Source organism: Idiotropiscis lumnitzeri, unplaced genomic scaffold, assembly GCF_059441095.1.
Source record: "Idiotropiscis lumnitzeri isolate Australia: NSW breed Sydney's pygmy pipehorse unplaced genomic scaffold, RoL_Ilum_1.0 HiC_scaffold_98, whole genome shotgun sequence".
Taxonomy (NCBI): domain Eukaryota; kingdom Metazoa; phylum Chordata; class Actinopteri; order Syngnathiformes; family Syngnathidae; genus Idiotropiscis; species Idiotropiscis lumnitzeri.
Genome location: NW_028283636.1, coordinates 195,274 through 267,362, shown reverse-complemented (window position 1 = coordinate 267,362; position 72,089 = coordinate 195,274). Strand labels below are relative to the sequence as shown.

At 44.2% G+C, this 72,089-nt stretch overlaps 1 long non-coding RNA gene across 2 annotated transcripts; it reads right to left on the bottom strand.

The window, feature by feature from the left end:
* Nucleotides 1-11,817: 11,817 nt before the first annotated feature.
* On the bottom strand, nt 11,818-39,570 carry LOC148315563 (uncharacterized). 2 transcript variants are annotated; one of them, XR_015840811.1, is made up of 7 exons: nt 39,490-39,570; nt 36,267-36,367; nt 32,459-32,559; nt 28,797-28,897; nt 20,509-20,609; nt 16,752-16,852; nt 11,818-11,913 (listed from the first exon to the last, which is right to left on the bottom strand). It is a non-coding gene; the product is annotated as an uncharacterized LOC148315563 (long non-coding RNA). The 2 variants fall into 2 exon arrangements; XR_015840810.1 differs by lacking the exon at nt 20,509-20,609.
* Nucleotides 39,571-72,089: the final 32,519 nt, after the last annotated feature.

Sequence of the window (72,089 nt, the reverse complement as noted above, 5' to 3'; positions counted from 1 at the left end):
TTTCTGACTAATTTTCAGTCGGATTCGTCAAAAGGGCACCGTGCAGTACGTGAAAATTAAAATAAAAACACATTTTTGATTCCACTTGGCGGCGCTGTGTGTATAACAAAATAATAACATTAAGATGTCTTCAGGTCGGGACGTTTTATTTACAGGTGAAGGTTTGGATTTTTAGGAGCATGTGCAGGGGCGTTATTAAGCATTCATTTATTTGTATTAGGTTCATTTTGTCTTCTTATTATTGATATTTGACTGATTCATTAAAAGCAGACAATTATGTTTTAGGTTAATTTTTTACCTGACATGTTTCGGCGAGTCTTTCGCCTTCTTCAGAGTGTCGCATGATGGTGTCTTGAGACCCGTCTTTATCAGCTGATGTTCCATGAGGGTGTGACTTACCTGTCAAAAAAATGAAAAATCAGAGCAGTAAAAGAACAAGCACAACATGAACATTACAAATCAGCAATCACTAACCACTGCAAAAGGGAAAACCACATCATGGACCGGGAGAAGGGCAGGGTCATCCGCACCGAAGAGAACAAACAACAGCGCTGGATCAGAGAGGCCATTGAGATCTGCAAGCGAGGCATAAAAACCATGAACAGAGACAAGGGAGCCTTCATCCTCTCTACCACCTGGAGCAGCATCTTGGCGGAGTGAACGGACAGCGGGGGGCGTGACTTGCCTTCATTCTTGTGACAGGTAAGTCACGCCCTCATGGAACATCAGCTGATAAAGACGGGCCACAAGACACCATCATGTGACACTCTGAAGAAGGCGAAAGACTTTCGTATTGTGACATCCTCAAGTCCTAAACACTCATCCGAGCAAATATAAGGTAGATTTTGTTAACCTGCCCGGAGAAAAACATCAACGAAAATAATTTGTATTTGTTTTAACCAGTTGGTGGCGCTACCACTGCGATCAAAAATAAGTTGGCAGCCGTCTTCAGGGCCTGAATATCCTCAAATGTGAAAAATTTCGAGAAGATGGATCATCTGAATCATTTTGAAGGAACTTTTGTTGCCACGGAGAATAATCAGACTCTGCGGCACCGCAATAGCCACGCCCTTCGAAGGAAAGTCACAAAAATAGGGATAGAGTAAGATCAATGTCTTGAGTCTTTTCTAGCCAATTTTCAATCGGATTCGTTAAAAGGGCACCGTGCAGTACGTCAAAATGTAAAAAATGATATTGATTGGCGCAAGGTGTATAACTGAATATAAACATATAGATGTCTTCAGGTACCGACTCTTTATGTACATGTGAAGTTTTGGATTTTTAGCAGCATGTGCAAGAGAGTTATTAAGCATTTTGTCCATTGCGGCGAAGGAAATCTTAAGTGAAAACTTCGAAGCCCCGCCCCCGTCATATAGTATTTCGGAAACAAAAAATTTTAGCCCCAGTGTTTGTCCCAGGTCTTAAGATGCTACAGACAGAATTTTAAGGCAATCAGATGAAGCCTTTAGGATCAGGGTGCAAAAGAATGACCCCTGTAAACATGCAAAAAAGGGCAAAAGTCGGACTTTCAAAAATTCATAACTCACTTCCTGTTCATATTAGACGTTAAAATATCAAATTTTTCGCCATGCCCGATGAGACTGCCAAGTTTGGTGAATTTTTGTGCATGTTTCGGGGGTCAAAAATGCAATCGAACAATCGGAAAAATAATAATAATAATAATTTCTACAAAAACAATAGGGACTTCGCAGCGGTCGCTGCTCAGGCCCTAATAATAATAATAATAATAATAATAATAAAAGTAATAATATTTTCTACAAAAACAGTAGGGACCTCGCAGCCGTCGCAGCTTGGGCCCTAATAACAATTTCTAGAAAAACAATAGGGACCTCGCAGCGGTCACTGCTCGGGCCCTAATAATAATAATAATAAAAATAATAATAATTTCCACAAAAACAATGGGGACCTCGTAGCGGTCGCTGCTCGGGCCCTAATAATAATTTCTACATAAACAATAGGGACCTCGCCGCGGTCGCTGCTCGGGCCCCAATAATAATTTCTACACAAAGTCCATTGTGGTGACGCGCCCCTTTTAAGTAAATTCAAAATGGCCGACTTCCTGTAAAACCTAGCTCATTGCTCCGAGAGACTTTTTTGTAGGTCTTGGTCTTATACATACAGTGAACCCTCGCTACTTCGCGGTTCACCTTTCGCGGGTTCAGTGCTTCGCGGGTATAAAAAAATATTCGGGGGCATTGTAGTTTCGCCGAGCGGCACGACGGGCGCTGGAGCGGTTAGACGGCCGGCGTGCGCCGAAGAAGAGCGTGGGCGAAGAGGAGAGTGGACGAAGAAGAGCACGTTCCCCCGGACACGATCGGTGGCGACGTTTCGCGCGGTTCGGACCGTACCAGAGCTCCGGCCGGCGTGCGTGGCAGTTAAGCCGTAGAGGAGCACCTTCCCCGGGCACGGGCGGTGCCAAGCGGCCCCTAAGTTTAACCGAATGGAAGCTCCGGAGGAGGAGGGCATGCTCGCGTCACAGTAAGCCAAAGAGGAGCACCTTCCCCGGGCACGGGCGGTTCCAAGCGGCCCCTAAGTTTAACCGAATGGAAGCTCCGGAGGAGGCGGGCATGCTCGCGTCACAGTAAGCCGAAGAGGAGCACCTTCCCCGGGCACGGGCGGTGCCAAGAGGCCCCTAAGTTTAACCGAATGGAAGCTCCGGGGCAGGAGGGCGGGCGTGTGTCACAGTAAAGCCGAATTGGAACACCTCTTCCGCCCGGGCACGAACGGAGCGCGAAGCTGTCAGTTATGAATGAATAAATGAATAAATAAATAAATAAATAAAGAATGCCACCTTTCATTTCACAGGGCACACCGGACGGCGTACCAGCAGGTAAAAGTCGGAGTAATTAAATAAATACAAAAAGAATGGCTGGGGAATAAAAAAATAATACGTTTTAATAATAATTTGGTTTTTTTGTTATAACATGAATTTCACTCTCTCTCTCTGTCTATATATACATATATATATATATATATATATCTATATATATATATATATTTATTTATTATATATATTGTATTTTTTTTTAAGCATTTTTGAAGGTGCGCCGCTACTTCGCGGATTTTCAGTTTTCGCGGGTGGTTTCTGTCCCCATTAACCGCGATAACCGAGGGTTCACTGTACTCCATAAAATTTACAAAAAGCAAGGTGAAACACTCAACCAGGGCTGCTTTTTTTAACATTTCTCGAGGGCCATGGCGAGCCATTTCAAAAAAGCTGCACAACTAACGTATAAAATATTGATAAATTTGCTCTGCCTGATGTGTGTGTAAAGTTTCACGAGTTGTCGTTCATATTTAGAACCTCATAATCAGCGTTGTTTTATTGCCGAACAGTGCAATGCCACTCCCACAACTTTTCACGAAAAAGGATGAATTTCGTATTGTGACATCCTCATGGCCGAAACAGTCCTCCGAGCATATATGAGGGCGACCTTGTTGAGTTGCACGGAGAAAAACATCCAAGAAAATAACTTGTATTAGCTTTTACCAGTTGGTGGCGCTACTACTACGATGAAAAATAAGTTGGTAGATGTCTTCAGGGCTGAAGTATCCTCAAATGTGTACAACTTCGAGAAGATAGGATCATCTGAGTCATGTTGCCGGAGCTTTTGTTGCCACAGAGTACAATCTGACTTTTCAGCACCGTAATAGCCACGCCTTTTGCCAAAACGACACAAAATTCGGCAGAGAGTAAGATCATTGTCTTGAGTCTTTTCTGACTAATTTTCAGTCGGATTCGTCAAAAGGGCACCGTGCAGTATGTGAAAATTAAAATAAAAACACATTTTTGATTCCACTTGGCGGCGCTGTGTGTATAACAAAATAATAACATTAAGATGTCTTCAGGTCGGGACGTTTTATTTACAGGTGAAGGTTTGGATTTTTAGGAGCATGTGCAGGGGAGTTATTAAGCATTCATTTATTTGTATTAGGTTCATTTTGTCTTCTTATTATTGATATTTGACTGATTCATTAAAAGCAGACAATTATGTTTTAGGTTAATTTTTTACCTGACATGTTTCGGCGAGTCTTTCGCCTTCTTCAGAGTGTCGCATGATGGTGTCTTGAGACCCGTCTTTATCAGCTGATGTTCCATGAGGGTGTGACTTACCTGTCAAAAAAATTAAAAATCAGAGCAGTAAAAGAACAAGCACAACATGAACATTACAAATCAGCAATCACTGACCACTGCAAAAGGGAAAACCACATCATGGACCGGGAGAAGGGCAGGGTCATCCGCACCGAAGAGAACAAACAACAGCGCTGGATCAGAGAGGCCATTGAGATCTGCAAGCGAGGCATAAAAACCATGAACAGAGACAAGGGAGCCTTCATCCTCTCTACCACCTGGAGCAGCATCTTGGCAGAGTGAACGGACAGCGGGGGGCGTGACTTGCCTTCATTCTTGTGACAGGTAAGTCACGCCCTCATGGAACATCAGCTGATAAAGACGGGTCACAAGACACCATCATGTGACACTCTGAAGAAGGCGAAAGACTTTCGTATTGTGACATCCTCAAGGCCTAAACACTCATCCGAACAAATATAAGGTAGATTTTGTTAACCTGCCCGGAGAAAAACATAAACGAAAATAATTTGTATTTGTTTTAACCAGTTGGTGGCGCTACCACTGCGATCAAAAATAAGTTGGCAGCCGTCTTCAGGGCCTGAATATCCTCAAATGTGAAAAATTTCGAGAAGATGGATCATCTGAATCATTTTGCAGGAACTTTTGTTGCCACGGAGATTAATCAGACTCTGCGGCACCGTAATAGCCACGCCCTTCGAAGGAAAGTCACAAAAATAGGGATAGAGTAAGATCAATGTCTTGAGTCTTTTCTAGCCAATTTTCAATCGGATTCGTTAAAAGGGCACCGTGCAGTACGTCAAAATGTAAAAAATGATATTGATTGGCGCAAGGTGTATAACTGAATATAAACATATAGATGTCTTCAGGTACCGACTCTTTATGTACATGTGAAGTTTTGGATTTTTAGCTGCATGTGCAGGAGAGTTATTAAGCATTTTGTCCATTGCGGCGAAGGAAATCTTAAGTGAAAACTTCGAAGCCCCGCCCCCGTTCATATAGTATTTCGGAAACAAAAAATTTTAGCCCCAGTGTTTGTCCCAGGTCTTAAGATGCTACAGACAGAATTTTAAGGCAATCAGATGAAGCCTTTAGGATCAGGGTGCAAAAGAATGACCCCTGTAAACATGCAAAAAAGGGCAAAAGTCGGACTTTCAAAAATTCATAACTCACTTCCTGTTCATATTAGACGTTAAAATATAAAATTTTTCGCCATGCCCGATGAGACTGCCAAGTTTGGTGAATTTTTGTGCATGTTTCGGGGGTCAAAAATGCGATCGAACAATCGGAAAAATAATAATAATAATAATTTCTACAAAAACAATAGGGACTTCGCAGCGGTCGCTGCTCAGGCCCTAATAATAATAATAATAATAAAAGTAATAATATTTTCTACAAAAACAATAGGGACCTCGCAGCCGTCGCAGCTCGGGCCCTAATAACAATTTCTAGAAAAACAATAGGGACCTCGCAGCGGTCACTGCTCGGGCCCTAATAATAATAATAATAATAATTTCCACAAAAACAATGGGGACCTCGTAGCGGTCGCTGCTCGGGCCCTAATAATAATTTCTACAAAAACAATAGGGACCTCTCCGCGGTCGCTACTCGGGCCCCAATAATAATTTCTACACAAAGTCCATTGTGGTGACCCGCCCCCTTTTAAGTAAATTCAAAATGGCCGACTTCCTGTAAAACCTAGCTCATTGCTCCAAGAGACTTTTTTGTAGGTCTTGGTCTTACACATACAGTGAACCCTCGCTACTTGGCGGTTCACCTTTCGCGGGTTCAGTGTTTCGCGGGTCTAAAAAATATTCGGGGGCATTGTAGTTTCGCCGAGCGGCACGACGGGGTGCTGGAGCGGTTAGACGGCCGGCGTGCGCCGAAGAAGAGCGTGGGCGAAGAGGAGAGTGGACGAAGAAGAGCACGTTCCCCCGGACACGATGGGTGGCGACGTTTCGCGCGGTTCGGACAGTACCAGAGCTCCGGCCGGCGTGCGTGGCAGTTAAGCCGTAGAGGAGCACCTTCCCCGGGCACGGGCGGTGCCAAGCGGCCCCTAAGTTTAACCGAATGGAAGCTCCGGAAAGGGAGGGCATGCTCGCGTCACAGTAAGCCGAAGAGGAGCACCTTCCCCGGGCACGGGCGGTTCCAAGCGGCCCCTAAGTTTAACCGAATGGAAGCTCCGGAGGAGGAGGGCATGCTCGCGTCACAGTAAGCCGAAGAGGAGCACCTTCCCCGGGCACGGGCGGTTCCAAGCGGCCCCTAAGTTTAACCGAATGGAAGCTCCGGAGGAGGAGGGCATGCTCGCGTCACAGTAAGCCGAAGAGGAGCACCTTCCCCGGGCACGGGCGGTGCCAAGCGGCCCCTAAGTTTAACCGAATGGAAGCTCCGGGGGAGGAGGGCGGGTGTGTGTCACAGTTAAGCCGAATTGGAGCACCTCTTCCGCCCGGGCACGAGCGGAGCGCGAAGCTGTCAGTTATGAATGTATAAAAGAATAAATAAATAAATAAATAAAGAATGCCACCTTTCATTTCACAGGGCACACCGGACGGCGTACCAGCAGGTAAAAGTCGGAGTAATTAAATAAATACAAAAAGAATGGCTGGGGAATAAAAAAATAATACGTTTTAATAATAATTTGTTTTTTTTGTTATAACATGAATTTCACTCTCTCTCTCCCCGTATATATATATATATATATATATATATATATTTATTATATATATTGTATATTTTTTTAAGCATTTTTAAAGGTGCGCCGCTACTTCGCGGATTTTCAGTTTTCGCGGGTGGTCTCTGTCCCCATTAACCGCGATAACCGAGGATTCACTGTACTCCATAAAATTTACAAAAAGCGAGGTGAAACACTCAGCCAGGGCTGCTTTTTTTAACATTTCTCGAGGGCCATGGCGAGCCATTTCAAAAAAGCTGCACAACTAACGTATAAAATATTGATAAATTTGCTCGGCCTGATGTGTGTGTAAAGTTTCACGAGTTGTCGTTCATATTTAGAACCTCATAATCAGCGTTGTTTTATTGCCGAACAGTGCAATGCCACTCCCACAACTTTACAAGAAAAAGGACGAATTTCGTATTGTGACATCCTCATGGCCGAAACAGTCATCCGAGCATATATGAGGGCGACCTTGTTGAGTTGCACGGAGAAAAACATCCAAGAAAATAACTTGTATTAGCTTTTACCAGTTGGTGGCGCTACTACTACGATGAAAAATAAGTTGGTAGATGTCTTCAGGGCTGAAGTATCCTCAAATGTGTACAACTTCGAGAAGATAGGATCATCTGAGTCATGTTGCCGGAGCTTTTGTTGCCACAGAGTACAATCTGACTTTTCAGCACCGTAATAGCCACGCCTTTTGCCAAAACGACACAAAATTCGGCAGAGAGTAAGATCATTGTCTTGAGTCTTTTCTGACTAATTTTCAGTCGGATTCGTCAAAAGGGCACCGTGCAGTATGTGAAAATTAAAATAAAAACACATTTTTGATTCCACTTGGCGGCGCTGTGTGTATAACAAAATAATAACATTAAGATGTCTTCAGGTCGGGACGTTTTATTTACAGGTGAAGGTTTGGATTTTTAGGAGCATGTGCAGGGGAGTTATTAAGCATTCATTTATTTGTATTAGGTTCATTTTGTCTTCTTATTATTGATATTTGACTGATTCATTAAAAGCAGACAATTATGTTTTAGGTTAATTTTTTACCTGACATGTTTCGGCGAGTCTTTCGCCTTCTTCAGAGTGTCGCATGATGGTGTCTTGAGACCCGTCTTTATCAGCTGATGTTCCATGAGGGTGTGACTTACCTGTCAAAAAAATTAAAAATCAGAGCAGTAAAAGAACAAGCACAACATGAACATTACAAATCAGCAATCACTGACCACTGCAAAAGGGAAAACCACATCATGGACCGGGAGAAGGGCAGGGTCATCCGCACCGAAGAGAACAAACAACAGCGCTGGATCAGAGAGGCCATTGAGATCTGCAAGCGAGGCATAAAAACCATGAACAGAGACAAGGGAGCCTTCATCCTCTCTACCACCTGGAGCAGCATCTTGGCAGAGTGAACGGACAGCGGGGGGCGTGACTTGCCTTCATTCTTGTGACAGGTAAGTCACGCCCTCATGGAACATCAGCTGATAAAGACGGGTCACAAGACACCATCATGTGACACTCTGAAGAAGGCGAAAGACTTTCGTATTGTGACATCCTCAAGGCCTAAACACTCATCCGAACAAATATAAGGTAGATTTTGTTAACCTGCCCGGAGAAAAACATAAACGAAAATAATTTGTATTTGTTTTAACCAGTTGGTGGCGCTACCACTGCGATCAAAAATAAGTTGGCAGCCGTCTTCAGGGCCTGAATATCCTCAAATGTGAAAAATTTCGAGAAGATGGATCATCTGAATCATTTTGCAGGAACTTTTGTTGCCACGGAGATTAATCAGACTCTGCGGCACCGTAATAGCCACGCCCTTCGAAGGAAAGTCACAAAAATAGGGATAGAGTAAGATCAATGTCTTGAGTCTTTTCTAGCCAATTTTCAATCGGATTCGTTAAAAGGGCACCGTGCAGTACGTCAAAATGTAAAAAATGATATTGATTGGCGCAAGGTGTATAACTGAATATAAACATATAGATGTCTTCAGGTACCGACTCTTTATGTACATGTGAAGTTTTGGATTTTTAGCTGCATGTGCAGGAGAGTTATTAAGCATTTTGTCCATTGCGGCGAAGGAAATCTTAAGTGAAAACTTCGAAGCCCCGCCCCCGTTCATATAGTATTTCGGAAACAAAAAATTTTAGCCCCAGTGTTTGTCCCAGGTCTTAAGATGCTACAGACAGAATTTTAAGGCAATCAGATGAAGCCTTTAGGATCAGGGTGCAAAAGAATGACCCCTGTAAACATGCAAAAAAGGGCAAAAGTCGGACTTTCAAAAATTCATAACTCACTTCCTGTTCATATTAGACGTTAAAATATAAAATTTTTCGCCATGCCCGATGAGACTGCCAAGTTTGGTGAATTTTTGTGCATGTTTCGGGGGTCAAAAATGCGATCGAACAATCGGAAAAATAATAATAATAATAATTTCTACAAAAACAATAGGGACTTCGCAGCGGTCGCTGCTCAGGCCCTAATAATAATAATAATAATAAAAGTAATAATATTTTCTACAAAAACAATAGGGACCTCGCAGCCGTCGCAGCTCGGGCCCTAATAACAATTTCTAGAAAAACAATAGGGACCTCGCAGCGGTCACTGCTCGGGCCCTAATAATAATAATAATAATAATTTCCACAAAAACAATGGGGACCTCGTAGCGGTCGCTGCTCGGGCCCTAATAATAATTTCTACAAAAACAATAGGGACCTCTCCGCGGTCGCTACTCGGGCCCCAATAATAATTTCTACACAAAGTCCATTGTGGTGACCCGCCCCCTTTTAAGTAAATTCAAAATGGCCGACTTCCTGTAAAACCTAGCTCATTGCTCCAAGAGACTTTTTTGTAGGTCTTGGTCTTACACATACAGTGAACCCTCGCTACTTGGCGGTTCACCTTTCGCGGGTTCAGTGTTTCGCGGGTCTAAAAAATATTCGGGGGCATTGTAGTTTCGCCGAGCGGCACGACGGGGTGCTGGAGCGGTTAGACGGCCGGCGTGCGCCGAAGAAGAGCGTGGGCGAAGAGGAGAGTGGACGAAGAAGAGCACGTTCCCCCGGACACGATGGGTGGCGACGTTTCGCGCGGTTCGGACAGTACCAGAGCTCCGGCCGGCGTGCGTGGCAGTTAAGCCGTAGAGGAGCACCTTCCCCGGGCACGGGCGGTGCCAAGCGGCCCCTAAGTTTAACCGAATGGAAGCTCCGGAAAGGGAGGGCATGCTCGCGTCACAGTAAGCCGAAGAGGAGCACCTTCCCCGGGCACGGGCGGTTCCAAGCGGCCCCTAAGTTTAACCGAATGGAAGCTCCGGAGGAGGAGGGCATGCTCGCGTCACAGTAAGCCGAAGAGGAGCACCTTCCCCGGGCACGGGCGGTTCCAAGCGGCCCCTAAGTTTAACCGAATGGAAGCTCCGGAGGAGGAGGGCATGCTCGCGTCACAGTAAGCCGAAGAGGAGCACCTTCCCCGGGCACGGGCGGTGCCAAGCGGCCCCTAAGTTTAACCGAATGGAAGCTCCGGGGGAGGAGGGCGGGTGTGTGTCACAGTTAAGCCGAATTGGAGCACCTCTTCCGCCCGGGCACGAGCGGAGCGCGAAGCTGTCAGTTATGAATGTATAAAAGAATAAATAAATAAATAAATAAAGAATGCCACCTTTCATTTCACAGGGCACACCGGACGGCGTACCAGCAGGTAAAAGTCGGAGTAATTAAATAAATACAAAAAGAATGGCTGGGGAATAAAAAAATAATACGTTTTAATAATAATTTGTTTTTTTTGTTATAACATGAATTTCACTCTCTCTCTCCCCGTATATATATATATATATATATATATATATATTTATTATATATATTGTATATTTTTTTAAGCATTTTTAAAGGTGCGCCGCTACTTCGCGGATTTTCAGTTTTCGCGGGTGGTCTCTGTCCCCATTAACCGCGATAACCGAGGATTCACTGTACTCCATAAAATTTACAAAAAGCGAGGTGAAACACTCAGCCAGGGCTGCTTTTTTTAACATTTCTCGAGGGCCATGGCGAGCCATTTCAAAAAAGCTGCACAACTAACGTATAAAATATTGATAAATTTGCTCGGCCTGATGTGTGTGTAAAGTTTCACGAGTTGTCGTTCATATTTAGAACCTCATAATCAGCGTTGTTTTATTGCCGAACAGTGCAATGCCACTCCCACAACTTTACAAGAAAAAGGACGAATTTCGTATTGTGACATCCTCATGGCCGAAACAGTCATCCGAGCATATATGAGGGCGACCTTGTTGAGTTGCACGGAGAAAAACATCCAAGAAAATAACTTGTATTAGCTTTTACCAGTTGGTGGCGCTACTACTACGATGAAAAATAAGTTGGTAGATGTCTTCAGGGCTGAAGTATCCTCAAATGTGTACAACTTCGAGAAGATAGGATCATCTGAGTCATGTTGCCGGAGCTTTTATTGCCACAGAGTACAATCTGACTTTTCAGCACCGTAATAGCCACGCCTTTTGCCAAAACGTCACAAAATTCGGCAGAGAGTAAGATCATTGTCTTGAGTCTTTTCTGACTAATTTTCAGTCGGATTCGTCAAAAGGGCACCGTGCATAATGTGAAAATTTAAATAAAAACAAATTTTTGATTCCACTTGGCGGCGCTGTGTGTATAACAAAATAATAACATTAAGATGTCTTCAGGTCGGGACGTTTTATTTACAGGTGAAGGTTTGGATTTTTAGGAGCATGTGCAGGGGAGTTATTAAGCATTCGTTTATTTGTATTAGGTTCATTTTGTCTTCTTATTATTGATATTTGACTGATTCATTAAAAGCAGACAATTATGTTTTAGGTTAATTTTTTACCTGACATGTTTCGGCGAGTCTTTCGCCTTCTTCAGAGTGTCGCATGATGGTGTCTTGAGACCCGTCTTTATCAGCTGATGTTCCATGAGGGTGTGACTTACCTGTCAAAAAAATTAAAAATCAGAGCAGTAAAAGAACAAGCACAACATGAACATTACAAATCAGCAATCACTGACCACTGCAAAAGGGAAAACCACATCATGGACCGGGAGAAGGGCAGGGTCATCCGCACCGAAGAGAACAAACAACAGCGCTGGATCAGAGAGGCCATTGAGATCTGCAAGCGAGGCATAAAAACCATGAACAGAGACAAGGGACCCTTCATCCTCTCTACCACCTGGAGCAGCATCTTGGCGGAGTGAACGGACAGCGGGGGGCGTGACTTGCCTTCATTCTTGTGAATGGTAAGTCACGCCCTCATGGAACATCAGCTGATAAAGACGGGCCACAAGACACCATCATGTGACACTCTGAAGAAGGCGAAAGACTTTCGTATTGTGACATCCTCAAGGCTTAAACACTCATCCGAGCAAATATAAGGTAGATTTTGTTAACCTGCCCGGAGAAAAACATCAACGAAAATAATTTGTATTTGTTTTAACCAGTTGGTGGCGCCACCACTGCGATCAAAAATAAGTTGGCAGCCGTCTTCAGGGCCTGAATATCCTCAAATGTGAAAAATTTCAAGAAGATGGATCATCTGAATCATTTTGCAGGAACTTTTGTTGCCACGGAGAATAATCAGACTCTGCGGCACCGTAATAGCCACGCCCTTCGAAGGAAAGTCACAAAAATAGGGATAGAGTAAGATCAATGTCTTGAGTCTTTTCTAGCCAATTTTCAATCGGATTCGTTAAAAGGGCACCGTGCAGTTTGTCAAAATGTAAAAAATGATATTGATTGGCGCAAGGTGTATAACTGAATATAAACATATAGATGTTTTCAGGTACCGACTCTTTATGTACATGTGAAGTTTTGGATTTTTAGCAGCATGTGCAAGAGAGTTATTAAGCATTTTGTCCATTGCGGCGAAGGAAATCTTAAGTGAAAACTTTGAAGCCCCGCCCCCGTCATATAGTATTTCGGAAACAAAAAATTTTAGCCCCAGTGTTTGTCCCAGGTCTTAAGATGCTACAGACAGAATTTTAAGGCAATCAGATGAAGCCTTTAGGATCAGGGTGCAAAAGAATGACCCCTGTAAACATGCAAAAAAGGGCAAAAGTCGGACTTTCAAAAATTCATAACTCACTTCCTGTTCATATTAGACGTTAAAATATCAAATTTTTCGCCATGCCCGATGAGACTGCCAAGTTTGGTGAATTTTTGTGCATGTTTCGGGGGTCAAAAATGCAATCGAACAATCGGAAAAATAATAATAATAATAATTTCTACAAAAACAATAGGGACTTCGCAGCGGTCGCTGCTCAGGCCCTAATAATAATAATAATAATAATAATAATAAAAGTAATAATATTTTCTACAAAAACAATAGGGACCTCGCAGCCGTCGCAGCTTGGGCCCTAATAACAATTTCTAGAAAAACAATAGGGACCTCGCAGCGGTCACTGCTCGGGCCCTAATAATAATAATAATAATAATTTCCACAAAAACAATGGGGACCTCGTAGCGGTCGCTGCTCGGGCCCTAATAATAATTTCTACATAAACAATAGGGACCTCGCCGCGGTCGCTGCTCGGGCCCCAATAATAATTTCTACACAAAGTCCATTGTGGTGACCCGCCCCCTTTTAATAAATTCAAAATGGCCGACTTCCTGTAAAACCTAGCTCATTGCTCCAAGAGACTTTTTTGTAGGTCTTGGTCTTATACATACAGTGAACCCTCGCTACTTCGCGGTTCACCTTTCGCGGGTTCAGTGCTTCGCGGGTATAAAAAATATTCGGGGGCATTGTAGTTTCGCCGAGCGGCACGACGGGGCGCTGGAGCGGTTAGACGGCCGGCGTGCGCCGAAGAAGAGCGTGGGCGAAGAGGAGAGTGGACGAAGAAGAGCACGTTCCCCCGGACACGATCGGTGGCGACGTTTCGCGCGGTTCGGACCGTACCAGAGCTCCGGCCGGCGTGCGTGGCAGTTAAGCCGTAGAGGAGCACCTTCCCCGGGCACGGGCGGTGCCAAGCGGCCCCTAAGTTTAACCGAATGGAAGCTCCGGAGGAGGAGGGCATGCACGCGTCACAGTAAGCCGAAGAGGAGCACCTTCCCCGGGCACGGGCGGTTCCAAGCGGCCCCTAAGTTTAACCGAATGGAAGCTCCGGAGGAGGAGGGCATGCTCGCGACACAGTAAGCCGAAGAGGAGCACCTTCCCCGGGCACGGGCGGTGCCAAGCGGCCCCTAAGTTTAACCGAATGGAAGCTCCGGGGGAGGAGGGTGGGCGTGTGTCACAGTTAAGCCGAATTGGAGCACCTCTTCCGCCCGGGCACGAGCGGAGCGCGAAGCTGTCAGTTATGAATGAATAAATGAATAAATAAATAAATAAATAAAGAATGGCACCTTTCATTTCACAGGGCACACCAGACGGCGTACCAGCAGGTAAAAGTCTGAGTAATTAAATAAATACAAAAAGAATGGCTGGGGAATAAAAAAATAATACGTTTTAATAATAATTTGTTTTTTTTGTTATAACATGAATTTCACTCTCTCTCTCCCCGTATATATATATATATATATATATATATATATATATATATATATATATATATATATATATATTGTATTTTTTTTTTAAGCATTTTTGAAGGTGCGCCGCTACTTCGCGGATTTTCAGTTTTCGCGGGTGGTCTCGGTCCCCATTAACCGCGATAACCGAGGGTTCACTGTACTCCATAAAATTTACAAAAAGCGAGGTGAAACACTCAACCAGGGCTGCTCTGCATGTTGTGCTGGGCCACCTGGAACAACAGCGGAGCTATGCAAGGATGCTCTTTGTGGACTACAGCTCGGCATTCAACACGATCATCCCAGACATCCTCGTCGCCAAACTGGACACTCTCGGCCTCCCTGCCCTCACACGCATCTGGATTAAGGACTTTCTGACCAACAGACCCCAGACTGTGTTGCTCGGCCCCTACACGTCCTCCACCCTCATGCTGAGCACCGGTTCCCCCCAAGGATGCGTGCTGAGCCCTCTCCTGTACGCCCTCTACACCTACGACTGCATCCCGGCCCACGGCAACAACACCATCGTCAAGTTTGCTGACGACACGACAGTGGTCGGTCTGATCTCGGAAGGTGACGAGACAGCCTACAGAGAGGAGGTAGGGAGACTGACAACTTGGTGCAAGGAGAACAGACTGCACCTTAACTCTGCTAAAACAAAGGAGATTGTTGTCGACTTCAGGAGGAACAAGACGCTGCCGCCCCCCCTCTGCATCGAAGGCGTGTGTGTGGAGAGGGTCCACACGTTCAAGTTCCTGGGAGTACAGATCTCCGATGACCTTTCTTGGAGTCACAACACCACAGCAGTGGTAAAGAAGGTCCGCCAACGTCTGCACTTCCTGAGAGTCCTCAGGAAATTCAACCTGGACAGGAAGCTGCTGCTGGCCTTCTACCACTCGTCCATCGAGAGCCAGCTGACGTACTGTGTCTCCACCTGGTACAGCGGCTGCACTGAGGCGGACAGAGTGAGGCTCCAGAGGACAGTCAAAACAGCGCAAAGGATTATTGGCTGCCCTCTCCCCTCGCTGTCGGACATCTACACCGCCCGGTGCCTCAGAAGGGCTCTCAACATCGTCAAAGACAATACCCACCCAAACTCACACCTGTTCGACCTGTTGCCCTCTGGCAGGCGCTACAGATGCATCAAATCAAGGACCAATAGACTGAGAAACAGTTTCTTTCCGAGAGCCATCTACATACTGAACTCTCACACACACACGAGACCACCCTAACCTTGCAAAACAGCATTGTGATGTGTTTCTATATGCCCTATTTAGTACTGAATTCCATTGCACTGTCTTATTTATTTATCTAATTTATATATTGTCTGTATTATTGTTGTATTGCACTGGAGAGGGGAGCCCTCTAATCTCGTTGCACACTTGAGTACAATGACAATAAAGGGATTTCTATTTCTATTCTATTCTTTTTTTAACTTTTCTCGAGGGCCATGGCGAGCCATTTAAAAAAAGCTGCACAACTAACGTATAAAATATTGATAAATTTGCTCTGCCTGATGTGTGTGTAAAGTTTCACGAGTTGTCGTTCATATTTAGAACCTCATAATCAGCGTTGTTTTATTGCCGAACAGTGCAATGCCACTCCCACAACTTTTCACGAAAAAGGATGAATTTCGTATTGTGACATCCTCATGGCCGAAACAGTCATCCGAGCATATATGAGGGCGACCTTGTTGAGTTGCACGGAGAAAAACATCCAAGAAAATAACTTGTATTAGCTTTTACCAGTTGGTGGCGCTACTACTACGATGAAAAATAAGTTGGTAGATGTCTTCAGGGCTGAAGTATCCTCAAATGTGTACAACTTCGAGAAGATAGGATCATCTGAGTCATGTTGCCGGAGCTTTTGTTGCCACAAAGTACAATCGGATTTTTCAGCACCGTAATAGCCACGCCTTTTGCCAAAACGTCACAAAACTCGGCAGAGAGTAAGATCATTGTCTTGAGTCTTTTCTGACTAATTTTCAGTCGGATTCGTCAAAAGGGCACGTTGCAGTACGTGAAAATTAAAATAAAAACAAATTTATTGATTCCACTTGGCGGCGCTGTGTGTATAACAAAATAATAACATTAAGATGTCTTCAGGTCGGGACATTTTATTTACAGGTGAAGGTTTTGATTTTTAGGAGCATGTGCAGGGGAGTTATTAAGCATTCATTTATTTGTATTAGGTTCATTTTGTCTTCTTATTATTGATATTTGACAGATTCATTAAAAGCAGACAATTATGTTTTCGGTAAATTTTTTACCTGACATGTTTCGGCGAGTCTTTCGCCTTCTTCAGAGTGTCGCATGATGGTGTCTTGAGACCCGTCTTTATCAGCTGATGTTCCATGAGGGTGTGACTTACCTGTCAAAAAAATGAAAAATCAGAGCAGTAAAAGAACAAGCACAACATGAACATTACAAATCAGCAATCACTGACCACTGCAAAAGGGAAAACCACATCATGGACCGGGAGAAGGGCAGGGTCATCCGCACAGAAGAGAACAAACAACAGCGCTGGATCAGAGAGGCCATTGAGATCTGCAAGCGAGGCATAAAAACCATGAACAGAGACAAGGGAGCCTTCATCCTCTCTACCACCTGGAGCAGCATCTTGGCGGAGTTAACGGACAGCGGGGGGCGTGACTTGCCTTCATTCTTGTGACAGGTAAGTCACGCCCTCATGGAACATCAGCTGATAAAGACGGGCCACAAGACACCATCATGTGACACTCTGAAAAAGGCGAAAGACTTTCGTATTGTGACATCCTCAAGGCCTAAACACTCATCCGAGCAAATATAAGGTAGATTTTGTTAACCTGCCCGGAGAAAAACATCAACGAAAATAATTTGTATTTGTTTTAACCAGTTGGTGGCGCTACCACTGCGATCAAAAATAAGTTGGCAGCCGTCTTCAGGGCCTGAATATCCTCAAATGTGAAAAATTTCGAGAAGATGGATCATCTGAATCATTTTGCAGGAACTTTTGTTGCCACGGAGAATAATCAGACTCTGCGGCACCGTAATAGCCACGCCCTTCGAAGGAAAGTCACAAAAATAGGGATAGAGTAAGATCAATGTCTTGAGTCTTTTCTAGCCAATTTTCAATCGGATTTGTTAAAAGGGCACCGTGCAGTACGTCAAAATGTAAAAAATGATATTGATTGGCGCAAGGTGTATAACTGAATATAAACATATAGATGTCTTCAGGTACCGACTCTTTATGTACATGTGAAGTTTTGGATTTTTAGCAGCATGTGCAAGAGAGTTATTAAGCATTTTGTCCATTGCGGCGAAGGAAATCTTAAGTGAAAACTTCGAAGCCCCGCCCCCGTCATATAGTATTTCGGAAACAAAAAATTTTAGTCCCAGTGTTTGTCCCAGGTCTTAAGATGCTACAGACAGAATTTTAAGGCAATCAGATGAAGCCTTTAGGATCAGGGTGCAAAAGAATGACCCCTGTAAACATGCAAAAAAGGGCAAAAGTCGGACTTTCAAAAATTCATAACTCACTTCCTGTTCATATTAGACGTTAAAATATCAAATTTTTCGCCATGCCCGATGAGACTGCCAAGTTTGGTGAATTTTTGTGCATGTTTCGGGGGACAAAAATGCAATCGAACAATCGGAAAAATAATAATAATAATAATTTCTACAAAAACAATAGGGACTTCGCAGCGGTCGCTGCTCAGGCCCTAATAATAATAATAATAATAATAATAATAAAAGTAATAATATTTTCTACAAAAACAGTAGGGACCTCGCAGCCGTCGCAGCTTGGGCCCTAATAACAATTTCTAGAAAAACAATAGGGACCTCGCAGCGGTCACTGCTCGGGCCCTAATAATAATAATAATAAAAATAATAATAATTTCCACAAAAACAATGGGGACCTCGTAGCGGTCGCTGCTCGGGCCCTAATAATAATTTCTACATAAACAATAGGGACCTCGCCGCGGTCGCTGCTCGGGCCCCAATAATAATTTCTACACAAAGTCCATTGTGGTGACCCGCCCCTTTTAAGTAAATTCAAAATGGCCGACTTCCTGTAAAACCTAGCTCATTGCTCCAAGAGACTTTTTTGTAGGTCTTGGTCTTATACATACGGTGAACCCTCGCTACTTCGCGGTTCACCTTTCGCGGGTTCAGTGCTTCGCGGGTATAAAAAATATTCGGGGGCATTGTAGTTTCGCCGAGCGGCACGACGGGCGCTGGAGCGGTTAGACGGCCGGCGTGCGCCGAAGAAGAGCGTGGGTGAAGAGGAGAGTGGACGAAGAAGAGCACGTTCCCCCGGACACGATCGGTGGCGACGTTTCGCGCGGTTCGGACCGTACCAGAGCTCCGGCCGGCGTGCGTGGCAGTTAAGCCGTAGAGGAGTACCTTCCCCGGGCACGGGCGGTGCCAAGCGGCCCCTAAGTTTAACCGAATGGAAGCTCCGGAGGAGGCGGGCATGCTCGCGTCACAGTAAGCCAAAGAGGAGCACCTTCCCCGGGCACGGGCGGTTCCAAGCGGCCCCTAAGTTTAACCGAATGGAAGCTCCGGAGGAGGCGGGCATGCTCGCGTCACAGTAAGCCAAAGAGGAGCACCTTCCCCGGGCACGGGCGGTGCCAAGCGGCCCCTAAGTTTAACCGAATGGAAGCTCCGGGGCAGGAGGGCGGGCGTGTGTCACAGTAAAGCCGAATTGGAACACCTCTTCCGCCCGGGCACGAACGGAGCGCGAAGCTGTCAGTTATGAATGAATAAATGAATAAATAAATAAATAAATAAAGAATGCCACCTTTCATTTCACAGGGCACACCGGACGGCGTACCAGCAGGTAAAAGTCGGAGTAATTAAATAAATACAAAAAGAATGGCTGGGGAATAAAAAAATAATACGTTTTAATAATAATTTGGTTTTTTTGTTATAACATGAATTTCACTCTCTCTCTCTGTCTATATATATATATATATATATATATATATATATATATATATATATATATATATATATATATATATATATATTTATTTATTATATATATTGTATTTTTTTTTAAGCATTTTTGAAGGTGCGCCGCTACTTCGCGGATTTTCAGTTTTCGCGGGTGGTCTCTGTCCCCATTAACCGCGATAACCGAGGGTTCACTGTACTCCATAAAATTTACAAAAAGCAAGGTGAAACACTCAACCAGGGCTGCTTTTTTTAACATTTCTCGAGGGCCATGGCGAGCCATTTCAAAAAAGCTGCACAACTAACGTATAAAATATTGATAAATTTGCTCTGCCTGATGTGTGTGTAAAGTTTCACGAGTTGTCGTTCATATTTAGAACCTCATAATCAGCGTTGTTTTATTGCCGAACAGTGCAATGCCACTCCCACAACTTTTCACGAAAAAGGATGAATTTCGTATTGTGACATCCTCATGGCCGAAACAGTCATCCGAGCATATATGAGGGCGACCTTGTTGAGTTGCACGGAGAAAAACATCCAAGAAAATAACTTGTATTAGCTTTTACCAGTTGGTGGCGCTACTACTACGATGAAAAATAAGTTGGTAGATGTCTTCAGGGCTGAAGTATCCTCAAATGTGTACAACTTCGAGAAGATAGGATCATCTGAGTCATGTTGCCGGAGCTTTTGTTGCCACAAAGTACAATCGGATTTTTCAGCACCGTAATAGCCACGCCTTTTGCCAAAACGTCACAAAATTCGGCAGAGAGTAAGATCATTGTCTTGAGTCTTTTCTGACTAATTTTCAGTCGGATTCGTCAAAAGGGCACCGTGCAGTACGTGAAAATTAAAATAAAAACACATTTTTGATTCCACTTGGCGGCGCTGTGTGTATAACAAAATAATAACATTAAGATGTCTTCAGGTCGGGACGTTTTATTTACAGGTGAAGGTTTGGATTTTTAGGAGCATGTGCAGGGGCGTTATTAAGCATTCATTTATTTGTATTAGGTTCATTTTGTCTTCTTATTATTGATATTTGACTGATTCATTAAAAGCAGACAATTATGTTTTAGGTTAATTTTTTACCTGACATGTTTCGGCGAGTCTTTCGCCTTCTTCAGAGTGTCGCATGATGGTGTCTTGAGACCCGTCTTTATCAGCTGATGTTCCATGAGGGTGTGACTTACCTGTCAAAAAAATGAAAAATCAGAGCAGTAAAAGAACAAGCACAACATGAACATTACAAATCAGCAATCACTAACCACTGCAAAAGGGAAAACCACATCATGGACCGGGAGAAGGGCAGGGTCATCCGCACCGAAGAGAACAAACAACAGCGCTGGATCAGAGAGGCCATTGAGATCTGCAAGCGAGGCATAAAAACCATGAACAGAGACAAGGGAGCCTTCATCCTCTCTACCACCTGGAGCAGCATCTTGGCGGAGTGAACGGACAGCGGGGGGCGTGACTTGCCTTCATTCTTGTGACAGGTAAGTCACGCCCTCATGGAACATCAGCTGATAAAGACGGGCCACAAGACACCATCATGTGACACTCTGAAGAAGGCGAAAGACTTTCGTATTGTGACATCCTCAAGTCCTAAACACTCATCCGAGCAAATATAAGGTAGATTTTGTTAACCTGCCCGGAGAAAAACATCAACGAAAATAATTTGTATTTGTTTTAACCAGTTGGTGGCGCTACCACTGCGATCAAAAATAAGTTGGCAGCCGTCTTCAGGGCCTGAATATCCTCAAATGTGAAAAAGTTCAAGAAGATGGATCATCTGAATCATTTTGCAGGAACTTTTGTTGCCACGGAGAATAATCAGACTCTGCGGCACCGTAATAGCCACGCCCTTCGAAGGAAAGTCACAAAAATAGGGATAGAGTAAGATCAATGTCTTGAGTCTTTTCTAGCCAATTTTCAATCGGATTCGTTAAAAGGGCACCGTGCAGTACGTCAAAATGTAAAAAATGATATTGATTGGCGCAAGGTGTATAACTGAATATAAACATATAGATGTTTTCAGGTACCGACTCTTTATGTACATGTGAAGTTTTGGATTTTTAGCAGCATGTGCAGAGAGTTATTAAGCATTTTGTCCATTGCGGCGAAGGAAATCTTAAGTGAAAACTTCGAAGCCCCGCCCCCGTCATATAGTATTTCGGAAACAAAAAATTTTAGCCCCAGTGTTGGTCCCAGGTCTTAAGATGCTACAGACAGAATTTTAAGGCAATCAGATGAAGCCTTTAGGATCAGGGTGCAAAAGAATGACCCCTGTAAACATGCAAAAAAGGGCAAAAGTCGGACTTTCAAAAATTCATAACTCACTTCCTATTCATATTAGACATTAAAATATCACATTTTTCGCCATGCCCGATGAGACTGCCAAGTTTGGTGAATTTTTGTGCATGTTTCGGGGGTCAAAAATGCAATCGAACAATCGGAAAAATAATAATAATAATAATTTCTACAAAAACAATAGGGACTTCGCAGCGGTCGCTGCTCAGGCCCTAATAATAATAATAATAATAAGAGAAGATAAGATAAGATGTCCTTTATTAGTCCCACAATGGGGGCCAAGGCGAGCAGTGGCGACGGGTCGTCGGATGCTGCCGCGGCCAGAGCGGGGCGCGGTGGTGGGTCCTCGTGCGTCGCCGAGACTGAGGCGTGACGCGGCGGCGGACCGTCGTCCATCGCGGGCACCGGAACCGGGAGCGGCGGCTGGTCGTCGACCCCTGCCGAGACAAGAATGTGGAGCGGCGGTGAGTCGCCGTCCACCGCCGAGGCAGAAACCAGGAGCGGCCGTGGGTCGTCGAGCGCTGCCGGAGCCAAGGCGAGCAGTGGCGACGGGTCGTCGGATGCTGCCGAGGCCAGAGCGGGGTGCGATGGTGGGTCGTCGTGCGTCGCCGAGGCTGAGGCGTGACTCGGCGGCGGACCGTCGTCCATCGCAGGCACCGGGACCGGGAGCGGCGGCGCTTCATCAGGCGCCGCTGGGACCGATACGGCAGGCGACTGCTCGTCGTCCACCACGGGTGCAGGGACCGGGAGTGACGGCTGCGGGCCGTGTTCTGCCAAAACGTGAGCTTGGAGCGGAGGCAAGGCGTGCCCCACCGGAACATGGGCTTGGGACGGACGCACAACGTGCTCCGCCGGAACGTGAGCTTGGGACGGACGCGCAGCGTGCTCCTCCTGAACGTGAACCTGGGTCGGAAGCAGGGTGTGCTTCCCCTGAACGTGGACTTGGGACGGACGCACAACGTGCTCCGCCTGAACGTGAGCTTGGGACGGACGCACAGCGTGCTCCGCCTGAACGTGAGCTTGGGACGGACGCACAGCGTGCTCCGCCTGAACGTGAACTAGGGACGGACGCCGGACGGGCTCCGCGTGAACGTGAACTTGGGTCGGGGGCAGGATGTGCTCCGCCTGAACGTGAACTTGGTTCGGGCGCACAGCGTGCTCCGCTGGATCGGGAGCTGGGATCGCCATTGGGGCCCCGGGACGGGGCTCGGCCGCTGACGGGGAGCCGGGACACGGCTCAGCAGCTGGCGGGAGCCGGGACTGGGCTCAGCAGCTGGCGGGGAGCCGGGACTGGGCTCAGCAGCTGGCGGGGAGCCGGGACTGGGCTCAGCAGCTGGCGGGGAGCCGGGACTGGGCTCAGCAGCTGGCGGGGAGCCGGGACTGGGCTCAGCAGCTGGCGGGGAGCCGGGACTGGGCTCAGCAGCTGGCGGGAAGCCGGGACTGGGCTCAGCAGCTGGCGGGGAGCCGGGACAGGGCTCAGCAGCTGGCGGGGAGCCGGGACAGGGCTCAGCAGCTGGCGGGGAGCCGGGACAGGGCTCAGCAGCTGGCGGGGAGCCGGGACAGGGCTCAGCAGCTGGCGGGGAGCCGGGACAGGGCTCAGCAGCTGGCGGGGAGCCGGGACAGGGCTCAGCAGCTGGCGGGGAGCCGGAACGGGGCTCGGCCGCCTTCGAGGAGTCGGCACGGGACTCTGGAGGCTGCGGCTCGCATGGAGGCGGCGGGGTCCGTGCAGCGGGAGCTGCATTGGTCACTGCTGCAGGCGTGGAGGCGACAGCGGGCCGGGTGCAGCAGTCGATCCGGGCACAGCCGAACCGGGAACCCTGATCCCTGTCAGCCTGCCGCCATAGGGAATCAGGAAAACGGGAGACCTGAGGGACCGTGACTGCGGGGGCTGGTGAACGCGAGCTAGGAGAAGCCAGGGGAGCGTGATCCGGTGCTGAAACTGATGGTGAACGATGTGCGCGACGTGACCGTGACTTCCGGGATTTGGGACGTGAAGCGCGCGAGGGGGAGTGGGAGGTGGTCGCGAAAAACTCAAATGGCTCGGGGGGAGGAGGGTGACGGCTCAAAAATAACTCTGCGTTGCGCTGAGCGACTAAGAGAGTGGCAATATATTCAAAATCATAGTCGTGATCTGGATCGGAAAAAATGTGAGGGGCAAGGTGCTCAAAATCAAACTCGTGACCGGACTTACTCGAACCGTGAGGGGGTGAAAGGGCTTGGTGCTCAAAATCGTCCTCGTAATCCGAATCTATGATCAGGTGAGGGGGTATGACAGGCTGGTAATCGGTGCTGTAATCGGGGGGCAAAAGGGGAGAAACAGACGTCGAGCGGAAAATGGAACCTACTTGAAGGACACGGGGTTGGTCGGCAGGCTGAGGGGGGTTGTCCGTCCGGCGGCGTCATGAGCCTCTCGCTGGGTCCTTCTTTGGTCGGGTCATTCTGTCAGGACTCGCCGGTCGGCGAGGAGGAGGTGGACCCAAAAGGCGAGGAGGCAGAGAGGTCAGAAACATGAAGGGAATTTATTAACTGAAACAACCAGGGCAAACAATGTGGCAGGGTGAAAAATAACAAAAGACAAACTTAACGTGACCAGACTGGGAGGCAGGGCGAGGAACAACACTGAAAGACGGGAACGAAGAGGGGAACCAGAGCATGAACATGAACAAGGAGCAGAACGTGAACAAAGGTGGTCGTGGCTGTCCGTGATTTTCGGCAATGACCCGACACTGGGTTGAGAGCATGGAAGGCTTAAGTAGTCCGGTAATCAGGGGAGCAGATGGGGAGCAGGTGTGTGATCGTTGATGAGGAGCAGGTGCGTGGCTGGTGAGGGCGAGGTGCTGAGGGGAAACGCCCCTGCTCAGCTGATCAAAACAGACAGGAAAAGGCACATGGCAGGAAGGAGGGGAGAAAATAACAACAAAAACAATAACAAAAACCGCATGCATATGAAAACAATAACAAAAGGCTGTCATGCCCGACGCGGATCATGACAAGCACAACATGAACATTACAAATCAGCAATCACTGACCACTGCAAAAGGGAAAACCACATCATGGACCGGGAGAAGGGCAGGGTCATCCGCACCGAAGAGAACGAACAACAGCGCTGGATCAGAGAGGCCATTGAGATCTGCAAGCGAGGCATAAAAACCATGAACAGAGACAAGGGAGCCTTCATCCTCTCTACCACCTGGAGCAGCATCTTGGCGGAGTGAACGGACAGCGGGGGGCGTGACTTGCCTTCATTCTTGTGACAGGTAAGTCACGCCCTCATGGAACATCAGCTGATAAAGACGGGTCACAAGACACCATCATGTGACACTCTGAAGAAGGCGAAAGACTTTCGTATTGTGACATCCTCAAGGCCTAAACACTCATCCGAGCAAATATAAGGTAGATTTTGTTAACCTGCCCGGAGAAAAAAATCAACGAAAATAATTTGTATTTGTTTTAACCAGTTGGTGGCGCTACCACTGCGATCAAAAATAAGTTGGCAGCCGTCTTCAGGGCCTGAATATCCTCAAATGTGAAAAATTTCGAGAAGATGGATCATCTGAATCATTTTGCAGGAACTTTTGTTGCCACGGAGAATAATCAGACTCTGCGGCACCGTAATAGCCACGCCCTTCGAAGGAAAGTCACAAAAATAGGGATAGAGTAAGATCAATGTCTTGAGTCTTTTCTAGCCAATTTTCAATCGGATTCGTTAAAAGGGCACCGTGCAGTACGTCAAAATGTAAAAAATGATATTGATTGGCGCAAGGTGTATAACAGAATATAAACATATAGATGTCTTCAGGTACCGACTCTTTATGTACATGTGAAGTTTTGGATTTTTAGCAGCATGTGCAGGAGAGTTATTAAGCATTTTGTCCATTGCGGCGAAGGAAATCTTAAGTGAAAACTTTGAAGCCCCGCCCCCGTCATATAGTATTTCGGAAACAAAAGATTTTAGCCCCAATTTTAGCCCCAGTGTTTGTCCCAGGTCTTAAGATGCTACAGACAGAATTTTAAGGCAATCAGATGAAGCCTTTAGGATCAGGGTGCAAAAGAATGACCCCTGTAAACATGCAAAAAAGGGCAAAAGTCGGACTTTCAAAAATTCATAACTCACTTCCTGTTCATATTAGACGTTAAAATATCAAATTTTTCGCCATGCCCGATGAGACTGCCAAGTTTGGTGAATTTTTGTGCATGTTTCGGGGGTCAAAAATGCAATCGAACAATCGGAAAAATAATAATAATAATAATTTCTACAAAAACAATAGGGACTTCGCAGCGGTCGCTGCTCAGGCCCTAATAATAATAATAATAATAATAATAATAAAAGTAATAATATTTTCTACAAAAACAATAGGGACCTCGCAGCCGTCGCAGCTTGGGCCCTAATAACAATTTCTAGAAAAACAATAGGGACCTCGCAGCGGTCACTGCTCGGGCCCTAATAATAATAATAATAATAATTTCCACAAAAACAATGGGGACCTCGTAGCGGTCGCTGCTCGGGCCCTAATAATAATTTCTACATAAACAATAGGGACCTCGCCGCGGTCGCTGCTCGGGCCCCAATAATAATTTCTACACAAAGTCCATTGTGGTGACCCGCCCCCTTTTAAGTAAATTCAAAATGGCCGACTTCCTGTAAAACCTAGCTTATTGCTCCAAGAGACTTTTTTGTAGGTCTTGGTCTTATACATACAGTGAACCCTCGCTACTTCGCGGTTCACCTTTCGCGGGTTCAGTGCTTCGCGGGTATAAAAAATATTCGGGGGCATTGTAGTTTCGCCGAGCGGCACGACGGGGCGCTGGAGCGGTTAGACGGCCGGCGTGCGCCGAAGAAGAGCGTGGGCGAAGAGGAGAGTGGACGAAGAAGAGCACGTTCCCCCGGACACGATCGGTGACGACGTTTCGCGCGGTTCGGACCGTACCAGAGCTCCGGCCGGCGTGCGTGGCAGTTAAGCCGTAGAGGAGCACCTTCCCCGGGCACGGGCGGTGCCAAGCGGCCCCTAAGTTTAACCGAATGGAAGCTCCGGAGGAGGAGGGCATGCTCGCGTCACAGTAAGCCGAAGAGGAGCACCTTCCCCGGGCACGGGCGGTTCCAAGCGGCCCCTAAGTTTAACCGAATGGAAGCTCCGGAGGAGGAGGGCATGCTCGCGTCACAGTAAGCCGAAGAGGAGCACCTTCGCCGGGCACGGGCGGTTCCAAGCGGCCCCTAAGTTTAACCGAATGGAAGCTCCGGAGGAGGAGGGCATGCTCGCGACACAGTAAGCCGAAGAGGAGCACCTTCCCCGGGCACGGGCGGTGCCAAGCGGCCCCTAAGTTTAACCGAATGGAAGCTCCGGGGGAGGAGGGCGGGCGTGTGTCACAGTTAAGCCGAATTGGAACACCTCTTCCGCCCGGGCACGAACGGAGCGCGAAGCTGTCAGTTATGAATGAATAAATGAATAAATAAATAAATAAATAAAGAATGCCACCTTTCATTTCACAGGGCACACCGGACGGCGTACCAGCAGGTAAAAGTCGGAGTAATTAAATAAATACAAAAAGAATGGCTGGGGAATAAAAAAATAATACGTTTTAATAATAATTTGGTTTTTTTGTTATAACATGAATTTCACTCTCTCTCTCTCTCCTCGTATATATATATATATATATATATATATATATAAATATATATATATATATATATATTTATATATTTATTATATATATTGTATTTTTTTTTAAGCATTTTTGAAGGTGCGCCGCTACTTCGCGGATTTTCAGTTTTTGCGGGTGGTCTCGGTCCCCATTATAATATAATAATAATAATATAATATTCCCTTTATTAGTCCCACAATGGGGAAATTTGAGATTCTAACCCAGGCCTCGTGGGGAGACTGGGTCCTGAACGCGGCGCCTTAGACCACTCGGCCATCCTGGCAGCCATAATAATACTAATATTCCCTTTATTAGTCCCACAATGGGGAAATTTGAGATTCGAACCCAGGCCTCGTGGGGAGACTGGGTCCTGAACGCGGCGCCTTAGACCACTCGGCCATCCTGGCAGCCAAAGAAATCATGCGAGGCACATCAGGTGGGGATCGAACCCGCGCCGATAATACGTGCTTGCACTGCAATTCTTGTCATTGACCATTCGACCATTTTAACATTAACCGCGATAACCGAGGGTTCACTGTACTCCATAAAATTTACAAAAAGCGAGGTGAAACACTCAACCAGGGCTGCTTTTTTGAACATTTCTCGAGGGCCATGGCGAGCCATTTCAAAAAAGCTGCACAACTAACGTATAAAATATTGATAAATTTGCTCTGCCTGATGTGTGTGTAAAGTTTCACGAGTTGTCGTTCATATTTAGAACCTCATAATCAGCGTTGTTTTATTGCCGAACAGTGCAATGCCACTCCCACAACTTTTCACGAAAAAGGATGAATTTCGTATTGTGACATCCTCATGGCCGAAACAGTCATCCGAGCATATATGAGGGCGACCTTGTTGAGTTGCACGGAGAAAAACATCCAAGAAAATAATTTGTATTAGCTTTTACCAGTTGGTGGCGCTACTACTACGATGAAAAATAAGTTGGTAGATGTCTTCAGGGCTGAAGTATCCTCAAATGTGTACAACTTCGAGAAGATAGGATCATCTGAGTCATGTTGCCGGAGCTTTTGTTGCCACAAAGTACAATCGGACTTTTCAGCACCGTAATAGCCACGCCTTTTGCCAAAACGTCACAAAACTCGGCAGAGAGTAAGATCATTGTCTTGAGTCTTTTCTGACTAATTTTCAGTCGGATTCGTCAAAAGGGCACGGTGCAGTACGTGAAAATTAAAATAAAAACAAATTTTTGATTCCACTTGGCGGCGCTGTGTGTATAACAAAATAATAACATTAAGATGTCTTCAGGTCGGGACATTTTATTTACAGGTGAAGGTTTGGATTTTTAGGAGCATGTGCAGGGGAGTTATTAAGCATTCATTTATTTGTATTAGGTTCATTTTGTCTTCTTATTATTGATATTTGACAGATTCATTAAAAGCAGACAATTATGTTTTCGGTAAATTTTTTACCTGACATGTTTCGGCGAGTCTTTCGCCTTCTTCAGAGTGTCGCATGATGGTGTCTTGAGACCCGTCTTTATCAGCTGATGTTCCATGAGGGTGTGACTTACCTGTCAAAAAAATGAAAAATCAGAGCAGTAAAAGAACAAGCACAACATGAACATTACAAATCAGCAATCACTGACCACTGCAAAAGGGAAAACCACATCATGGACCGGGAGAAGGGCAGGGTCATCCGCACAGAAGAGAACAAACAACAGCGCTGGATCAGAGAGGCCATTGAGATCTGCAAGCAAGGCATAAAAACCATGAACAGAGACAAGGGAGCCTTCATCCTCTCTACCACCTGGACCAGCATCTTGGCGGAGTTAACGGACAGCGGGGGGCGTGACTTGCCTTCATTCTTGTGACAGGTAAGTCACGCCCTCATGGAACATCAGCTGATAAAGACGGGCCACAAGACACCATCATGTGACACTCTGAAGAAGGCGAAAGACTTTCGTATTGTGACATCCTCAAGGCCTAAACACTCATCCGAGCAAATATAAGGTAGATTTTGTTAACCTGCCCGGAGAAAAACATCAACGAAAATAATTTGTATTTGTTTTAACCAGTTGGTGGCGCTACCACTGCGATCAAAAATAAGTTGGCAGCCGTCTTCAGGGCCTGAATATCCTCAAATGTGAAAAATTTCGAGAAGATGGATCATCTGAATCATTTTGCAGGAACTTTTGTTGCCACGGAGAATAATCAGACTCTGCGGCACCGTAATAGCCACGCCCTTCGAAGGAAAGTCACAAAAATAGGGATAGAGTAAGATCAATGTCTTGAGTCTTTTCTAGCCAATTTTCAATCGGATTCGTTAAAAGGGCACCGTGCAGTACGTCAAAATGTGAAAAATGATATTTATTGGCGCAAGGTGTATAACTGAATATAAACATATAGATGTCTTCAGGTACCGACTCTTTATGTACATGTGAAGTTTTGGATTTTTAGCAGCATGTGCAAGAGAGTTATTAAGCATTTTGTCCATTGCGGCGAAGGAAATCTTAAGTGAAAACTTCGAAGCCCCGCCCCCGTCATATTGTATTTCGGAAACAAAAAGTTTTAGCCCCAGTGTTTGTCCCAGGTCTTAAGATGCTACAGACAGAATTTTAAGGCAATCAGATGAAGCCTTTAGGATCAGGGTGCAAAAGAATGACCCCTGTAAACATGCAAAAAAGGGCAAAAGTCGGACTTTCAAAAATTCATAACTCACTTCCTGTTCATATTAGACGTTTAAAATATCAAATTTCTCGCCATGCCCGATGAGACTGCCAAGTTTGGTGAGTTTTTGTGCATGTTTCGGGGGTCAAAAATGCAATCGAACAATCGGAAAAATAATAATAATAATAATTTCTACAAAAACAACAGGGACTTCGCAGCGGTCGCTGCTCAGGCCCTAATAATAATAATAATAATAAAAGTAATAATATTTTCTACAAAAACAATAGGGACCTCGCAGCCGTCGCAGCTCGGGCCCTAATAACAATTTCTAGAAAAACAATAGGGACCTCGCAGCGGTCACTGCTCGGGCCCTAATAATAATAATAATAATAATTTCTACAAAAACAATAGGGACCTCGCCGCGGTCGCTGCTCGGGCCCCAATTATAATTTCTACACAAAGTCCATTGTGGTGACCCGCCCCCTTTTAAGTAAATTCAAAATGGCCGACTTCCTGTAAAACCTAGCTCATTGCTCCAAGAGACTTTTTTGTAGGTCTTGGTCTTATACATACAGTGAACCCTCGCTACTTGGCGGTTCACCTTTCGCGGGTTCAGTGCTTCGCGGGTCTAAAAAATATTCGGGGGCATTGTAGTTTCGTCGAGCGGCACGACGGGGCGCTGGAGCGGTTAGACGGCCGGTGTGCGCCGAAGAAGAGCGTGGGCGAAGAGGAGAGTGGACGAAGAAGAGCACGTTCCCCCGGACACGATCGGTGGCGACGTTTCGCGCGGTTCGGACAGTACCAGAGCTCCGGCCGGCGTGCGTGGCAGTTAAGCCGTAGAGGAGAACCTTCCCCGGGCACGGGCGGTGCCAAGCGGCCCCTAAGTTTAACCGAATGGAAGCTCCGGAGGAGGAGGGCATGCTCGCGTCACAGTAAGCCGAAGAGGAGCACCTTCCCCGGGCACGGGCGATTCCAAGCGGCCCCTAAGTTTAACCGAATGGAAGCTCCGGAGGAGGAGGGCATGCTCGCGTCACAGTAAGCCGAAGAGGAGCACCTTCCCCGGGCACGGGCGGTGCCAAGCGGCCCCTAAGTTTAACCGAATGGAAGCTCCGGGGGAGGAGGGCGGGTGTGTGTCACAGTTAAGCCGAATTGGAGCACCTCTTCCGCCCGGGCACGAGCGGAGCGCGAAGCTGTCAGTTATGAATGTATAAAAGAATAAATAAATAAATGAATAAAGAATGCCACCTTTCATTTCACAGGGCACACCGGACGGCGTACCAGCAGATAAAAGTCGGAGTAATTAAATAAATACAAAAAGAATGGCTGGGGAATAAAAAAATAATACGTTTTAATAATAATTTGGTTTTTTTGTTATAACATGAATTTCACTCTCTCTCTCCCCGTATATATATATATATATATATATATATATATATATATATATATTTATATATTTATTATATATATTGTATATTTTTTTAAGCATTTTTGAAGGTGCGCCGCTACTTCGCGGATTTTCAGTTTTCGCGGGTGGTCTCTGTCCCCATTAACCGCGATTACCGAGGGTTCACTGTACTCCATAAAATGTACAAAAAGCGAGGTGAAACACTCAACCAGGGCTGCTTTTTTTAACATTTCTCGAGGGCCATGGCGAGCCATTTCAAAAAAGCTGCACAACTAACGTATAAAATATTGATAAATTTGCTCGGCCTGATGTGTGTGTAAAGTTTCACGAGTTGTCGTTCATATTTAGAACCTCATAATCAGCGTTGTTTTATTGCCGAACAGTGCAATGCCACTCCCACAACTTTACACGAAAAAGGACGAATTTCGTATTGTGACATCCTCATGGCCGAAACAGTCATCCGAGCATATATGAGGGCGACCTTGTTGAGTTGCACGGAGAAAAACATCCAAGAAAATAACTTGTATTAGCTTTTACCAGTTGGTGGCGCTACTACTACGATGAAAAATAAGTTGGTAGATGTCTTCAGGGCTGAAGTATCCTCAAATGTGTACAACTTCGAGAAGATAGGATCATCTGAGTCATGTTGCCGGAGCTTTTGTTGCCACAGAGTACAATCTGACTTTTCAGCACCGTAATAGCCACGCCTTTTGCCAAAACGTCACAAAATTCGGCAGAGAGAAAGATCATTGTCTTGAGTCTTTTCTGACTAATTTTCAGTCGGATTTGTCAAAAGGGCACCGTGCAGGATGTGAAAATTAAAATAAAAACACATTTTTGATTCCACTTGGCGGCGCTGTGTGTATAACAAAATAATAACATTAAGATGTCTTCAGGTCGGGACGTTTTATTTACAGGTGAAGGTTTGGATTTTCAGGAGCATGTGCAGGGGAGTTATTAAGCATTCATTTATTTGTATTAGGTTCATTTTGTCTTCTTATTATTGATATTTGACTGATTCATTAAAAGCAGACAATTATGTTTTTGGTTAATTTTTTACCTGACATGTTTCGGCGAGTCTTTCGCCTTCTTCAGAGTGTCGCATGATGGTGTCTTGAGACCCGTCTTTATCAGCTGATGTTCCATGAGGGTGTGACTTACCTGTCAAAAAAATGAAAAATCAGAGCAGTAAAAGAACAAGCACAACATGAACATTACAAATCAGCAATCACTGACCACTGCAAAAGGGAAAACCACATCATGGACCGGGAGAAGGGCAGGGTCATCCGCACCGAAGAGAACAAACAACAGCGCTGGATCAGAGAGGCCATTGAGATCTGCAAGCGAGGCATAAAAACCATGAACAGAGACAAGGGAGCCTTCATCCTCTCTACCACCTAGAGCAGCATCTTGGCGGAGTGAATGGACAGCGGGGGGTGTGACTTGCCTTCATTCTTGTGACAGGTAAGTCACGCCCTCATGGAACATCAGCTGATAAAGACGGGTCACAAGACACCATCATGTGACACTCTGAAGAAGGCGAAAGACTTTCGTATTGTGACATCCTCAAGGCCTAAACACTCATCCGAGCAAATATAAGGTAGATTTTGTGAACCTGCCCGGAGAAAAACATCAACGAAAATAATTTGTATTTGTTTTAACCAGTTGGTGGCGCTACCACTGCGATCAAAAATAAGTTGGCAGCCGTCTTCAGGGCCTGAATATCCTCAAATGTGAAAAATTTCGAGAAGATGGATCATCTGAATCATTTTGCAGGAACTTTTGTTGCCACGGAGAATAATCAGACTCTGCGGCACCGCAATAGCCACGCCCTTCGAAGGAAAGTCACAAAAATAGGGATAGAGTAAGATCAATGTCTTGAGTATTTTCTAGCCAATTTTCAATCGGATTCGTTAAAAGGGCACCGTGCAGTACGTCAAAATGTAAAAAATGTTATTGATTGGCGCAAGGTGTATAACAGAAGATAAACATATAGATGTCTTCAGGTACCGACTCTTTATGTACATGTGAAGTTTTGGATTTTTAGCAGCATGTGCAGGAGAGTTATTAAGCATTTTGTCCATTGCGGCGAAGGAAATCTTAAGTGAAAACTTTGAAGCCCCGCCCCCGTCATATAGTATTTCGGAAACAAAAGATTTTAGCCCCAGTGTTTGTCCCAGGTCTTAAGATGCTACAGACAGAATTTTAAGGCAATCAGACGAAGCCTTTAGGATCAGGGTGCAAAAGAATGACCCCTGTAAACATGCAAAAAAGGGCAAAAGTCGGACTTTCAAAAATTCATAACTCACTTCCTGTTCATATTAGACGTTAAAATATCAAATTTCTCGCCATGCCCGATGAGACTGCCAAGTTTGGTGAGTTTTTGTGCATGTTTCGAGGTCAAAAATGCGATCGTACAATCGGAAAAATAATAATAATAATAATTTCTACAAAAACAACAGGGACTTCGCAGCGGTCGCTGCTCAGGCCCTAATAATAATAATAATAATAATAATAAAAGTAATGATATTTTCTACAAAAACAATAGGGACCTCGCAGCCGTCGCAGCTCGGGCCCTAATAACAATTTCTAGAAAAACAATAGGGACCTCGCAGCGGTCACTGCTCGGGCCCTAATAATAATAATAATAATAATTTCCACAAAAACAATGGGGACCTCGTAGCGGTCGCTGCTCGGGCCCTAATAATAATTTCTACATAAACAATAGGGACCTCGCCGCGGTCGCTGCTCGGGCCCCAATAATAATTTCTACACAAAGTCCATTGTGGTGACCCGCCCCTTTTAAGTAAATTCAAAATGGCCGACTTCCTGTAAAACCTAGCTCATTGCTTCAAGAGACTTTTTTGTAGGTCTTGGTCTTATACATACAGTGAACCCTCGCTACTTCGCGGTTCACCTTTCGCGGGTTCAGTGCTTCGCGGGTATAAAAAATATTCGGGGGCATTGTAGTTTCGCCGAGCGGCACGACGGGCGCTGGAGCGGTTAGACGGCCGGCGTGCGCCGGAGAAGAGCGTGGGCGAAGAGGAGAGTGGACGAAGAAGAGCACGTTCCCCCGGACACGATCGGTGGCGACGTTTCGCGCGGTTCGGACCGTACCAAGGCTCCGGCCGGCGTGCGTGGCAGTTAAGCCGTAGAGGAGCACCGTCCCCGGGCACGGGCGGTGCCAAGCGGCCCCTAAGTTTAACCGAATGGAAGCTCCGGAGGAGGAGGGCATGCTCGCGTCACAGTAAGCCGAAGAGGAGCACCTTCCCCAGGCACGGGCGGTTCCAAGCGGCCCCTAAGTTTAACCAAATGGAAGCTCCGGAGGAGGAGGGCATGCTCGCGTCACAGTAAGCCGAAGAGGAGCACCTTTGCCGGGCACGGGCGGTTCCAAGCGGCCCCTAAGTTTAACCGAATGGAAGCTCCGGAGGAGGCGGGCATGCTCGCGTCACAGTAAGCCGAAGAGGAGCACCTTCCCCGGGCACGGGCGGTGCCAAGCGGCCCCTAAGTTTAACCGAATGGAAGCTCCGGGGGAGGAGGGCGGGCGTGTGTCACAGTTAAGCCGAATTGGAACACCTCTTCCGCCCGGACACGAACGGAGCGCGAAGCTGTCAGTTATGAATGAATAAATGAATAAATAAATAAATAATTAAAGAATGCCACCTTTCATTTCACAGGGAACACCGGACGGCGTACCAGCTGGTAAAAGTCGGAGTAATTAAATAAATACAAAAAGAATGGCTGGGGAATAAAAAAATAATACGTTTTAATAATAATTTGGTTTTTTTGTTATAACATGAATTTCACTCTCTCTCTCTCTCTCTCCCCGTATATATATATATATATATATATATATATATATATATTTATTATATATATTGTATTTTCTTTTAAGCATTTTTGAAGGTGCGCCGCTACTTCGCGGATTTTCAGTTTCCGCGGGTGGTCTCGGTCCCCATTAACCGCGATAACCGAGGGTTCACTGTACTCCATAAAATTTACAAAAAGCGAGGTGAAACACTCAACCAGGGCTGCTTTTTTGAACATTTCTCGAGGGCCATGGCGAGCCATTTCAAAAAAGCTGCACAACTAACGTATAAAATATTGATAAATTTGCTCTGCCTGATGTGTGTGTCAAGTTTCACGAGTTGTCGTTCATATTTAGAACCTCATAATCAGCGTTGTTTTATTGCCAAACAGTGCAATGCCACTCCCACAACTTTTCACGAAAAAGGATGAATTTCGTATTGTGACATCCTCATGGCCGAAACAGTCCTCCGAGCATATATGAGGGCGACCTTGTTGAGTTGCACGGAGAAAAACATCCAAGAAAATAACTTGTATTAGCTTTTACCAGTTGGTGGCGCTACTACTACGATGAAAAATAAGTTGGTAGATGTCTTCAGGGCTGAAGTATCCTCAAATGTGTACAACTTCGAGAAGATAGGATCATCTGAGTAATGTTGCCGGAGCTTTTGTTGCCACAGAGTACAATCGGACTTTTCAGCACCGTAATAGCCACGCCTTTTGCCAAAACGTCACAAAATTCGGCAGAGAGTAAGTGAGTCTTTTCTGACTAATTTTCAGTCGGATTCGTCAAAAGGGCACCGTGCAGTACGTGAAAATTAAAATAAAAACAAATTTTTGATTCCACTTGGCGGCGCTGTGTGTATAACAAAATAATAACATTAAGATGTCTTCAGGTCGGGACGTTTTATTTACAGGTGAAGGTTTGGATTTTTAGGAGCATGTCCAGGGGAGTTATTAAGCATTCATTTATTTGTATTAGGTTCATTTTGTCTTCTTATTATTGATATTTGACTGATTCATTAAAAGCAGACAATTATGTTTTAGGTTAATTTTTTACCTGACATGTTTCGGCGAGTCTTTCGCCTTCTTCAGAGTGTCGCATGATGGTGTCTTGAGACCCGTCTTTATCAGCTGATGTTCCATGAGGGTGTGACTTACCTGTCAAAAAAATTAAAAAATCAGAGCAGTAAAAGAACAAGCACAACATGAACATTACAAATCAGCAATCACTGACCACTGCAAAAGGGAAAACCACATCATGGACTGGGAGAAGGGCAGGGTCATCCGCACCGGAGAGAACAAACTACAGCGCTGGATCAAAGAAGCAATTGAGATCTGCAAGCGAGGCATAAAAACCATGAACAGAGACAAGGGAGCCTTCATCCTCTCTACCACCTGGAGCAGCATCTTGGCGGAGTGAACGGACAGCGGGGGGCGTGACTTGCCTTCATTCTTGTGACAGGTAAGGCACGCCTTCATGGAACATCAGCTGATGAAGACTGGTCACAAGACACCATCACAGGGTTCGAAGTTAACTTTAAAAACTGCTTCCCCATAGGGCAAGTGCCACTAAAATTTGCCTTGCCCGAGTGGCCAAATTACTTGCCCAACTAGGGCAAGTGACAATTTTTTTTCTCTTGCCCTGAGTGACTTTTTGTATGACAAAGTGTCTAATTACAAATTGCATGAATTTTTTGTTCGGACAGTTCCCGCCTAGAAAGAATTAAAAATACGTTACAATCATAAGTGTTGCTTATATAAAAATGTATCATGTATTAACACATTAATTAGGTGTCTGCTGACCCAGGATTATGTTATTGTTATGTTATGTTATATATCAAAGAGAATGTGGAATGACACTGAACGATGGAAGGTGGAAGGATGTGGAAAGATCGTGAATGACATTGAATGATTTGGAATGACACTGAAAGATTTTGAATAATACTGAATGACACTGAATGAAGTAAAACTCTCTGGGAACGGGCCAATTCAAGATAGCTGCCGCACTGTGGGGGAGGCTTTGGTACCAAATTTGGAAAGAGACCCAAACGGTTGGGTCCATTTTATATCAGTGTGGGGGTGAAACGTTGGTCTTGGCGGAGCTGTCTGAATATTGGAGAAGTGAGAAGACAAAGTAAAACAGAACAATTAAAATCACTCTTCAAATACATATTGTTTGGTAAGCAGAGCATGATTTACAGCTCACCATTTTATTGCATGCACCAAGCATGTTATACATTTTTCTGTCCACGGGATGGCGTAGTCAAGAAAAATGAAGCATCTCGAAGCCCATTCGTGTGTGAAGTATTTCCCTGCAGGGCTTGGCTGCTTTATGGGGCTTCATTTTGCCATCACTAGTTTTAGATTGTTTTAATTTTTGAAAGAGCATTTTCATTTTACAGTGAACCCTCGCTACTTCGCGGTTCACCTTTCGCGGGTTCAGTGCTTCGCGGGTCTAAAAAATATTCGGGGGCATTGTAGTTTCGCCGAGCGGCACGACGGGGCGCTGGAGCTGTTAGACGGCCGGCATGCGCCGAAGAAGAGCGTGGGCGAAGAGGAGAGTGGACGAAGAAGAGCACGTTCCCCCGGGCACGATTTGGGGTGACGTTTCGCGCGGTTCGGACCGTACCAGAGCTCCGGCCAGCGTGCGTGGCAGTTAAGCCGAAGAGGAACAACTTCCGCCCGGGCACTAGCGGGGCGACATTTCGCTCTGTTCGGGAGCGTACGAGAGCTCCGGAGGAGGCCGGCCGGCGTGCGTGGCAGTTAAGCCGAAGAGGAGCACCTTCCCCGGGCACGGGCGGTGTCAAGCGGCCCCTAAGTTTAACCGAATGGAAGCTCCGGAGGAGGAGGGCATGCTCGCGTCACAGTTAAGCCGAAGAGAAGCACCTTCCCCGGGCACGGGCGGTGCCAAACGGCCCTTAAGTTTAACCGAATGGAAGCTCCGGGGGAGGAGGGCGGGCGTGTGTCACAGTTAAGCCGAATAGGAGCACCTTCCCCGGGCACGGGCGGGGCGAAATGAAACCGAGTTCAATCGAACGGAGACACGCTTCGGGGGAGCAGGTCCGGCGTGCATGACAATTAAGCCGAAGAGGAGCACCTCTTCCGCCCGAGCACGAGCGGAGCGCGAGGCTGTCAGTTATGAATGAATAAATGAATAAAAAAAATAAATGAAGAATGCCACCTTTCATTTCACAGGGCACACCGGACGGCGTACCAGCAGGTAAAGGTCGAAGCAATTAAAAAAATACAAAAAGAAGTAATTGAATAAATACAAAAATAATGGCTGGGGAATAAAAAAATAATAAGTTTTAATAATAATTTTTTTTTTTTTGTTATAGCATGAATTTCACTCTCTCTCTCTCTACCCGTGTGTATATATATATATATATATATATATATATATATATTTATTAATTTTTTTTTTTTAAACATTTTTGAAGGTGCACCACTACTTCGCACTTTTTTTTTTAAGCATTTTTGAAGGTGCGCCGCTACTTCGCGGATTTTCAGTTTTCGCGGGTGGTCTCGGTCCCCATTAACCGCGATAACCGAGGGTTCACTGTATTTTTTTCATTATCGAATTTTATTTTTTTCTATTCAAGTTTTGAGTTCATTTTCGTTTACTAAAATAACCTTGGGCTGCAACTACTATCACAGCAACGGCTCATTATATTTTGGCTGCTAAATATGCCAATTTGTCAGAGAGAAGACCGTGACAAAGAATGGCCCAATCGCAATAAACACTCTACACCATACGTTCCTCGTTGACGTGTACATGGGGTGTTGCAGAGCACAGGTTCCAAGCGTACCGATATTGCAAAATTGGGACAATGCGTGTGACGACACCAACTTCCGCCTCCTATGTCATCGAGCTTGGCGGCACGTTATCATTATGTATTTATTTGTAACAATTTTGATGTTGAGAGTGATATTAAAACTTAAGTAATGTGGTAGTTAGGAAAAAACCCTGGCTTGGGACCCACCGGAACAAGCTATAGCTTCATTTGTACTATTTGAGGCGCTCTCACAATCTGCGGCGCATGCACACAAGGTCGCTAAGTACGCTAGCTGCACTCGGACAAAACACGTAGGTGACTTTAAAAGAGTGACCGAAATTGCACACATGCAACTGTTTATCATAATGTCATAATTCGATATGTACATTTGAAGAGAATTTTTTTCAGCATGGGCACAAGAATTCCACCGAACATCGCCAGTTCAATGGGATTTTGGTTAAGTCCGCAAATAATTGTGGACAATATACTTTGGCTGCGCGCTCGAATAATTTTACTCGTATATACTTCAATGAGGGTGTAGTGTGGGTATCGGGATCTTTAACACGCCCTAACACGAAGCTGACTCTCCAACCGCCACAGCCTTTTAATGACGAAATTATAAAATAAACAAAAACACTGTTCAACAACATAAAATAAAATAAAAAATCACATCATACTTACATTTATAAACTTTAATCCTCAAGAACATTATTCTCAGGTTGACCGAAAGACGAGGACACGGGAGCGCCTCGGGCATGTTCTTCTTCCTTGTGTAGGCGAATGACATTTTAAGGTGCTTGTCCGCCACCTGCTGTGCTGAACTATGTATTAAATAAGAAAAGCAAATTGTTGAATGTTTTTTCCCCAATGAAGACTGAATTGTAAAATACCCGGAAATGGCTTTTCTGTTTTATTGTGCATTTAAAAAAAATTCAGATTGTCCTTTTTTGTTGAGATAATTGTTGAATATTGAAATTGCACATGTAACTGGTAATTTAGTTTTAGATATTATTTGAACCAGTGGAGGGCCATGCATTTCACACCTGGGCCTTCAATGAAGTCCTACTTCGTCCTACTTGAATAAATCCCCCTCATAATACCATAATTTATGACACCACGGGTGGACAAACAATATACAGAAAAGCACTTAGACAGCACTGACCGAGTGTTGGACGATATAGCTTCTCTTGAAAGGTCCGTGTTGAAAATGGCCTCGCAAGTGAATCTTCAATTTCTAAAGATAAAGATGTCTTTTAATTGTCCCATAACGGGGACATTTGCAGTGTTACAGCAGCAAAGATATACATCACACAGTGGCACCGACGTAATGTAGCCGTTAATGTATAACATTGGCAGCAGGCATTCATAAAAAGCATGCAAATATACACAGTATATACGTATATACACAGATCCCCATGTATATACACACTTACAGCCCACAACATATACAAGTGTAAGGAAACACTCCTAATGCCTGTCTATGGTTCAGAGGGGAAATAAATAAAAACGCTGCAATGATAAAAAAAAATACTGAATGATTGAAAATACTGCAATGATAAAAATACTGCAAGAATAAAAGTACTGTACCCAGCCAACATGTCCAACTGGGCCCCAAATGGGGTAAATGCGGGATTCCTGGGTACCAAGTGGGAATGGGCTAGAAGTGGGCAATGGTACAGGGTTCCATGTGGGCGCCATCTGGGATTGGTGGGCATGGGCTTAAACTGGGCAAATGTTGTGGGTGCAATACGGGTTGTGTATGGGCTAAGTGGGCATGGGTTAGAACTGGTAAAGATAAAGATAAAGATGTCCTTTATTAGTCCCACAATGGGGAAATTTTTTGGTGTTACAGCAGCAAAGATATAGCTCACACAGAGTCGGCGGCGTAATGTAGCCGTTAATGTATAACATTAGCAGCAGACATTCATAAAAAGCATGCAAATATACACAGTATAAACGTATCTAAGTGTAAGGAAACACTCCTAATGTCTGTCCATTATACAGAGGGGAAAATGCTGTAATGATAAAAACTACTGAATCTACTACTGAAACCATTTATAGGTCCTATTTGGGTTATGTGTGGGCTAAGTGGGCATGGGTTAGAACTGGTCAACCATGTGAGGGTCTCATATGGGCTGTATATGGGCCAAGTGGGCATGGGTTAGAGCTGGTCAACCATGTCTGGGTCCTATTTGGGTTATGTGTGGGCTAAGTGGGCATGGGTTAGAAGTGGTCACCATTTATCGGTCCTGTTTGGGTTATGTGTGGGATAAGTGGGCATAGGTTAGAGCTGGTCAACCATGTCTGGGTCCTGTATGGGTTATGGATGAGCTAAGCGGGCATGGGTTTGAAAATTTGTTCTGGAGCCTTTTTGATATTTAATGCATGCTATGCTAATAGTAACCACCCGAAGACTATTCTCAGTAGAACTATTCAATGGATGCCAAAACGATAGAGACATGGCCATGGAGCCTATGCTGCGAGATTGTGAAAGGACTAAAATAAGTGTAGGATTTTTGAGGACCAGAAGTCAGCTTTTATTAGGTTTGACATTGATTTAACTTATGGAACAATGCAAATTATGGTCGGGTTGTTGTTGGACTTTTTCCGCTTTTGACTAAGGGACGGGTGTTTTTATTTTCTGGGACTCTTTAGAACAAGCGGCACGGTGGCGGACTGGTTAGCAAGTCCGCATCACAGTACAGAAGTGCAAGGTTCTCCCTGTGCCTGCTAGGGTTTTCGCCGGTTTCCTCCCACTTTCCAAAAACATTCATGATAGGTTGATTGGTCACTGGTCCAAGGTCTGAGTGTGAGAGCGGATGGTTGCTTGTCTCTGTGTGCCCTGCGATTGACTGGCAACCAGTTCAGGGTGTACCCTGTCGACTGCCCGAAGACAGCTGGGATAGGCTCCAGCACTCCCGGGGACCCTTGTGAGGACAAGAAGCAGTACAGAGGATTGATTGATTTATTAAAATTAAAATTAAATTCATGTATTTATCTATGCTAAATTTAACAAGGCTGGACGTTATATTTTGTGAATTTACATGTACCCCCAACTGTGACTTAATAACCCTTAAGGGACAAGATAACATTTTATAATATTCCAGACAGCTAAGATTGTCATCTATGAACTATTTGACAAGGCAGGTCCAGCATCGTCAGCCACATCCAACAGTCAACACAGTTACTTTTTTTTTAATAAACAAAATCAACATTATTAATTAATGTTATTTTATTAATTCTGTATGCTGTGAAAGATCTTTATTCAAAGTATATTTGAAGTTATTTCTACCTTATTGCTTGATTTTTGTAGATTCAAGTTGGAGTTGTCAAAATTACAGATTCTTTTGAAGGCAGCATATTCAAACTGTGAGAAAAGGAGCGAATGCAAGCTACGCGGTCTTTGAGGTGCGGCAGAAGAGCTGAAAGCACGGTGAGTCCCGAACGATAATTGAATTAATTAATTAATCTTGGGTAAATGTCTGGCTCTCATTTTTTAGACTTACTTTACAATGTGTTTTGTAATTTTTCAAGGTTGCCTGTGTTGGAAAACTGCTTGGTGCGTTAGCTAAAACACAGTATGCTAAAATGATAAGTGACGAGAACACAGAGGGTATATCAACAACGTACGTACTCGAATTATTTTGGGGAAAACTTAAGTACATTATAATCACCCTTTTAATAATACTGATAAGCGTTGTGTGTTTTATTTATTTTTATGAGGACCTTTACAACGAGCTACATATTGTTAGCATTGGGCCTACGACGCTAAACACAGTGTCCCTCGATCTCTCTCCAAAATTCTCCAAAAGACTTAAGCTTTCACTCAAATTAATACAATCTACTCCACTAGCTCATTTAAGGCTTTTTTGTGATGTGTTTGATTTGGGTAAGTAAAGCAAAACATATTAACTGTTGAATGTTGCCTGTTATTTAAATAATAGAAATTCAAGATGAAAGTTGAACAGATATTGAAATGCTAGATTGGCTCATTCAGAATCATGCCACAATGTGCTTTGTATGTTTTGTGTGTGGGTTTATCAAGCTCTAATTCAATGCAGTGTCCAAAACGAGCGCGCATAATTGTTGGATGAATGTTGGTTAATAGAGTCAGATAATAGTTAAAATTCCAACAGTTGAACAGATGTTGAAATGCTAGATTGGCTCATTCAGAATCATGCCACAATGTGCTTTGTATGTTTTGTGTGTAGGCTTATCAAGCTCTAATTCAATGCAGTGTTGAGCTGCATTTGAGAGGAACTACGTAAGTAACTAATGTGGAAAAATTGTGACTTCTTTGTGTACTTTTATTTTGAATATTCAAATTTTGTGGGTAAAGGTTAGAGAAAATAAGTTTAAAATGAGAGCTGTACAGGTATTTAAGTTTTTGGTTTGTAAAATACCCGAATGTGGGTTTCAGCAGGTGAGGCAATGATTGGACAGAGCAAAAGCTATGCTCCAAAATAGAAGTGATTACACCTTCACTAGACTAACCTGCAGCTAATTACATAATTATAAAATTAACACTTTAACCTGGCTTCCCCATCACAGATGTATTCTTTTAAATGCAAAGCTTTTTGTTCTAGCTTTTGTTGTTAAATGACATTCATGCCCAAGTGTCTATGCATCCATTGCAGGGATGTTTTCTCAAGTGACGAGTCTGAAGCCTGTGATGACGAAGTACCATCTACACCTCCCCATGGATTGTCACAGAGAAAAAGCTTCCTAACCAAGAGAGGCGCTGCAGAAGGTCCTTGAGTACGTCCAACGTGTTGAGTCTGTGAGTCTACTGCAGGATCTAATGCAGGTATGAAAATGATGAAATTTTAATGTATTATCTTCAAAATTATAAATAATTATTTAATTTCTTGAAATATAAAATTAGGTACCCTAAACCCAAGTAGGAACCCCAGTCCCAGTACATTCCTGATTCTGGAGCTACAGAGATCAAACCATCCTACTGTATCACTAAATAGCCCCACCTCTAAAACCCTGATTCGGAAGGCCGAGTTGAAAGACTTCAGAGTTCAAGATGGTCAACTGCAACTATGATAAGCCGAATGTGTTCACCCCAAGTCGGAAACTGAGAAAAAGACTCAATTTTCACATGATTTCAGTCCCTTCTATATTTAAAAGAATGTATTGGGGCTCTAAAAATGTGAAATATTTTTACAAGTATTTCTTTTACTACTCATAGGCAGTTTCATAATAATAGTACAATTTGGCATCGTGTATTGTTTTTTGGTTCCATTCAAAATGCACAAGACGTATAGACATATTTTGTTTGTGGATCGCTGCAGCATCACACGAGCGCACAGAGACAAACGTGGCAGCAACTTAAAACAATTAAAATATCGAATCGAAATCGAGAACTGAAAATCAAAAATCGAATCGGGGCTTGAGTGAATCGTTACCTCCCTAATCATAATCATTTTGGTAGAATGTTGGGCTCTTGCCCTTTGAGTGTATATGGCGTTACCGAAGCTGTTCACTTAATCGACAATTCCTTTCCTGTGACGTTTATCATACCCAGTTTAACTGCCAAAATATTTTTAAGTGTGTGATGATTATCTGGATCGAGTGACACCCATGTTATAATGGTTGCAGGTATTGGTGGATTGGACGATAGTGTCAGAACAATGATGGCGTTCATCATGACAAATCCTCTGTCTCTGAAGTACAATCTCTTTGGACATCGTAGCAAGAACAAGCGCCGAGACCTGCCTTTTTCGGATGTTCTATACGGTAATATATTTTTTTTTTTTTTTTTTTTTTAAGGGATTGTGGTGTGAAGACATTTCAGCATGTCCCATAAGGTTTCACAATCATTAAATAGCTTTACTAAGTTGGCTTCTTGTCTTTTTTGTTTTAGGAGCACTGAAAAGGAATGGAGCCACAAAGGACATCAACGAGAAGGACACAGGCAACCCTGTCCAAGTGGTTCATGGGAGCTTGTGATCAAGGTGGGAATAGGGCAGTTCGAGCTCGGAGATCTCAAGGCAACTGTCAGGTTTAAAACGTCCTGACGCCATTTTTAGACTGAAGGTGGCATAAATCCAGACCAAACCAGTTAGAGTTTTGTTTTTGACCATTCGCGAATGGGAGAGGAAGTCAGGAGGTGAAGCAGGCGTCTTGCCAGTTCAATCTCGCGCACTCTCTCTCACTCTCTACCACCCGTTCGGTCTTTTATCAGCAACCTAAGCAGACAATGGAGGTCTGTCTGAAATTCTAGCAGGCAGGCAGGAAGCAATCAACCACAGTAGTCAGTCAGGAATTCGAAACTAAAGTGTGTGCGTGTGTTCCAGTTGTGCGCGTGTGTGCTAAAGCAATAATGTGAGTGTCTGTGTGTGTGTGCGCAATTATAACTGATACAAATAGTGTATAAAAACATGATTAGAAATACACAAACTATTTACATATCCTCATCCCATCTCACATTCCCCCGTTTGTGGGTTTAAATCATGTCCTTACGGCTTTAAGACAGATCATCATAATGAAGTCATACAACAGTGTGGTCATCCGTGGAGGGGCGAAAACCCTCAGTAGGGACAAAATTCCCCTCCTCCCTTCCGGCGTGGAACGAGATTCTCATGGTATGTTGGTCACTTGGGAATAAAACATAAAAAAACTTCAATATACCTAGTGAAAAATAACAAAACTGTCTCCACGCAGAGCTTGTCTCCACGCAGAGCTTGTCTCTGCGGCGACTTGATGGAGGCCCTTGCCTCGTTGTAGGAGGGGACAGCCGTCTTTACCTCCCGGATCTTCGTGTGTGGTGTATGTGTGTGCATGTGTGGGGGCAGGGGCAAAAGGGTCCATGTGTTATTTAGGTTTCAGTGTCCAGTTCGAGTTTGTCATTGTCCAGTTCGAATTCGTCATTCTCAACATCAATCAGGTTGTAATGGTACATTTGGGCAACAAACATGCAGTTAATAATCATCTTTGTCATAAGAATAATGCAACATGAACAGACTACACATAACAAAAATGAAAACCATAATTATCCCGATATATTGTCTTTCAAATTCTTCGTAGTGGTCATAACATCAATAATTGTTTCATTTTATTAAAAATGTAAATGCAGTAATGTTCTCCAATCAAGGCTAAAATTCTTTATGTACGTCATTAATTTCCAAACAATATCTAATCTTTTTGTTCTGTGGCTTCAACATTCGTATCTGTGGCTGGTTGTGCGGTTCCGATGTGCGTGTGGTCCGATATTGTGACTCAGGTGGGCTCCTGTTCGAGGGATTCGCGTTGCTCGGCCTTTAGCTGGAAACCGGAGAAGCTTGTACTGCAACTGGTGGATCCAGCTGCCACGCCCCGCGACCTTTGCTGCCGTCGGGGTCACTGCAATCATCTGGCGAGGGCCATCTCAGCATTCACTTGTCCCAACGAAGTCGTTTCAGCACCTTGAAGAAGAGTTGGTCTCCCACACGGACGTGATTTCTCTGTGGATCAGAACACACTGGCCAGTAATTGCGTCTTTTTTTTTTTTTTTTTTTTTTTTTTGGGCAAAACATGTTTCCCATGTGGACTGGGACTGATGTGCCAGTCGCTGGTGGTTCTGATGAACCTGAGAGTCGATAGGGGATAGTGTCCTAACTTCGGCTGGCACTATCCTCATTGCTGTGATTGAAACACAGTCTGGTCATTGTCTCCTTTTTTTCCCTCATATTCTTGATAAGTCTGCCCTTAACAGTCCCATTAGTGCGTTCCACAAGTCCTGCAGACTGTATGCACAATGACGCTTTGAGTCAATTTTGCAACAACTGTCCCACTTGTTACAACATCATTCACAAAATGCATAATTTTCACTTCAAATCACTTCTTGAAATTCCAAATGTCAGGATAATTTGTGTTAGGTTGAAGATGTATTTTATCCCATATTTTACTCTATTAGTATTGCAAAAGAATTGTTCCACAGCGTGACCCATGTTTGACCATATGGATGAGAAGACTTCACAGAGAAGCGGATGCCTGAAGACTGGATCAACGTCTGCAACATCAAAGGAGGTGTGCTGAGACACACCTCTGAAACAAAAGGACTGAGACTTTAGTACCAGAGCACTAAAAGGGCATATCTGCCTTTTCAATCAGTGGATGACTGCCATTGATGTCTGTCTTTCCTCTTGTGTCTGAGATGTTTACATGTTCCTGCTGGTGCTCCCCCCTTCATCTCTTAGTGCAAATACATTGTATTGTTAGGGACTTCCCTAATAAAATAGAGGGCTCGGCGGAGTGTGCTCCAGAACGAATTTGGAGATGTAACTGAGCACACCTCTGTTCGTTCTCCTCGCGAGTAAAAGATCAACTCTTGTCTTCCTTCCATTCATTTAGCCTATGTTCAGTGAATGCTTAGGTGATTGAACCTGACAATTTGATTACACAACACTTTTTCCAACTGTTTTAGCATCAACATATGTTGTCGGAAACAACTTAATCCATTTTGAAAACATATGAATTACAACCAAACAATATTGCATCTCAAACAAATAACACTGTCTAAAAAAAAGTTTTTTGTTGAAAAGTCTGTATGTGGGAACAATTTCATATCATACTACCCCTCTCTTGACTCATGGTTATGCTCGTGTGTCACTCTTATTACTTTTCCAATCAATGAATTAGGCAGCCAGGATTTGCCATCTGCCAATTTGCTGATCCTGTCCTCAGCAATGTTTGCACCTTTGTTCTCCCAATTTGTGCGTTCAATTACTGGTACCTTTTTCCCTGGCGTGGGATCAAATTGTCAAGTTGATTTTCTGCGTGTGTGTGCGTGTGGGGGTGTGTTCATTTTCCCTTTTAGCTGCGCTGTGTCGATATAAAGGCGAGGCAGTTTCCAATTGTAATTGTGTCATTTTCTGTTAAGTGAATTTTGCGTTCACAAATAACTATTTTAGACGTGCTTTATGCACAACTTTTCTTTTCCTGTTGTGGTTTTTAAAGCCCAATGTCGACAGAACGCATGAACATTTATCTTGACTGTCAGTCCACATTGTAACCATACAACTCATACAAGATGGGAAACCCCAAATTTTAATTAGCTCACACCCGCCTACGCTCTTCCTGCTTATCCTAACAATCTCTTATCCGTTGGTATCACAATGTTAGTACTCCCATCGCATAAAAGTCAGTTTGATTTCAGGCTGCGACCTTGGTTCTCAAACACTTTTACTTCTTATCAGTCTGGAATGCGCACCTGGTCTGTGTTACAAGTCTGAGTTCCTCCAGTCGGGAGGAAGGTCAAGTCGCGGTTTGGTGATAATTTGGACGGCTCCACAGTCGTGTGGCGCCTCCTAGATGATGCGGGGAAAAAATGACGCTGGGCTGAAATGCACCGCAACTTATCAGTATAATGTGTCCCTGTGACAATTAGGCCGGCGTGCAATGTGAATGTGGTGGGAAAAGAATGTAATTTTTTGATTCCTTAAAGCAGCAGTGAAAGCTCTTAATCACACTCTAAGTGGTTCTCTGCCACGAAATCCAAATTGTTGTGACTAAATATGCAAATGAATTCATTTTGCCCTGGTTCCTGCAGTAACCCAGGCTAATGAAGTCATTTTTTGCAGTCACTGTTTTGCTCAAATGGCTTATAATAATTTGGTAGTGCGTTAAGATGCTTTGTCGATACAATCTTGTAGTGTATCTTCACAAGTTCCAACATACACAACCCATTCCATGGCCATGACGATACTGTTTTAAAGATTACCAAGGCTTGTTGGACCTTTCTCTGCCACATAAATTACAGCCCTGAGAGGCACTGGGCCTCAACTTTATCTATGAAGGGTCAGGGATTTAATGGGGGTCACCGAGGCGTCCCAAGGAAAGTTTTTACAGAAAAGTGGTCTGGCAATATCTTTTCTCTTTCTTATCACTGACAATGCGCCCCTTTAAAGTTTTGACGTTTGTTTGAATTCGCCCGTGCTTATTAATTCTATTGAAGTCCAATTTTGTCAGTGTATCACGGCCTAATGAGTAAAACGCATGTTGATGTAGAACTCCTTCTACACACACTTTTATGTTTGACTTTTTACGTCACGTGATCCTCCATTGCTACCACAACTCGTCCTGAAAAGTTAATGTTTTGTAACAAGACTTACTGCTTCCTCCTTTCTTTCTTTTCTTTTTCCTTCCTTCTGCCCAACACGTTCATGCTTTCTGTGCATAATTTAGAATTTTCTTTTCCATTTTACAAGTTGGCCAATTTAAATTAGGTTGTTTTATTTGAAAAGCCTGTAATTCTCTTTTTTTTCCCCTTTTCACCTAATCACAAATTTCTTATCACAAAAATGAACATGTTAATTCTATTTTATTTCCTATTTTTCCAATCTTGTGACTCATTTCACTTCAACCAGTTCTACCTTAAAGTGGACAAGTACACATCAATGTTTTTTGTAGTTTCTATTTTCTTCTCTGCTTTAATGAAAATTATAGCCCTTCTAGCCAAATTTTTCCTGTGTCATTTCTATCTCTGCATTTCATTCCATTTCTGGCCTACCTTAATACTAAAACAAAAATGCTCTTTCAAAAATTAAAACTATCTAAAACTAGTGATGGCAAAATGAAGCCCCATAAAGCAGCCAAGCCCTGCAGGGAAATACTTCACACACGAATGGGCTTCGAGATGCTTCATTTTTCTTGACTACGCCATCCCATGGACAGAAAAATGTATAACATGCTTGGTGCATGCAATAAAATGGTGAGCTGTAAATCATGCTCTGCCCACCAAACAATATGTATTTGAAGAGTGATTTTAATTGTTCTGTTTTACTTTGTCTTCTAACTTCTCCAATATTCAGACAGCTCCGCCGAGACCAACGTTTCACCCCCACACTGATATAAAATGGACCCAACCGTTTGGGTCTCTTTCCAAATTTGGTACCAAAGCCTCCCCCACAGTGCGGCAGCTATCTTGAATTGGCCCGTTCCCAGAAAGTTTTACTTCATTCAGTGTCATTCAGTATTATTCAAAATCTTTCAGTGTCATTCCAAATCATTCAATGTCATTCACAATCTTTCCACATCCTTCCACCTTCCATCGTTCAGTGTCATTCCACATTCTCTTTCATATATAACATAACATAACAATAACATAATCCTGGGTCAGCAGACACCTAATTAATGTGTTAATACATGATACATTTTTCTATAAGCAACCCTTATGATTGTAACGTATTTTTAATTCTTTCTAGGCGGGAACTGTCCGAACAAAAAATTCATGCAATTTGTAATTAGACACTTTGTCATACAAAAAGTCACTCAGGGCAAGAGAAAAAAAATTGTCACTTGCCCAAGTTGGGCAAGTAATTTGGCCACTCGGGCAAGGCAAATTTTAGTGGCACTTGCCCTATGGGCAAGCAGTTTTTAAAGTTAACTTCGAACCCTGTGATGGTGTCTTGTGACCTGTCTTTATCAGCTGATGTTCCATGAAGGCGTGCCTTACCTGTCACAAGAATGAAGGCAAGTCACGCCCCCCGCTGTCCATTCACTCCGCCAAGACGCTGCTCCAGGTGGTAGAGAGGATGAAGGCTCCCTTGTCTCTGTTCATGGTTTTTATGCCTCGCTTGCAGATCTCAATGGCCTCTCTGATCCAGCGCTGTAGTTTGTTCTCTTCTGTGCGGATGACCCTGCCCTTCTCCCGGTCCATGATGTGGTTTTCCCTTTTGCAGTGGTCAGTGATTGCTGATTTGTAATGTTCATGTTGTGCTTGTTCTTTTACTGCTCTGATTTTTTAATTTTTTTGACAGGTAAGTCACACCCTCATGGAACATCAGCTGATAAAGACTGGTCTCAAGACACCATCATGCGACACTCTGAAGAAGGCGAAAGACTCGCCGAAACATGTCAGGTAAAAAATTAACCTAAAACATAAATGTCTGCTTTTAATGAATCAGTCAAATATCAATAATAAGAAGACAAAATGAACCTAATACAAATAAATGAATGCTTAATAACTCCCCTGCACACGCTCCTAAAAATCCAAACCTTCACCTGTAAATAAAACGTCCCGACCTGAAGACATCTTAATGTTATTATTTTGTTTTACACACAGCGCCGCCAAGTGGAATCAAAAATTTGTTTTTATTTTAATTTTCACGTACTGCACGGTGCCCTTCTGACGAATCCGACTGAAAATTAGTCAGAAAAGACTCAAGACAATGATCTTACTCTCTGCCGAATTTTGTGACGTTTTGGCAAAAGGCGTGGCTATTACGGTGCTGAAAAGTCCGATTGTACTTTGTGACAACAAAAGCTCCGGCAACATGACTCAGATGATCCTATCTTCTCGAAGTTGTACACATTTGAGGATACTTCAGCCCTGAAGACTTCTACCAACTTATTTTTCATCGTAGTAGTAGCGCCACCAACTGGTAAAAGCTAATACAAGTTATTTTCTTGGATGTTTTTCTCCGTGCAACTCAACAAGGTCGCCCTCATATATGCTCGGATTACTGTTTCGGCCATGAGGATGTCACAATACGAAATTCGTCCTTTTTCGTGAAAGGTTGTGGGAGTGGCATTGCACTGTTCGGCAATAAAACAACGCTGATTATGAGGTTGTAAATATGAACGACAACTCGTGAAACTTTACACACACATCAGGCCGAGCAAATTTATAAATATATATATATATATATATATATATATATATATATATATATATATATATATATATACGGGGAGAGAGAGAGTGAAATTCATGTTACAACAAAAAAAAACAAATTATTATTAAAACATATTATTTTTTAATTCCCCAGCCATTCTTTTTGTATTTATTTAATTACTCCGACTTTTACCTAATGGTACGCCGTCCGGTGTGCCCTGTGAAATGAAAGGTGGCATTCTTTATTTATTTATTCATTTATTCATTCATAACTGACAGCCTCGCGCTCCGCTCGTGCCCGGGCGGAAGAGGTGCTCCAATTCGGCTTAACTGTGACACACGCCCGCCCTCCTCCCCCGGAACTTCCATTCGGTTAAACTTAGGGGCCGCTTGGCACCGCCCATGCCCGGGGAAGGTGCTCCTCTTCGGCTTACTGTGACGCGAGCATGCCCTCCTCCTCCGGAGCTTCCATTCGGTTAAACTTAGGGGCCGCTTGAAACCGCCCGTGCCCGGGGAAGGTGCTCCTCTTCGGCTTACTGTGACGCGAGCATCCCCTCCTCCTCCGGAGCTTCCATTCGGTTAAACTTAGGGGCCGCTTGGAACCGCCCGTGCCCGTGGAAGGTGCTCCTCTTCGGCTTACTGTGACGCGAGCATGCCCTCCTCCTCCGGAGCTTCCATTCGGTTAAACTTAGGGGCCGCTTGGCACCGCCCGTGCCCGGGGAAGGTGTTCCTCTACGGCTTAACTGCCACGCACGCCGGCCGGAGCTCTGGTACGGTTCAAACCGCGCGAAACGTCGCCACCGATCGTGTCCGGGGGAACGTGCTCTTCTTCGTCCACTCTCCTCTTCGCCCACGCTCTTCTTCGGCGCACGCCGGCCGTCTAACTGCTCCAGCGCCCCGTCGTGCCGCTCGGCGAAACTACAATGCCCCCGAATATTTTTTAGACCCGCGAAGCACTGAACCCGCGAAAGGTGAACCGCGAAGTAGCGAGGGTTCACTGTATGTATAAGACCAAGACCTACAAAAAAGTCTCTTGGAGCAATGAGCTAGGTTTTACAGGAAGTCGGCCATTTTTAATTTACTTAAAAGGGGGCGGGTCACCACAATGGACTTTGTGTAGAAATTATTATTGGGGCCCGAGCAGCGACGGCGGCGAGGTCCCTATTGTTTTTGAAGAAATTATTATTAGGGCCCGAGCAGCGACCGCTACGAGGTCCCCATTGTTTTTGTGGAAATTATTATTATTTTTATTATTATTATTAGGGCCCGAGCAGTAACCGCTGCGAGGTCCCTATTGTTTTTCTAGAAATTGTTATTAGGGCCCGAGCTGCGACGGCTGCGAGGTCCCTATTGTTTTTGTAGAAAATATTATTACTTTTATTATTAATAATATTATTATTATTATTATTAGGGCCTGAGCAGCGACCGCTGCGAAGTCCCTATTGTTTTTGTAGAAATTATTATTATTATTATTTTTCCGATTGTTCGATCGCATTTTTGACCCCCGAAACATGCACAAAAACTCACCAAACTTGGCAGTCTCATCGGGCATGGCGAAAAATTTGATATTTTAACGTCTAATATGAACAGGAAGTGAGTTATGAATTTTTGAAAGTCCGACTTTTGCCCTTTTTTGCATGTTTACAGGGGTCATTCTTTTGCACCCTGATCCTAAAGGCTTCATCTGATTGCCTTAAAATTCTGTCTGTAGCATCTGAAGACCTGGGACAAACACTGGGGCTAAAATTTTTTGTTTCCGAAATACTATATGACAGGGGCGGGGCTTCAAAGTTTTCACTTAAGATTTCCTTCGCCGCAATGGACAAAATGCTTAATAACTCTCCTGCACATGCTGCTAAAAATCCAAAACTTCACATGTACATAAAGAGTCTGTACCTGAAGACATCTATATGTTTATATTCAGTTATACACCTTGCGCCAATCAATATCATTTTTTACATTTTGACGTACTGCACGGTGCCCTTTTAACGAATCTGATTGAAAATTGTCTAGAAAAGACTCAAGACATTGATCTTACTCTATCCCTATTTTTGTGACTTTCCTTCGAAGGGCGTGGCTATTATGGTGCCGCAGAGTCTGATTATTCTCCGTGGCAACAAAAGTTCCTGCAAAATGATTCAGATGATCCATCTTCTCGAAATTTTTCACATTTGAGGATATTCAGGCCCTGAAGACGGCTGCCAACTTATTTTTGATCGCAGTGGTAGCGCCACCAACTGGTTAAAACAAATACAAATTATTTTCGTTGATGTTTTTCTCCGGGCAGGTTAACAAAATCTACCTTATATTTGCTCGGATGAGTGTTTAGGCCTTGAGCATGTCACAATACAAAAGTCTTTCGCCTTCTTCAGAGTGTCACATGATGGTGTCTTGTGACCCGTCTTTATCAGCTGATGTTCCATGAGGGCGTGACTTACCTGTCACAAGAATGAAGGCAAGTCACGCCCCCCGCTGTCCGTTCACTCTGCCAAGATGCTGGTCCAGGTGGTAGAGAGGATGAAGGCTCCCTTGTCTCTGTTCATGGTTTTTATGCCTCGCTTGCAGATCTCAATGGCCTCTCTGATCCAGCGCTGTTGTTTGTTCTCTTCTGTGCGGATGACCCTGCCCTTCTCCCGGTCCATGATGTGGTTTTCCCTTTTGCAGTGGTCAGTGATTGCTGATTTGTAATGTTCATGTTGTGCTTGTTCTTTTACTGCTCTGATTTTTTTCATTTTTTTGACAGGTAAGCCACACCCTCATGGAACATCAGCTCAAGACACCATCATGCGACACTCTGAAGAAGGCGAAAGACTCGCCGAAACATGTCAGGTAAAAAATTATCCTAAAACATAATTGTCTGCTTTTAATGAATCAGTCAAATATCAATAATAAGAAGACAAAATGAACCTAATACAAATAAATGAATGCTTAATAACTCCCCTGCACATGCTCCTAAAAATCCAAACCTTCACCTGTAAATAAAACGTCCCGACCTGAAGACATCTTAATGTTATTATTTTGTTATACACACAGTGCCGCCAAGTGGAATCAAAAAATTTTTTTATTTTAATTTTCACGCACTGCACGGTGCCCTTTTGACGAATCCGACTGAAAATTAGTCAGAAAAGACTCTAGACAATGATCTTACTCTCTGCCGAATTTTGTGACATTTTGGCAAAAGGCGTGGCTATTACGGTGCTGAAAAGTCCGATTGTACTCTGTGGCAACAAAAGCTCCAGCAACATGAGTCAGATGATCCTATCTTCTCGAAGTTGCACACATTTGAGGATACTTAAGCCCTGAAGACATCTACCAACTTATTTTTCATCGTAGTAGTAGCGCCACCAACTGCTAATAGCTAATACAAGTTATTTTCTTGGATGTTTTTCTCCGTGCAACTCAACAAGGTCGCCCTCGTATATGCTCGGATGACTGTTTCGGGCCATGAGGACGTCATAATACGAAATTTGTCCTTTTTCATGAAAAGTTGTGGGAGTGGCATTGCACTGTTCGGCAATAAAACAACGCTGATTATGAGGTTCTAAATATGAACAACAACTCGTGAAACTTTACACACACATCAGGCCGAGCAAATTTATCAATATTTTATACGTTAGTTGTGCAGCTTTTTTTAAATGGCTCACCATGGCCCTCGAGAAATGTTCAAAAAAGCAGCCCTGGTTGAGTGTTTCACCTCGCTTTTTGTAAATTTTATGGAGTACAGTGAACCCTCGGTTATCGCGGTTAATGGGGACCGAGACCATCCGCGAAAACTGAAAATCCGCGAAGTAGCGGCGCACCTTCAAAAATGCTTTAAAAAAATATACAATATATATAATAAATATATAAATATATATATATATATATATATATATATACGGGGGGAGAGAGAGAGAGAGAGAGTGAAATTCATGTTATAACAAAAAAAACAAATTATTATTAAAACTTATTATTTTTTTATTCCCCAACCATTCTTTTTGTATTTATTTAATTACTCCGACTTTTACCTGCTGGTACGCCGTCCGGTGTGCCCTGTGAAATGAAAGGTGGCATTCTTTATTTATTTATTACATTTATTCATTCATAACTGACAGCCTCGCGCTCCGCTCGTGCCCGGGCAGAAGAGGTGCTCCAATTCGGCTTAACTGTGACACACGCCCGCCCTCCTCCCCCGGAGCTTCCATTCGGTTAAACTTAGGGGCCGCTTGGCACCGCCCGTGCCCGGGGAAGGTGCTCCTCTTCGGCTTACTGTGACGCGAGCATGCCCTCCTCCTCCGGAGCTTCCATTCGGTTAAACTTAGGGGCCGCCTGGAACCGCCCGTGCCCGGGGAAGGTGCTCCTCTTCGACTTACTGTGACGCGAGCATGCCCTCCTCCTCCGGAGCTTCCATTCGGTTAAACTCAGGGGCCGCTTGGAACCGCCCGTGCCCGGGGAAGGTGCTCCTCTACGGCTTAACTGCCACGCACGCCGGCCGGAGCTCTGGTACGGTCCGAACCGCGCGAAACGTCGCCACCGATCGTGTCCGGGGGAACGTGCTCTTCTTCGTCCACTCTCCTCTTCGCCCACGCTCTTCTTCGGCGCCCGCCGGCCGTCTAACCGCTCCAGCGCCCCGTCGTGCCGCTCGGCGAAACTACAATGCCCCCGAATATTTTTTAGACCCGCGAAGCACTGAACCCGCGAAAGGTGAACCTCGAAGTAGCGAGGGTTCACTGTATGTATAAGACCAAGACCTACAAAAAAGTCTCTTGGAGCAATGAGCTAGGTTTTACAGGAAGTCGGCCATTTTGAATTTACTTAAAAGGGGGCGGGTCTCCACAATGGACTTTGTGTAGAAATTATTATTGGGGCCCGAGCAGCGACCGCGGCGAGGTCCCTATTGTTTTTGTAGAAATTATTATTACTTTTATTATTATTATTATTATTATTATTATTAGGGCCTGAGCAGCGACCGCTGCGAAGTCCCTATTGTTTTTGTAGAAATTATTATTATTATTATTTTTCCGATTGTTCGATCGCATTTTTGACCCCCGAAACATGCACAAAAACTCACCAAACTTGGCAGTCTCATCGGGCATGGCGAAAAATTTGATATTTTTTAACGTCTAATATGAACAGGAAGTGAGTTATGAATTTTTGAAAGTCCGACTTTTGCCCTTTTTTGCATGTTTACAGGGGTCATTCTTTTGCACCTTGATCCTAAAGGCTTCATCTGATTGCCTTAAAGTTCTGTCTGGAGCATCTGAAGACCTGGCACAAACACTGGGGCTAAAATTTTTTGTTTCCGAAATACTATATGACGGGGGCGGGGCATCAAAGTTTTCACTTAAGATTTCCTTCGCCGCAATGGACAAAATGCTTAATAACTCTCCTGCACATGCTGCTAAAAATCCAAAACTTCTTATTCCATTCTTATTTATTCATCTAATTGATATATTTGTCTGTATTATTGTTGTATTGCACTGGAGAGGGGAGCCCTCTAATCTCGTTGCACACTTGTGTACAATGACAATAAAGGGATTTCTATTTCTATTCTATTCATGTACATAAAGAGTCTGTACCTGAAGACATCTATATGTTTATATTCAGTTATACACCTTGCGCCAATCAATATCATTTTTTACATTTTGACGTACTGCACGGTGCCCTTTTAACGAATCTGATTGAAAATTGGCTAGAAAAGACTCAAGACATTGATCTTACTCTATCCCTATTTTTGTGACTTTCCTTCGAAGGGCGTGGCTATTACGGTGCCGCAGAGTCTGATTATTCTCCGTGGCAACAAAAGTTCCTGCAAAATGATTCAGATGATCCATCTTCTCGAAATTTTTCACATTTGAGGATATTCAGGCCCTGAAGACGGCTGCCAACTTATTTTTGATCGCAGTGGTAGCGCCACCAACTGGTTAAAACAAATACAAATTATTTTCGTTGATTTTTTTCTCCGGGCAGGTTAACAAAATCTACCTTACATTTGCTCGGATGAGTGTTTAGGCCTTGAGGATGTCACAATACGAAAGTCTTTTGCCTTCTTCAGAGTGTCACATGATGGTGTCTTGTGGCCCGTCTTTATCAGCTGATGTTCCATGAGGGCGTGACTTACCTGTCACAAGAACGAAGGCAAGTCACGCCCCCCGCTGTCCGTTCACTCCGCCAAAATGCTGCTCCAGGTGGTAGAGAGGATGAAGGCTCCCTTGTCTCTGTTCATGGTTTTTATGCCTCGCTTGCAGATCTCAATGGCCTCTCTGATCCAGCGCTGTTGTTTGTTCTCTTCGGTGCGGATGACCCTGCCCTTCTCCCGGTCCATGATGTGGTTTTCCCTTTTGCAGTGGTCAGTGATTGCTGATTTGTAATGTTCATGTTGTGCTTGTTCTTTTACTGCTCTGATTTTTCATTTTTTTGACAGGTAAGTCACACCCTCATGGAACATCAGCTGATAAAGACGGGTCTCAAGACACCATCATGCGACACTCTGAAGAAGGCGAAAGACTCGCCGAAACATGTCAGGTAAAAAATTAACCTAAAACATAATTGTCTGCTTTTAATGAATCAGTCAAATATCAATAATAAGAAGACAAAATGAACCTAATACAAATAAATGAATGCTTAATAACTCCCCTGCACATGCTCCTAAAAATCCAAACCTTCACCTGTAAATAAAACGTCCCGACCTGAAGACATCTTAATGCTATTATTTTGTTATACACACAGTGCCGCCAAGTGGAATCAAAAATTTGTTTTTATTTTAATTTTCACGTACTGCACGGTGCCCTTTTGACGAATCCGACTGAAAATTAGTCAGAAAAGACTCAAGACAATGATCTTACTCTCTGCCGAATTTTGTGACGTTTTGGCAAAAGGCGTGGCTATTAAGGTGCTGAAAAGTCCGATTGTACTTTGTGGCAACAAAAGCTCCGGCAACATGACTCAGATGATCCTATCTTCTCGAAGTTGTACACATTTGAGGATACTTCAGCCCTGAAGACATCTACCAACTTATTTTACATCGTAGTAGTAGCGCCACCAACTGGTAAAAGCTAATACAAGTTATTTTCTTGGATGTTTTTCTCCGTGCAACTCAACAAGGTCGCCCTCATATATGCTCGGATGACTGTTTCGGCCATGAGGATGTCACAATACGAAATTCGTGATTTTTCGTGAAAAGTTGTGGGAGTGGCATTGCACTGTTCGGCAATAAAACAAAGCTGATTATGAGGTTCTAAATATGAACGACAACTCGTAAAACTTTACACACACATCAGGCCGAGCAAATTTATCAATATTTTATAAGTTAGTTGTGCAGCTTTTTTGAAATGGCTCGCCATGGCCCTCGAGAAATGTTAAAAAAAAGCAGCTCTGGTTGAGTGTTTCACCTCGCTTTTTGTAAATTTTATGGAGTACAGTGAACCCTCGGTTATCGCGGTTAATGGGGACCGAGACCACCCGCGAAAACTGAAAATCCGCGAAGTAGCGGCGCACCTTCAAAAATGCTTAAAAAAAATATACAATATATATAATAAATATATATATATATATATATATATATATATATATATATATATATATATACAGGGAGAGAGAGAGTGAAATTCATGTTATAACAAAAAAACCAAATTATTATTAAAACGTATTATTTTTTTATTCCCCAGCCATTCTTTTTGTATTTATTTAATTACTCCGACTTTTACCTGCTGGTACGCCGTCCGGTGTGCCCTGTGAAATGAAAGGTGGCATTCTTTATTTATTTATTCATTTATTCATTCATAACTGACAGCCTCGCGCTCCGCTCGTGCCCGGGCAGAAGAGGTGCTCCAATTTGGCTTAACTGTGACACACGCCCGTCCTCCTCCCCCGGAGCTTCCATTCGGTTAAACTTAGGGGCCGCTTGGCACCGCCCGTGCCCGGGGAAGGTGCTCCTCTTCGGCTTACTGTGACGCGAGCATGCCCTCCTCCTCCGGAGCTTCCATTCGGTTAAACTTAGGGGCCGCTTGGAACCGCCCGTGCCCGGGGAAGGTGCTCCTCTTCGGCTTACTGTGACGCGAGCATGCCCTCCTCCTCCGGAGCTTCCATTCGGTTAAACTTAGGGGCCGCTTGGAACCGCCCGTGCCCGGGGAAGGTGCTCCTCTTCGGCTTACTGTGACGCGAGCATGCCCTCCTCCTCCGGAGCTTCCATTCGGTTAAACTTAGGGGCCGCTTGGCACCGCCCGTGCCCGGGGAAGGTGCTCCTCTACGGCTTAACTGCCACGCACGCTGGCCGGAGCTCTGGTACGGTCCGAACCGCGCGAAACGTCGCCACCGATCGTGTCCGGGGGAACGTGCTCTTCTTCGTCCACTCTCCTCTTCGCCCACGCTCTTCTTCGGCGCACGCCGGCCGTCTAACCGCTCCAGCGCCCCGTCGTGCCGCTCGGCGAAACTACAATGCCCCCGAATATTTTTTAGACCCGCGAAGCACTGAACCCGCGAAAGGTGAACCGCGAAGTAGCGAGGGTTCACTGTATGTATAAGACCAAGACCTACAAAAAAGTCTCTTGGAGCAATGAGCTAGGTTTTACAGGAAGTCGGCCATTTTGAATTTACTTAAAAGGGGGCGGGTCACCACAATGGACTTTGTGTAGAAATTATTATTGGGGCCCGAGCAGCGACCGCGGCGAGGTCCCTATTGTTTTTGTAGAAAATATTATTACTTTTATTATTATTATTATTATTATTATTAGGGCCTGAGCAGCGACCGCTGCGAAGTCCCTATTGTTTTTGTAGAAATTATTATTATTATTATTTTTCCGATTGTTCGATCGCATTTTTGACCCCGAAACATGCACAAAAACTCACCAAAGTTGGCAGTCTCATCGGGCATGGCGAAAAATTTGATATTTTAATGTCTAATATGAACAAGAAGTGAGTTATGAATTTTTGAAAGTCCGACTTTTGCCCTTTTTTGCATGTTTACAGGGGTCATTCTTTTGCACCCTGATCCTAAAGGCTTCATCTGATTGCCTTAAAATTCTGTCTGTAGCTTCTGAAGACCTGGGACAAACACTGGGGCTAAAATTTTTTGTTTCCGAAATACTATATGACGGGGGCGGGGCATCAAAGTTTTCACTTAAGATTTCCTTCGCCGCAATGGACAAAATGCTTAATAACCCTCCTGCACATGCTGCTAAAAATCCAAAACTTCACATGTACATAAAGAGTCTGTACCTGAAGACATCTATATGTTTATATTCAGTTATACACCTTGCGCCAATCAATATCATTTTTTACATTTTGACGTACTGCACGGTGCCCTTTTAACGAATCTGATTGAAAATTGGCTAGAAAAGACTCAAGACATTGATCTTACTCTATCCCTATTTTTGTGACTTTCCTTCGAAGGGCGTGGCTATTACGGTGCCGCAGAGTCTGATTATTCTCTGTGGCAACAAAAGTTCCTGCAAAATGATTCAGATGATCCATCTTCTCGAAATTTTTCACATTTGAGGATATTCAGGCCCTGAAGACGGCTGCCAACTTATTTTTGATCGCAGTGGTAGCGCCACCAACTGGTTAAAACAAATACAAATTATTTTCGTTGATTTTTTTCTCCGGGCAGGTTAACAAAATCTACCTTACATTTGCTCGGATGAGTGTTTAGGCCTTGAGGATGTCACAATACGAAAGTCTTTCGCCTTCTTCAGAGTGTCACATGATGGTGTCTTGTGGCCCGTCTTTATCAGCTGATGTTCCATGAGGGCGTGACTTACCTGTCACAAGAATGAAGGCAAGTCACGCCCCCCGCTGTCCGTTCACTCCGCCAAAATGCTGCTCCAGGTGGTAGAGAGGATGAAGGCTCCCTTGTCTCTGTTCATGGTTTTTATGCCTCGCTTGCAGATCTCAATGGCCTCTCTGATCCAGCGCTGTTGTTTATTCTCTTCGGTGCGGATGACCCTGCCCTTCTCCCGGTCCATGATGTGGTTTTCCCTTTTGCAGCGGTCAGTGATTGCTGATTTGTAATGTTCATGTTGTGCTTGTTCTTTTACTGCTCTGATTTTTTCATTTTTTTGACAGGTAAGTCACACCCTCATGGAACATCAGCTGATAAAGACGGGTCTCAAGACACCATCATGCGACACTCTGAAGAAGGCAAAAGACTCGCCGAAACATGTCAGGTAAAAAATTAACCTAAAACATAATTGTCTGCTTTTAATGAATCAGTCAAATATCAATAATAAGAAGACAAAATGAACCTAATACAAATAAATGAATGCTTAATAACTCCCCTGCACATGCTCCTAAAAATCCAAACCTTCACCTGTAAATAAAACGTCCCGACCTGAAGACATCTTAATGTTATTATTTTGTTATACACACAGCGCCGCCAAGTGGAATCAAAAATTTGTTTTTATTTTAATTTTCACGTACTGCACGGTGCCCTTTTGACGAATCCGACTGAAAATTAGTCAGAAAAGACTCAAGACAATGATCTTACTCTCTGCCGAATTTTGTGACGTTTTGGCAAAAGGCGTGGCTATTACGGTGCTGAAAAGTCCGATTGTACTCTGTGGCAACAAAAGCTCCGGCAACATGACTCAGATGATCCTATCTTCTCGAAGTTGTACACATTTGAGGATACTTCAGCCCTGAAGACATCTACCGACTTATTTTTCATCGTAGTAGTAGCGCCACCAACTGGTAAAAGCTAATACAAGTTATTTTCTTGGATGTTTTTCTCCGTGCAACTCAACAAGGTCGCCCTCATATATGCTCGGATGACTGTTTCGGCCATGAGGATGTCACAATACGAAATTAGTCCTTTTTCGTGAAAAGTTGTGGGAGTGGCATTGCACTGTTCGGCAATAAAACAACGCTGATTATGAGGTTCTAAATATGAACGACAACTCGTGAAACTTTACACACACATCAGGCCGAGCAAATTTATCAATATTTTATACGTTAGTTGTGCAGCTTTTTTTAAATGGCTCGCCATGGCCCTTGAGAAATGTTCAAAAAAGCAGCCCTGATTGAGTGTTTCACCTCGCTTTTTGTAAATTTTATGGAGTACAGTGAACCCTCGGTTATCGCGGTTAATGGGGACCGAGACCACCCGCGAAAACTGAAAATCCGCGAAGTAGCGGCGCACCTTCAAAAATGCTTAAAAAAAATATACAATATATATAATAAATATATATATATATATATATATATATATATATATATATACGGGGAGAGAGAGAGTGAAATTCATTTTATAACAAAAAAACCAAATTATTATTAAAACGTATTATTTTTTTATTCCCCAGCCATTCTTTTTGTATTTATTTAATTACTCCGACTTTTACCTGCTGGTACGCCGTCCGGTGTGCCCTGTGAAATGAAAGGTGGCATTCTTTATTTATTTATTCATTTATTCATTCATAACTGACAGCCTCGCGCTCCGCTCGTGCCCGGGCGGAAGAGGTGCTCCAATTCGGCTTAACTGTGACACACGCCCGCCCTCCTCCCCCGGAACTTCCATTCGGTTAAACTTAGGGGCCGCTTGGCACCGCCCGTGCCCGGGGAAGGTGCTCCTCTTCGGCTTACTGTGACGCGAGCATGCCCTCCTCCTCCGGAGCTTCCATTCGGTTAAACTTAGGGGCCGCTTGGAACCGCCCGTGCCCGGGGAAGGTGCTCCTCTTCGGCTTACTGTGACGCGAGCATGCCCTCCTCCTCCGGAGCTTCCATTCGGTTAAACTTAGGGGCCGCTTGGAACCGCCCGTGCCCGGGGAAGGTGCTCCTCTTCGGCTTACTGTGACGCGAGCATGCCCTCCTCCTCCGGAGCTTCCATTCGGTTAAACTTAGGGGCCGCTTGGCACCGCCCGTGCCCGGGGAAGGTGCTCCTCTACGGCTTAACTGCCACGCACGCCGGCCGGAGCTCTGGTACGGTCCGAACCGCGCGAAACGTCGCCACCGATCGTGTCAGGGAGAACGTGCTCTTCTTCGTCCACTCTCCTCTTCGCCCACGCTCTTCTTCGGCGCACGCCGGCCGTCTAACCGCTCCAGCGCCCCGTCGTGCCGCTCGGCGAAACTACAATGCCCCCGAATATTTTTTAGACCCGCGAAGCACTGAACCCGCGAAAGGTGAACCGCGAAGTAGCGAGGGTTCACTGTATGTATAAGACCAAGACCTACAAAAAAGTCTCTTGGAGCAATGAGCTAGGTTTTACAGGAAGTCGGCCATTTTGAATTTACTTAAAAGGGGGCGGGTCACCACAATGGACTTTGTGTAGAAATTATTATTGGGGCCCGAGCAGCGACGGCGGCGAGGTCCCTATTGTTTTTGTAGAAATTATTATTAGGGCCTGAGCAGCGACCGCTACGAGGTCCCCATTGTTTTTGTGGAAATTATTATTATTTTTATTATTATTATTATTAGGGCCCGAGCAGTGACCGCTGCGAGGTCCCTATTGTTTTTCTAGAAATTGTTATTAGGGCCCGAGCTGCGACGGCTGCGAGGTCCCTATTGTTTTTGTAGAAAATATTATTACTTTTATTATTATTAATATTATTATTATTATTATTAGGGCCTGAGCAGCGACCGCTGCGAAGTCCCTATTGTTTTTGTAGAAATTATTATTATTATTATTTTTCCGATTGTTCGATCGCATTTTTGACCCCCGAAACATGCACAAAAACTCACCAAACTTGGCAGTCTCATCGGGCATGGCGAAAAATGTGATATTTTAACGTCTAATATGAACAGGAAGTGAGTTATGAATTTTTGAAAGTCCGACTTTTGCCCTTTTTTGCATGTTTACAGGGGTCATTCTTTTGCACCCTGATCCTAAAGGCTTCATCTGATTGCCTTAAAATTCTGTCTGTAGCATCTGAAGACCTGGGACAAACACTGGGGCTAAATTTTTTTGTTTCCGAAATACTATATGACGGGGGCGGGGCTTCAAAGTTTTCACTTAAGATTTCCTTCGCCGCAATGGACAAAATGCTTAATAACTCTCCTGCACATGCTGCTAAAAATCCAAAACTTCACATGTACATAAAAAGTCTGTACCTGAAGACATCTATATGTTTATATTCAGTTATACACCTTGCGCCAATCAATATCATTTTTTACATTTTGACGTACTGCACGGTGCCCTTTTAACGAATCTGATTGAAAATTGGCTAGAAAAGACTCAAGACATTGATCTTACTCTATCCCTATTTTTGTGACTTTCCTTCGAAGGGCGTGGCTATTACGGTGCCGCAGAGTCTGATTATTCTCCGTGGCAACAAAAGTTCCTGCAAAATGATTCAGATGATCCATCTTCTCGAAATTTTTCACATTTGAGGATATTCAGGCCCTGAAGACGGCTGCCAACTTATTTTTGATCGCAGTGGTAGCGCCACCAACTGGTTAAAACAAATACAAATTATTTTCGTTGATGTTTTTCTCCGGGCAGGTGAACAAAATCTACCTTATATTTGCTCGGATGAGTGTTTAGGCCTTGAGCATGTCACAATACGAAAGTCTTTCGCCTTCTTCAGAGTGTCACATGATGCTGTCTTGTGACCCGTCTTTATCAGCTGATGTTCCATGAGGGCGTGACTTACCTGTCACAAGAATGAAGGCAAGTCACGCCCCCCGCTGTCCGTTCACTCCGCCAAGATGCTGGTCCAGGTGGTAGAGAGGATGAAGGCTCCCTTGTCTCTGTTCATGGTTTTTATGCCTCGCTTGCAGATCTCAATGGCCTCTCTGATCCAGCGCTGTTGTTTGTTCTCTTCTGTGCGGATGACCCTGCCCTTCTCCCGGTCCATGATGTGGTTTTCCCTTTTGCAGTGGTCAGTGATTGCTGATTTGTAATGTTCATGTTGTGCTTGTTCTTTTACTGCTCTGATTTTTTTCATTTTTTTGACAGGTAAGTCACACCCTCATGGAACATCAGCTCAAGACACCATCATGCGACACTCTGAAGAAGGCGAAAGACTCGCCGAAACATGTCAGGTAAAAAATTAACCTAAAACATAATTGTCTGCTTTTAATGAATCAGTCAAATATCAATAATAAGAAGACAAAATGAACCTAATACAAATAAATGAATGCTTAATAACTCCCCTGCACATGCTCCTAAAAATCCAAACCTTCACCTGTAAATAAAACGTCCCGACCTGAAGACATCGTAATGTTATTATTTTGTTATACACACAGTGCCGCCAAGTGGAATCAAAAATTTGTTTTTATTTTAATTTTCACGTACTGCACGGTGCCCTTTTGACGAATCCGACTGAAAATGAGTCAGAAAAGACTCAAGACAATGATCTTACTCTCTGCCGAATTTTGTGGCGTTTTGGCAAAAGGCGTGGCTATTAAGGTGCTGAAAAGTCCGATTGTACTCTGTGGCAACAAAAGCTCCGGCAACATGACTCAGATGATCTTATCTTCTCGAAGTTGTACACATTTGAGGATACTTCAGCCCTGAAGACATCTACCAACTTATTTTACATCGTAGTAGTAGCGCCACCAACTGGTAAAAGCTAATACAAGTTATTTTCTTGTATGTTTTTCTCCGTGCAACTCAACAAGGTCGCCCTCATATATGCTCGGATGACTGTTTCGGCCATGAGGATGTCACAATACGAAATTCGTCCTTTTTCGTGAAAAGTTGTGGGAGTGGCATTGCACTGTTCGGCAATAAAACAAAGCTGATTATGAGGTTCTAAATATGAACGACAACTCGTAAAACTTTACACACACATCAGGCCGAGCAAATTTATCAATATTTTATACGTTAGTTGTGCAGCTTTTTTGAAATGGCTCGCCATGGCCCTCGAGAAATGTTAAAAAAAGCAGCTCTGGTTGAGTGTTTCACCTCGCTTTTTGTAAATTTTATGGAGTACAGTGAACCCTCGGTTATCGCGGTTAATGGGGACCGAGACCACCCGCGAAAACTGAAAATCCGCGAAGTAGCGGCGCACCTTCAAAAATGCTTAAAAAAAATATACAATATATATAATAATATATATATATATATATATATATATATATATATATATATATATATATATATATATATATATATATATATACGGGGAGAGAGAGAGTGAAATTCATGTTATAACAAAAAAACCAAATTAATTAAAACGTATTATTTTTTTATTCCCCAGCCATTCTTTTAGTATTTATTTAATTACTCCGACTTTTACCTGCTGGTACGCCGTCCGGTGTGCCCTGTGAAATGAAAGGTGGCATTCTTTATTTATTTATTCATTTATTCATTCATAACTGACAGCCTCGCGCTCCGCTCGTGCCCGGGCAGAAGAGGTGCTCCAATTTGGCTTAACTGTGACACACGCCCGCCCTCCTCCCCCGGAGCTTCCATTCGGTTAAACTTAGGGGCCGCTTGGCACCGCCCGTGCCCGGGGAAGGTGCTCCTCTTCGGCTTACTGTGACGCGAGCATGCCCTCCTCCTCCGGAGCTTCCATTCGGTTAAACTTAGGGGCCGCTTGGAACCGCCCGTGCCCGGGGAAGGTGCTCCTCTACAGCTTAACTGCCACGCACGCCGGCCGGAGCTCTGGTACGGTCCGAACCGCGCGAAACGTCGCCACCGATCGTGTCCGAGGGAACGTGCTCTTCTTCGTCCACTCTCCTCTTCGCCCACGCTCTTCTTCGGCGCACGGCGGCCGTCTAACCGCTCCAGCGCCCCGTCGTGCCGCTCGGCGAAACTACAATGCCCCCGAATATTTTTTAGACCCGCGAAGCACTGAACCCGCGAAAGGTGAACCGCGAAGTAGCGAGGGTTCACTGTATGTATAAGACCAAGACCTACAAAAAAGTCTCTTGGAGCAATGAGCTAGGTTTTACAGGAAGTCGGCCATTTTGAATTTACTTAAAAGGGGGCGGGTCACCACAATGGACTTTGTGTAGAAATTATTATTGGGGCCCGAGCACCGACCGCGGCGAGGTCCCTATTGTTTTTGTAGAAAACATTATTACTTTTATTATTATTATTATTATTATTATTAGGGCCTGAGCAGCGACCGCTGCGAAGTCCCTATTGTTTTTGTAGAAATTATTATTATTATTATTTTTCCGATTGTTCGATCGCATTTTTGACCCCCGAAACATGCACAAAAACTCACCAAACTTGGCAGTCTCATCGGGCATGGCGAAAAATTTGATATTTTAACGTCTAATATGAACAGGAAGTGAGTTATGAATTTTTGAAAGTCCGACTTTTGCCCTTTTTTGCATGTTTACAGGGGTCATTCTTTTGCACCCTGATCCTAAAGGCTTCATCTGATTGCCTTAAAATTCTGTCTGTAGCATCTGAAGACCTGGGACAAACACTGGGGCTAAAATTTTTTGTTTCCGAAATACTATATGACGGGGGCGGGGCTTCAAAGTTTTCACTTAAGATTTCCTTCGCCGCAATGGACAAAATGCTTAATAACTCTCCTGCACATGCTGCTAAAAATCCAAAACTTCACATGTACATAAAGAGTCTGTACCTGAAGACATCTATATGTTTATATTCAGTTATACACCTTGCGCCAATCAATATCATTTTTTACATTTTGACGTACTGCATGGTGCCCTTTTAACGAATCCGATTGAAAATTGGCTAGAAAAGACTCAAGACATTGATCTTACTCTATCCCTATTTTTATGACTTTCCTTCAAAGGGCGTGGCTATTACGGTGCCGCAGAGTCTGATTATTCTCCGTGGCAACAAAAGTTCCTGCAAAATGATTCAGATGATCCATCTTCTGGAAATCTTTCACATTTGAGGATATTCAGGCCCTGAAGACGGCTGCCAACTTATTTTTGATCGCAGTGGTAGCGCCACCAACTGGTTAAAACAAATACAAATTATTTTCGTTGATGTTTTTCTCCGGGCAGGTGAACAAAATCTACCTTATATTTGCTCGGATGAGTGTTTAGGCCTTGAGCATGTCACAATACAAAAGTATTTCGCCTTCTTCAGAGTGTCACATGATGGTGTCTTGTGACCCGTCTTTATCAGCTGATGTTCCATGAGGGCGTGACTTACCTGTCACAAGAATGAAGGCAAGTCACGCCCCCCGCTGTCCGTTCACTCCGCCAAGATGCTGGTCCAGGTGGTAGAGAGGATGAAGGCTCCCTTGTCTCTGTTCATGGTTTTTATGCCTCGCTTGCAGATCTCAATGGCCTCTCTGATCCAGCGCTGTTGTTTGTTCTCTTCTGTGCGGATGACCCTGCCCTTCTCCCGGTCCATGATGTGGTTTTCCCTTTTGCAGTGGTCAGTGATTGCTGATTTGTAATGTTCATGTTGTGCTTGTTCTTTTACTGCTCTGATTTTTTCATTTTTTTGACAGGTAAGTCACACCCTCATGGAACATCAGCTGATAAAGACGGGTCTCAAGACACCATCATGCGACACTCTGAAGAAGGCGAAAGACTCGCCGAAACATGTCAGGTAAAAAATTAACCTAAAACATAATTGTCTGCTTTTAATGAATCAGTCAAATATCAATAATAAGAAGACAAAATGAACCTAATACAAATAAATGAATGCTTAATAACTCCCCTGCACATGCTCCTAAAAATCCAAACCTTCACCTGTAAATAAAACGTCCCGACCTGAAGACATCTTAATGTTATTATTTTGTTATACACACAGTGCCGCCAAGTGGAATAAAAATTTTTTTTTTATTTTAATTTTCACGTACTGCACGGTGCCCTTTTGACGAATCCGACTGAAAATTAGTCAGAAAAGACTCAAGACAATGATCTTACTCTCTGCCGAATTTTGTGACGTTTTGGCAAAAGGCGTGGCTATTAAGGTGCTGAAAAGTCCGATTGTACTCTGTGGCAACAAAAGCTCCGGCAACATGACTCAGATGATCCTATCTTCTCGAAGTTGTACACATTTGAGGATACTTCAGCCCTGAAGACATCTACCAACTTATTTTACATTGTAGTAGTAGCGCCACCAACTGGTAAAAGCTAATACAAGTTATTTTCTTGGATGTTTTTCTCCGTGCAACTCAACAAGGTCGCCCTCATATATGCTCGGATGACTGTTTCGGCCATGAGGATGTCACAATACGAAATTTGTGATTTTTCGTGAAAAGTTGTGGGAGTGGCATTGCACTGTTCGGCAATAAAACAAAGCTGAATATGAGGTTCTAAATATGAACGACAACTCGTAAAACTTTACACACACATCAGGCCGAGCAAATTTATCAATATTTTATACGTTAGTTGTGCAGCTTTTTTGAAATGGCTCGCCATGGCCCTCGAGAAATGTTAAAAAAAAGCAGCTCTGGTTGAGTGTTTCACCTCGCTTTTTGTAAATTTTATGGAGTACAGTGAACCCTCGGTTATCGCGGTTAATGGGGACCGAGACCACCCGCGAAAACTGAAAATCCGCGAAGTAGCGGCGCACCTTCAAAAATGCTTAAAAAAAATATACAATATATACAATAAATATATAATATATATATATATATATATATATATATATATATATATATATATATATATATATATATATATATATACGGGGAGAGAGAGAGTGAAATTCATGTTATAACAAAAAAACCAAATTATTATTAAAACGTATTATTTTTTTATTCCCCAGCCATTCTTTTTGTATTTATTTAATTACTCCGACTTTTACCTGCTGGTACGCCGTCCGGTGTGCCCTGTGAAATGAAAGGTGGCATTCTTTATTTATTTATTCATTTATTCATTCATAACTGACAGCCTCGCGCTCCGCTCGTGCCCGGGCAGAAGAGGTGCTCCAATTTGGCTTAACTGTGACACACGCCCGTCCTCCTCCCCCGGAGATTCCATTCGGTTAAACTTAGGGGCCGCTTGGCACCGCCCGTGCCCGGGGAAGGTGCTCCTCTTCGGCTTACTGTGACGCGAGCATGCCCTCCTCCTCCGGAGCTTCCATTCGGTTAAACTTAGGGGCCGCTTGGAACCGCCCGTGCCCGGGGACGGTGCTCCTCTTCGGCTTACTGTGACGCGAGCATGCCCTCCTCCTCCGGAGCTTCCATTCGGTTAAACTTAGGGGCCGCTTGGCACCGCCCGTGCCCGGGGAAGGTGCTCCTCTACGGCTTAACTGCCACGCACGCTGGCCGGAGCTCTGGTACGGTCCGAACCGCGCGAAACGTCGCCACCGATCGTGTCCGGGGGAACGTGCTCTTCTTCGTCCACTCTCCTCTTCGCCCACGCTCTTCTTCGGCGCACGCCGGCCGTCTAACCGCTCCAGCGCCCCGTCGTGCCGCTCGGCGAAACTACAATGCCCCCGAATATTTTTTAGACCCGCGAAGCACTGAACCCGCGAAAGGTGAACCGCGAAGTAGCGAGGGTTCACTGTATGTATAAGACCAAGACCTACAAAAAAGTCTCTTGGAGCAATGAGCTAGGTTTTACAGGAAGTCGGCCATTTTGAATTTACTTAAAAGGGGGCGGGTCACCACAATGGACTTTGTGTAGAAATTATTATTGGGGCCCGAGCAGCGACCGCGGCGAGGTCCCTATTGTTTTTGTAGAAAATATTATTACTTTTATTATTATTATTATTATTATTATTAGGGCCTGAGCAGCGACCGCTGCGAAGTCCCTATTGTTTTTGTAGAAATTATTATTATTATTATTTTTCCGATTGTTCGATCGCATTTTTGACCCCCGAAACATGCACAAAAACTCACCAAACTTGGCAGTCTCATCGGGCATGGCGAAAAATTTGATATTTTAACGTCTAATATGAACAGGAAGTGAGTTATGAATTTTTGAAAGTCCGACTTTTGCCCTTTTTTGCATGTTTACAGGGGTCATTCTTTTGCACCCTGATCCTAAAGGCTTCATCTGATTGCCTTAAAATTCTGTCTGTAGCATCTGAAGACCTGGGACAAACACTGGGGCTAAAATTGTTTGTTTCCGAAATACTATATGACGGGGGCGGGGCATCAAAGTTTTCACTTAAGATTTCCTTCGCCGCAATGGACAAAATGCTTAATAACTCTCCTGCACATGCTGCTAAAAATCCAAAACTTCACATGTACATAAAGAGTCTGTACCTGAAGACATCTATATGTTTATATTCAGTTATACACCTTGCGCCAATCAATATCATTTTTTACATTTTGACGTACTGCACGGTGCCCTTTTAACGAATCTGATTGAAAATTGGCTAGAAAAGACTCAAGACATTGATCTTACTCTATCCCTATTTTTACGACTTTCCTTCAAAGGGCGTGGCTATTACGGTGCCGCAGAGTCTGATTATTCTCCGTGGCAACAAAAGTTCCTGCAAAATGATTCAGATGATCCATCTTCTGGAAATCTTTCACATTTGAGGATATTCAGGCCCTGAAGACGGCTGCCAACTTATTTTTGATCGCAGTGGTAGTGCCACCAACTGGTTAAAACAAATACAAATTATTTTCGTTGATGTTTTTCTCCGGGCAGGTGAACATAATCTACCTTATATTTGCTCGGATGAGTGTTTAGGCCTTGAGCATGTCACAATACGAAAGTCTTTCGCCTTCTTCAGAGTGTCACATGATGCTGTCTTGTGACCCGTCTTTATCAGCTGATGTTCCATGAGGGCGTGACTTACCTGTCACAAGAATGAAGGCAAGTCACGCCCCCCGCAGTCCGTTCACTCCGCCAAGATGCTGCTCCAGGTGGTAGAGAGGATGAAGGCTCCCTTGTCTCTGTTCATGGTTTTTATGCCTC